General features: G+C 40.4%; 1 pseudogene; it reads right to left on the bottom strand.

The window, feature by feature from the left end:
• Nucleotides 1-47,615: 47,615 nt before the first annotated feature.
• On the bottom strand, nt 47,616-48,494 carry LOC148039066 (uncharacterized protein At1g01500-like; annotated as a pseudogene).
• Nucleotides 48,495-72,089: the final 23,595 nt, after the last annotated feature.

Below are 72,089 nucleotides of genomic sequence, written 5' to 3'. Positions count from 1 at the left end.
TTCTCTTTCCACACCAGCCACTCTTTTGGCTTCTTGATAATCTTAGTATCCTCTTTTTCTTTTGATTTATGTTTTCTTTTGATCACATGCTCCTCTAAAATACCGTCACTTTAAGAGGATCTGCCTAGGCATCCAACACCTTCTTATCATCCTTGTTAGATTTAGGATTACTTTGTTTGTACTAGGGTCATCTTTCTAATCATCTTTGAGTTTCTGACCCCTAGTTACTACCCTAACATTGTTAGGAGATAAACTCTCACTGATTGGCAGATTTTCAACCAAACATACCCCACTGAGCATTTCCTCAAGTGTTTCTTCACCCCTTTGCAAAATTTGCTTAGGACCCTCCCCCTTAGTATTCTCATCATTCACATGATGGCTTACAAGCCTAGGTTGCTGACTAGCTTGTTGGAGAGAACTAACCCTACTCCAACATGTAGTGGTGAAGTGACTAGACTTGACTAGACTTCTTGCATATATCACATTTGACATTAGGACAATTACAAGGAAAATACTGCCCACCACACCACTCATCAAGCTTTCTAATACCCATGAGACTTTGTTAGTGCTTTAAAAAGTTAATATTTATAGTGATTTGGCGGTATTACTCATTGATCATATCCGTATAATGTTTCATTATATCATTTACTTGCTCTACAATGTTTGATGCAAAGGACTTATAACCAGTGGCTTTAGGAGCTACTCCCTCCCACTACATTGCATGATTTGCAAAGAGGGTACTACTCTACTAAACCTTGGTTTACAAAAAGAGCTATTTGGCTAGTTGTTAGCTTGACAATATTTGGAGGAGTTGGCAACAAAGATAAATTTTGCATCATGCTTCTTCTACCATTAGGTTGGTCATCGGGGTACTTGTCACACCTTGATCTCCACTAACCAATCCCAATTTATTTCCAAGACTAATGCTCAAATTTAGATTTACCCTGAATGTGTAGGCCAGTTGTAAGCAGGACTCTACTTTCTCTGCTTGATTTATAGTGAAATCTATATCTACTATAGGGATACTACTTAATTGAACTTGGATATTGAGGTCCAAATTTCCATGCAAGAAATATTGTAGTTGGGCAACAAGTGTGGCTTAGGGATAGAGGCTTGCAATTTATGAAAAAACTCTTTCATCTTCTTGGCATATGCTCGGATATTTTTATAGGGATCTTGATGTGTCACATTTAGCACACATAGCCAATATTGTCCACCTCTCTCAGGGAAAATTTCCCTTTGAAAGGATATATAAATAAATTGATTGTGGTCATGGTGCTGGCTTCTAAGCCATGATACCACATTATAATCCTCCCTTTTAGGGTCATGTTAAAGGTTATCATTAGATGTCCCTTGTCTTGAATATGATAATTAAATATGATTTTTTGGAGCTCATTGATGTGAAGTTCCACATCCTCCTTTGCGAATCCATTAAAAATTAGTATAGGGAAACCTAAAACTGGCAAATCCTATTTTCCTCCATGAATTGCAATAGGTTACACCATAACAACAACCGAATTTGCTATAGGAGTTTGTAAGGGTGTGACTGCACCTCCACTTGAAGTGGGTTGACCTACTAGGAGAAGAGGAGTACTATAACTTCCTCCGAATGGACTGTTTGTGGCACTAAGGTCACTAAGACCTCTCCCTTGTAGGGGTATCGGGCTATTACATTGAGGGGAATATCTCCTAAGGATTTTAGCCTACCCTCTATTCCTTTTTTCTCTCTCTCTTTTTTGGATCTCGACTTAATGGTGTTTATAAAAAATTAGCAAATCTATCTCAATACTCTTTAGTAGAAGCTAACTTACTAGTCCCTAATTAACCAAGATTTAGGAACCACTTATTGGTAGCTCTTGGCAATGCATCACCTCTCGAGACAAAAAATGGGCTCGACACTGGCTGTAGGGCTCTAGCCAGGTGTCCTATGCTCACCCCAATAATCTCATGACCTCAAAGCCAGGAGCATATACATACTATAAACTAATTTATAAAAAGAACATATTTGTAAATACAATCTCTAGATTATAGTCCAACATGATACCCTTCCCAACTCCAAGTAGAGGGAGTACCCAAACATATGGTTCCTGAGATTATCATTGTGGCCCCACTATGACTCTCCTACATCCTAGGGATTGGCCCCAAAATGCACCATCTCAATATATAACATATACGCACAAAGTCCATTTTTCAAAGTATTCATTCTAGGAGATAGTATATTCCTCACCAAATTACTCCCCAATGAAATGATTATACTAAACCTATAGCATAGGGAACCTCACATTCATCGTGGGTCAATAGTTTGAAACTAAGTGTTATGCATCCAGGAGATAGTTCTCTTTATACCATGTCGATGCAATGCAATGTAAAGTGAACTACTTTGAATGCAAAAATATTTTACTTAAATGAAATCAACATTGTGCATGTTCTCAAACATTCTTTTCTTGCTTTTCTTTCACGAACGACTTTGTTGCAATGATAAGGCAACATTAGACTACTGAGCCACTATACCTCTTAATACTCAAAATAAAATTGAAATCTATATGAAAGGTGCAATAAATAAATCTAATTTTGAACCATATTCAACACATAAAACCCCCTCTCTCCCTGCCATTTAGGGTTTTGCTTGCAATGGATAGGTAAAGTGGTGTTTCCATGTATATTTATTCATAATGTAAGCAATAAATACACACTAAAATATAAAAATGGAGGTGATCTCAAGCGAATCCATATGTGTTATCTTGATTATACTTACACAAATATAGCCCTAATTTTTCATGCACGATATCTTTTTTTTTAATGTAACTTATTTTTTCCTATTTTTTACAATTATTTATAAGTAAAATTTTATTTTCTCTATATTTTTTATGTGAAACATTTAAGAATTTTGAGATTCATTATTACTCCCCATTTGTCTCCATGGAAACACCATTTTTCACTTTAGAACTTATAAATTGATGATTTAGCATAAAACCACACTTTTACGTGTTTTACATGTTTTGTGTAAAGTATATGAAAGATTAAAACTTACTGTCCATGTTGATATTTTTGACAGAATAAGCCATTTACTAGAAACCAATTTTAACCATATAAAACCAATATGCATCATAAAACCGAGAGGAAGCTAACTCAGATACAAAGTTGCATATGCATTCACCGTAATTCGAAAATGGAAAGCCCCTGACACTCATTTAAAGTTGTTGACACTTCCTTGGTGCTTTTTTGATATACCTCTCACATTCTGTCATGAAGTGGTACCCATTCCCCCTCATTCTCTTAGCCCATATGAACCACATTTATTATGAGAAAGAAAGAGGATAGAGAAAGACCAATTTTTAACTTTGCTGAATACTACATCATTCCTTGTAAGAATTGGAGTGTTGAAGTGTGAAAATATCATGTAGCCAATCTCTAGGAGAAGGAAGAGAATGGTTGTCAAACCTTGTGGCCATTAGATGGAGGGTCAAATGAACTTTGATTAGCAAACAGACACTTGTGTTGGATTCCAAAAGTCAAAATGCACCTAAGAAAACTCCAACTCCTTGATCCATAATTGTTTCATTTTCCATGAAAATTTTCTCTTTTACATCTTCTGGGCCACTTTTGTGCTTTAAATCAACTGCAAAAATCTACTTTGAATATGGTTAAAAGGGGACATATCTTACTAGTCTTTATCTCCTTGGGCATCTTGGAGGTAAGGATAGTCAATGACAATAGTGGCTAGGTGCCACGAGGCTTTTTCCAAGGGTAGGCCTTGCCATTTGATGAGGTATTGCTTGATGAATCGCGATCTTAAGTGTTTATCTCATTACCTAATGATAGCCTCAAGGATGTAATGAATGATAGCTTCTTTGTCTATGGAGAGAAGTTCTTTAGTCCATTGAGGTGACAATGAGTGATTTCAACTAGCTGACATAAAACACATTGTGAATCTTGGTGGTAGGGGGAAGCTCTAATCGGTAGGCCAAGTCAGCAACTCTCTTGAGGATCCCTTAGGGGCCATAGAAATGATGGGCAAGCTTATTGTTGCCACTGTCTTCTTTGAGAATGGAATAAGAGAACTTAGGCACTTCCAAGAAGACTTGCTCCCCCTCTTGGAATTCCAAATGCCTTCTTTTCTCATCAATCTAGAGTTTCATGTGAGTTTGTGACTTTTGAAGATTCACCTTGCGTTTTTGAAGTAGGGCACGCATACGATCCAACTTCACTTTTCTCTTAGGGTTGATCTTATTATTGAATAAGACTATAGTAAGGAGAACCTTATACCCATATAATGTCTCAAAAGGGAAAACACCAATACTAGAGTGGGTGGAGTTGTTATATGCAAATTTAGCTAAGTGGTTCCACATATGCCAATTGTGTTGTATATCATGGAAAATTTACTCTAGGTACATGTCAAACCATTTATTTATCATTTTAGTCTGGCCATATGTTTAGGGGTGGTATGCAATGGATGGAGCAAGCTTGCTGCCCATAAACCTAAAAACTATCTGCCAAAAGTTGCTCATAAACTTGGCATCCTGATCATGCACTATGATTTGTGGTAATCCATGCAATTTGAATACATACTTTATAAACTAAGTGGCCACCTTAGAGGTAGTGTATTGTGTCTTAAAATAAGGGATAAAGTGGGAAGCTTTGGTGAGACAATCAACTACCATATATATATAGTTCCATCCTTTCTTTGTAACAACAGAGAGGCCCGTGATGAAGTCCATGGTGATATGTGTCAAATTCCCTTGAGGAATAGGTAGGGGGTGCTGCAAGAGGCCAACAGGCCAAAGCATGTTGTCCTTATTCTATTGGCATGAATACATTTGGTCACAAAATCCTTGACATCCCTCCATAAGCCTTTCTAGTGAAAGCTCTTGACAATCCTGTCATATGTTCTGAAAACACCCATGTGACTAGCAGTAGAGCAAGAATGCATCTCTTCCATGAGCTTCTGTGTAAAAGGAGAAGTGTGGGACATGCCAATCTTGCCGTAGGACCAAATAAGGCCATGTTGGAGCTAATATCCAAAGTTTTCAGTCACTATTATCCCATGTTGTAATTTTTTAAATATGTGGTTGAAGTTCTCATCCAACAAATAAGGTTCTTGAAGGTCATCAATTCAATCACTATGTAGCTCTGAAATGGAGAATATGCTACATGCCCACATCTAAGAGAGTGAATCAGCCACGATGTTATCTTTGCCCCAACAATGAGAAATCTCAAAATCATAGTTTTGCAATATCGCCACCCACCTCCTTTTCTTAGGAGTCAATTTAGACAGAGTCACGAAGTATTGGAGGACTCTATGGTTGCCCTTTACTTAAAAGTGGATGCCATACAAATAGTGGTGCCATTTCTTAATAATATGGAGGATGGCCAACATCTGCTAGTCATCAAGCCTACAACTCTCAAAATAAATCACACCATGTTTTTTTTGCAGCAAGACCACACCAATACCTCTGCCACTAGCATGACACCAAATCGTATACTCCTTGGCGAAATTAGGGTATACAAGGAGGGGGAAAAAAGTAAGTATTTCCTTTAACTATTTAAAGCTATGATCGAGAGTAGCATTCAAAAGAATGATTTATTTTTTAACCAATCAGTCAACGGTGCTGCAATGGTGGCGTAATGCTTAGTGAAGTGTTTATGAAATGACAAGAGACTAAGGAAACTACCTAATGAAGTAGTAATTGATGAAGTGAGCTAGTCCTTCATACATTGCACCTTCTTGGGGTTAGCCTCTATATGCCATTTTTGCTAACAATTTGACCTAAGTACTCCATTGTTGTTTGCATAAAGACACCGCTTACTTTCCTTAGCAAAGAGTCGATGCTCTCCAAGATGTCAAATACCCTTCTGACATGTGCTAAGTGCTCCTCCTGTGACTTGTTGTAAATGAGAATATAATCAAAGAAAATGAGCACAAACTTGAATAGGAAGGGGTGAATAATTTTACTCATGAGGCTCTAAAATGTGGCAGGGGCATTAGTCAACCCAAAAGGCATCACTAGAAAATGATAAAGCCCACTATGAGTCCTGAAAGCTATTTTGATCTCATCACTCTTCCTCATATAGATCTAATGGTAGCCAGAGCATAGATCAATCTTAGTCAGAAGCCTACCCCTTTCAACTCATCCTACAAGTCATCAAACTGTGGGATGGAATAGTGGTTCTTTACAAAGATTTTGTTCAAGTCTTTGAAGTCAATGCACATGCAAAAAGAGCCATCTTTCTTCTTGACTAATAGGAGGAGGGATGCATAAGGGGAAGAAGTTGGTTCAATGAAACTCATATCAAGTAACTCCTTAACTTGATTTGCAACCTCTTCACGTTCACACTTGGAGAGTCTATAAGATGGCTTGTTCATTTGCTTGGAATGGGGATCTAAATCAAGTGGGTGGTCCACTTGCCTCTAATTAGGGGGAAGATCTATAGGCATCTGAAATAAATCTATAGGCTATAGTTTTGTAACTGTGCATTTTAAACTGTCTATGATTGATTTATTGACAAAATTGTAAGTTTTACCACTATCCACTGTGACAAGGATAAATACAAGTTTTCCGTAAATAGTGCCTTGAATGCATAGGGTGTTGGGGCTCCTAGAACCCATCCAAGCATCCAAGGATAGAGCAAAGGGAGGTGGTAGTCAGGTGGGATGTCAAATCAAGAGCATTAGATAGACAATCACCTTACTCAAAGGGGAACCCATCCTTTGAGTCATAGAAGTGGTCATGGTTCACATACTTAGCATACTCCTCATTTTCAACAAGTAAGTCACCCTCATAATTATACCAATCTTTAATTACATATATACTATGAACATTGACCTTGGTTGTCTTATAAGGGCACTTGGAGGCATGGTGAACAGTGTACTTGTCTCCACATTTAAAATGTAGGCATTTTTCCTTTTGTTCCTTCACAACATCTAGGGGAATGAACCCAAAAGTGTCATATTTTCTTTTAGCATGGAATGGGTGATAAGTGGGTATTTTGGCATTGCTATTAGTTATCGAATTGCCTCTACAACCATCCCCATATGGGGTTGAACTTAATGGGGTATGGGGTTGTCCATAACCTTACTAAAAACTCTCATTCTTATGATACTTTATTGCATATCTTTTAGCCAGTTTAATTATATTAAATAGTCTAGTAGGCTTTTAAGCCATGACATTCACAAATAGGCTTGGTTCCAATCCATAGATACACTTGTGCAATTTTGAATAATCACTTATTCTCTCCACATATAGAGTCAAGTTCATAAAGTTTTTTATGTACTCTTGTATAGTAAGATTGAATTGGTCAAGCATGTACTATTGTTGTGCCAAGCACTCTTTTTCAATGGGGGATACAAATACTTGAACCATGTGCATTTTAAAGTATTTCCAATCAATAAACCGATGATTCTCTCGATTGATATAGTGCCACCATGTGTGGACAAATCCTTCCAAGTGGAGAGATATAAATCCTTCCAAGTGGAGAGAAGCAAACATAATTTTTTGATCATCCATGGAGGATAGATATTGAAGTAGAACTCTAATTTGGATATACATTCTTGAAAGGCTGATGGTGAGGGAGATTTCCCATTGTACTTAGTGAGAAGAATCTTGCACAGAGATCATGAGGCCCTTACTGCTCATTGAAACATTCCTATCTATACATACCATGATGGCCATACATACCTTCTTGTCCACACATACCATGTTATGCATTTATCCCATGATTCCCATTATAGCTGTTATGTCCATTATTGCCATGCTACCCATGATTTCCATGCTGGCCATTAATACCATATTTTCCATGATGGGATTGAGTCATATAAGTTCCATTTGGACTCCAAGGGAGAGTATATGAGCTTCTACTAATGGTGGGTGAGAGTCTCACTCAAGGGTTAGCTGCATGGGTGATGGGGGAGCTTACCAGAGCCTCATCATGAGCATGAGAGGGTTCATTGACTTCATAGGTAAAAGGTGAAATACCCTTGGATCCAAGAATGTTGTGTGGACCATGTAGTGGTTCCATTGGTGGAGGCCATCAAGACTTGCACTTGGATTCATTCACCTTTTCTTGGGATGGAGTGATAGTAGACTGAGCTACAAGAGTGGTGAGTTACTCTAGGGTTTGTGAGTCCTAGAGTTCAATAGGGCCATTTGCTCAATTTCTTCATCACATTTTGATATCATTTGGTCATAGTTGGCAACCAGGGGCTTGAGCATCATTATAAACAACATCCCAAGTAGATTTATATGTTTTTCTACTGTGTCATCATTGCATAAGTGGAGCTTAATACCATACATCTCTTTTGATTCCATACATCTCAAGTGTCATACATGGATACCATAAGCATTGAAAGGGTGTCCAAAAGGGGAAATTTAATCGAGAGTGGTGGTGACCATGGGAGTGTACCTACAACTACATACAAGTATTGCACTCAGGATCACTAGGAGGCTTTGCACCCCTTTAGGCTCTTAAGTAGTAAGGGAGAGTCACCTCTCTTTAACTTATCACCTTGCTTGACATCCGTCTTTTTCCTTAGTTAGAGTATATGAAGCAGACATTTACATTAAGCAATTAGCATGAGATGCATTGTAAAGGAAACATTGGACTGTTTCATGAGGTGCAAGGATGAACAAGAGCTTGGGAATGGCTTATCTTGGTAGTCGAGTGACTCACTAGTTGCTACTAACTCTTTTTACAAAGGCTTATTACTCACTTGGGATTAATTGAAAGCATACAAGATCAGGGAAGAGTTAATGTCAGCAAAGCAATTGATTTAGGGTTAATCATGATGCATTGGGAAGAAACTAGAGCATTGATTTCAGTGGGTACATGCATACAATGAAAGTTTGAATTAATAGAGCATATGCAACTATAATCTCTCAAAAAAAAAGTAATTAAGCTTAGCAAGTGGATTAAGAAAGAGATTAAGATTGGATTGATATACCTCTTCAGTGTTTGGGGAAGATAGATGAAGCATGATCCACCATGATGACAAATTCTCTCATTAGAAAATATTCTACATCTATAGTCCTCACTAGTAACTAGACTTGGCAAAGGCCACTCAAATCTTGAAAAATGTGGCAAAGGAAAGGGGGATATTAATCCCCATTGGTTGCGCTACATGGGGATAATGTAAGAATGGTCATAAAAGAATATTCTTCTCTACAAGCTCTATCTTCTTTCTGGCTTTATACTTTTCTTTTCCAATCGAACCATGCATAACATCAACAATAGACTCGATCAATTGCCAGTCCTTAAGATTAGAGGGGTAGATATTTACAAGACAAATAAATAAATATTATAATGGAAAAAATTAAATAAAGTTCAAGAAAAGAAATACTTTAAGAATCAAATTCTTACAATTTACTGTATGCATTCAAAGATTTGAAATTCTAGGTTTCAAATATAGCTCTCTATGCATAAATACATGTTGCGCTAGTACCTCTTTTATACTATTCTTATTTACTCCAAGATTGAAATCTAAAATTCTATCCTTCCAAGCATAGATAAGCGAGCTCTCCTATCTTCAAGTTTTTCAACATTTTTCCTGCTACTACATGATGGTCCAACTGCCCTTGATAGTAGGAATCCATCTTCTATCTTTTTGGAATGAGTTAAACACTAAAATGGATGTGATTTGGGATCTTGCACACCTTGTTGAATGTCAATTTTTTGTATCCATGAGAGAGAGAGAGAGAGAGAGAGAGAGAGAGAGAGAGGACTAGGCTACCACAAAGGAGGGAAAAATAGGAGAGGGATAAAAAAAAAGTGACCGAGATTGTATACCATTAATGCAAAGAATGTCATAATAACAAATATAAGCAGCTAAAAATAGATATTTATAATACAAATTTGTAATATTATATGTATATATATATATAGTTTTTAACATTTTTTAAGATAGAAGTTTTGTTATGGAGGCTTTGCTCCTATTGGTCTAGATATCTCTCCTAAAAGGCAACAAGACCTCAAAACTCCCCTAATGTACGATCTCTAATTTTGCTAGTAGAGTATAACACATGTTCCCACTTGTTTTTACTTTGAGAAGAAGAGGAATCCAAGTCAAGGTTCTTGTCCTCAAGTATCAGCATAGAAATCAAGTCTGCACAATTAAGGATATCATCCCGTGTATTCATAGATGGCCTAAAGCTCTTATATTCATCTCCCTATCCATCTAAGTATATACGCACAACATCATCATCATGGATGACCACACTCATAGATCCAAGAGCTTCCACAATACTCTTGATCTTCAAGGCATAATCATTAATGGATGCATTCCCTCTTTTTGCTTGGTTTAGCTTTGACTTGATTTGTAGCTTTTTCGCCTTTGTATTTATTTGGAACAGCCTTGAGACATTCTTTTATGTAATAATAGAGATTTTAGATTCCTACAAATAGCCCATCACATTATCTATAACAGTGATAGAAAATCAATTTATGATATTGTGTCTACTTCCAATCTTTCTTAGTCTTTACATGTTTTGCGATATCATTTTATGCATTAACTTTAGGTTCTACTGCCATATTTCCTTTGATGTAATTTCAAATACCTTTGCTTTTTAAGAAAATTGTAATCTTGAACTTATGTTTAGGATATTTGTTTTTATCAAGCTTCTTGTTAACAATATGGTTCAAATTGTTAAATATTTTGACAAAACAAAAAATCTTGCAAAAAACTACAATCTGCAAGCAAGTTGATACCAAGTGTAACAAAACTAAGCAATCAACCTTTTTCATTGACTTCACAACACAGTAATTGAAATTTGCAATCTATATATAGTTGTCTTTTATATTTGCAATTGAAAAAATACTTGAAATCTTACATATTTGAAATCTATAACATGTGCACTTGTAAATGGTAAACAAAGCTGATAGGATACCCAAAAACTTTTGTTGGGACCACTTTCATGTCCAGAATGGAGGCTAAAAGGAATATTTTTTTTGCTCATCAAGTTTCATTGCAATTGAAGGCTGTAGCCCTACTAGTCTTAGAAGTCATATATGCTATAACCTAAGGCAAATCAAGCAAGGTGGAAGAGCTTCTTACTCGTTGCTTGCTTGCTTTCTTCCATGCTCCAACACCTTTACCTCAGCTTTAGTTAAACTTTATGTAGCCGTGGGATGGCTATGATACCATGAAAATAGATAAGAGGGGAGAGAGATGAAGCACATAAGAGTATACACAAACAAAAGCAATGAAAACTTGAGAACACAGAGAGATAGGGATAAAATCTTCTTCTTCTTCTTCTTTCTTCTTCTTCTTTCTTCTTCTTCCACACACAACAACTAAGTCTATAACGTGATAAAAGACTAATATGAAAGTTTGACAATGTATATAAATACAAGCATTAAGTGTGAATCCACTAGGGAAGAAGAGGTGGCACAATGAATGTGCGATAACCAAGGATGGACTATGTGGGTGTAGTCTAGCTATAGAATCACTAGTGTATCCTCATGTTGATCACAAACTACTGAATAATATCGTGCCACATTACCAAGGCAAGTAGGGGATGCTAGCTCATGTAGAGCTCAACATCGGAGTCGGCGTGATTGCAGCATGGCGGCTCCTCCATTCCCTCTCCATCGTCCGCCTCCTTCAACACCTTCTCCGTTGTCTGCCTCGACATCACGACGTCGACCCACTGTGCAGCTACCGCGCAGCGCTGCACACCTTTGTGCCACCCCGCATGGCTTTGTGCAGCTCCACCTGGAGTTCGGCCGTGGCCGCCACGCTGCGTAACACTGCACTGCAGAGTCTGGAGTCCACCTGCTAGCCGCGAAGACATGACATACAAGGCCTGCAGGGCCACCAAGCCTCCGATTGATGCCACCAACCCTGCTATCTCCATGGGTGCTATTACACTCCGCCATCAACGTGATACGAGGCCGCATCCTAGCGCTTGGGCCGTGCCGGGCTGTACCATCGCCAACTTGCTCTGAGAGCCGCGGGGGGGTTGTGGTCGGGTAGCCATAGCAAGCGTTGAACGTGCCCTTGTGCAGCCGGAAGCGCTATAGTCGTGCCGCACGTGAGGGAGGAAGCCGCTGTGCACCGGATAAAATCGTTGGTTATCACCATTGTGACATTTGCTGGAAGAGTCATCGTCATCATCTCCGCCGTCAGCTGACGATAGATTTCGGCATGGCCCCCACCACCGCGAAAGGGTTCACCCGGTCACTCGGTGGAAATTAATTAAAATATAAAAGGCCCCCGCGAAAGGGTTCACCCAGTCACTCAGGGGAAATTAATTAAAATATAAAAGGCCCCTAAAAGGGGGGTTGGTCATGCCCGCTGTACACGGCAGGATTTGAACTCGCACCCTTGTGCAAGCACTCTGGAGCTCTATCACTCTAAGCGCGCGTACGTTTGTTGGTAGTGAAGGTTTTTAATTTTATTAAATCCTTTAAAAGTGAAAAAAGAGACACACACGCCTAAAACCGGCGCTTCTAGTCATACCAATGGAAAAGTATGGGCCCGTGGCGGGGCCCATATTGATATTTATCCTCAGCCCCGCCGTCAATGTCTGTGTGCCTCAATCAACCTATAATCACCATGTCCTCCATGCATCAATCCCTCTCTGCACTTCTGTGCACCTCTATATTTCCCTCTTCTCCATCCCACTCACACAACCCATCGCCCATTGCAAGCGTTGAACGTGTCCTTGTGCAGCCGGAAGCACTATAGTCGTGTTGCACGTGAGGAAGGATGCCACTGCACACCGAATAAAGTCGTTCCATATTACCATTGTGAGTTGCATGCTAGGAGAGTCATTGTCATCATATCCACCATCAACGTCTGTGTGCCTCAATCAACCTATAATCGCCATCTCCTTCATCAATCCCTCTTCTCCACTTATGTGCACCACTACATTTCCCTCTCCTCCATCCCACTCATACAACCCATCACCATGACCTTCACACCCACTATCGAAGCACCACTGCCATTACCACAAAAGAGCCGGCAAAGCCATTGCCGAGCAGGAAGCATAACAGCCAAGAAGAGGGATAGCAACCTCCATCGCAAGAGGATCCATAGCCACCACTAAGGGAGAGGAATTGCCAGCAAGAGGTAGAGAGAATACTCACTCTCACACAAGGTATGCTTTTATGATGGTTTACTTGTCTCTCAATCATCATCATTGAATTTGGGGGAGGGGAGTGTTGCATTAAAGAGGCCACTCGGGGTGGTGATCTTACTCCATCTACTTGATTTGCCATATGATTAAAAAGGTCAAACTATGGTTGATTTGAACACTTTGATTTTTGTGGAGTTTTGAGTTTTTGCATTTGTTATTATTGCCTGCACACAATGCACAACATACACTACAACAGAAATGAGGCATAGACGTGCATGTTAGACGCGCAAAGTCGGGTGCGTCTATAAGTGTGTGTAAATAGACCCGAATTTTGCGTCTATATATCCACGCAAATAGATGCTAATATAGACGCGCCAGCAGACACACAATTATTTAACCACCTAAAATTAGCAATTCACATAATTAAAAAACCAAAGTTAATAATTATTTAACCACCTGAAATTGATTCTTGAGCATGCACATGTGCACATAATAAAAACCATAGAATTAAGAATACACATTGAATCATTGAATTTAAAAAATAGAGTTAATAATTACTTTTTCATTGCTCTCTAATGAATGGCAGTTCCTCCAGTTGACAAGCCTGATATAAGTAATTAGTGGCAAGCGACAAAAACCTTACAATTAGTAGCAAGCATTGCAATATGTATCTCGTAATTTCTCTACGTACTTGAAGATGATAAAAGATACTTCATTTTTATTATGGAAAATTCAATTTAGCTTTAAAATTGACTATTGATTCTTGAGTATGCACGTGTGCGCATGATAAAAATCATAGAATTAGGAATACACATTGAATTAATAAGCAAATTAAGTATGTTACAGTGAATGATCCATCTCATCTTCAATGAGATCAGCCCTTGCTAAACTATCTACTTCTAGGTCTATGTTACCAAGAGGTAACGAAAAATATAAGTCTATCCCACTATCAGATGTGTTGCTATATTGCTCAATAACTTCATCAATATCATCGACAATCATATTATTGTCTTCTTCTGCGTTTCCTTGAACATCCTCGCGAGGTTCATCTTGTACTATATCACGCAAATCATCCATTATGGTGTCATCATGCACATCATCATTAATTGTTGAATTGTTATCTGCTATCTCCATGTCGGTTATAGTACCATATATTGGATTTGAACGATTAGATATAGGGATGATATACCACCATCGGTTATTGTTTACCATTGAATGATACACAACCTGTATTTGAAAAACAAAAGCAAAAAGCTTAAGTACTTATTATATTGTGTATATGTATCACATGTATACATATAAAAAAATTAGCCTTTGCATATATACCTGCTCGCATTGTTGAGGTAGTACTAATGTGTCATTCTTGTTTTGGTGAAATTTTGTAGAGTCAATGATTACAAAACCACTTGGATGACGTCTGATTGTGCAATGCTCACCATTTGTTACCACTTCTTTAAACCACTTCACATCCAATACATATATAAAGAATCGTCTGAAGTCAAGCTTCAGAACATCTTGGATCAAGCCACAATAACCTTCCACGGTACCATTGGCATCCTCGAAGTGAGCAAGGACACCACGATCTTGGGTATTTCTCTTTTCATCTATACGTTGAGTTTGAAGATATTTACCCTCACACAAAAGTGCATTGAATAATGTGCACTAGTAGTAAAAGATAAAAGATCAAACTTGTTAATTATTTATATAAAATAAAACATATAGAAATAAATTAATTGATAGTATGTCTCACCTTTGATAAGCAACCTCGTGCGTATTCCCACTCTTCTTGAGATATATTAATTTTCTCCTCTTTTTCCATTCTCTCCATTTCCTCTTGTAACCAATCTATATCAATATGACGTGGGAGCGCATTTAGATGATCTGGAAATGAGACATTACGTCCATATCTAGTGTGAAATTCTTATCTTTCACTTTTTCTTCTTGCCCTTGCTTCATTATATAGTGTCACCCATTTGCTCATTACATCACTATTGAGCACACAAAAACTATTTAACTTACGAAGTTCTTCTTTTGTTAGCACTTTACTCATTCCTTTTCCTTGAGGTACTATAGAGGTCATCCTCAAGTCTTCATCATCTTTTCATAGTCGTGGTTGAGAGGGATCCAATTCAGCAAGATATTCAGAGATATAAACAAGGGATGATTGCACTAACCAACCCTTAGCCATGCTTCCCTAAGGCCATGCTTTTTGCCTCACAAAATCTTTCAAGGTTTTCATGAAGCGCTCAAGAAAAAACATCCACCTTACATGAACTGCCCCACAAAGTGCGATCTGATCAATCAAATGTACGAGTAAATGTAATTGAGTAGTCAAAATGGATCGAGGAAAAATTTCCTCCACCAAACAAACCACCTCAATAGATAATACTCGAGCATCTTGCAATGTGTTTGGATCAATTTCCTTCGAGCTCACGTATCAGTCAAGATGTATTTGAGAATTGTTTATTTTTGTGTAGAAATTCAAAGATATATAATAAAAAAATACAATATATATACACCTTACAAGCTCTCCCATCTTGTAAATGATATCACATACATCTTTGGATAGACAATGGGATATGCTAGTAGAAAGTATGAACTGAATGTAAACAATATTCATAGATCAAATGATTAGTTGAGGAAAAAGTCATCATACCCCAAAGTTTACACATAGTTACTCCACTAATTATTATATTCATGGTTAGAGATACCCTTACTTGAATCATTTTGTGCCAATCATGGGACTTCAAACCACATAGTTGCTCCACACCTCTTTTCTTTTTCTTTTTAAAGGCTCCCTTGAGACATCTCATACATCCTATGGGTGTTCGAAAGCTATATATTTGTTCCTTCACTATTTTTTCCTCATTCTTTGACAACATCCAAGGTGCATGGGGTAGCTCAATCTTTCCTCTGGGTCCAATGCGTGGCCAGGCTCGTCTCATGCAACCAATGTTACGTAAATCCTCCCTTACATTAACTGAATCATGAGCCCCTATCAAGTGATCCCATAATGTAGATACAAAATTTTTGAATATGTGCATGGGGTCCAACAGTGATTGATCTTGAGTTCAGTCCAGTATGGAAGACGAAAAAATATAGAGAACCTAACAAACAAACAATATATTATGTAAACAATTCATCATGCTAAATACTTTAAAGTCAATCAAGAGAAATGCACTTCTTACCGACTCATGCCGAGTGGAGGGTGGCTGTCGGCATTAATCCATCTCTCCTTCCAATCTCGAATGGTTAGAAATTGTGGAGTCATTCCATTAGTAGGGAGAACATATTTGGGATGGTCAATAGAAAGAAATCGATAATGATTGTCGTAGATAACCTTCTTTAAACGTGCCGGCCTAGAGGAAACTAGAGAGGGACCGCAAATAGGACATGCATGATATCCTGACATGGTTAAACCTGAAAAAACAAGTGAATTAATAAAATGCAATTGATTCAAGTCTTGAATTTCAAATATAGAGTTATATACATGTACCTGAACACTCTCCGTATCCTGGAAAGTCGTCCGTGGTCCACAACAACATGGCCTTCAATGTGAAATCTCTAGAGGATGCAGATGCACTTGTATCTTGCACCTCAATACCTTCCCATAACATTTCTAACTTTTCAATCAAAGGCTCTAAGTAAATGTCAATGTTTTTTACCTTGTGCTTTCCAAGAATCAAAATGGACAACGTCACATGTCCCTTTTTAATTGCCATGGATGGAGGAATATTATAGTTCACCAATACCACTGGCCATACAATGTATGATGTGCTTTTGATGCCAAATGGATTGATTCCATCCATACCTTAACCAAATCTCAAATTTCTTGGCTCGTCTTTGAAAACGGGCCACAAATTATCTATATGTTGCCATGCCGATGTGTCTGTAGGGATCCTCCATTTTCCATCACTTGAACGATGACTAGCATGCCATGACATGAGCTTTCCAATAGACTCACTTGAACATAATTTTTATACGTGGAACAATCGAAAAATGTCACAAAACCTTACGAGGCACATCCATTGACTTCATCTCCACTTGCCTCACCTAGTCTCTTCATGCCTCACCTCCTCATGACTCACCTCTTCTTTCATTTCAAACACACAAGAAGGGAAAAAGGAAAGCCAAGGAGAGGAAGAAATAGGAGAACAAGAAGAAGCAGCAAGCAAGTAAGCAAGCATCAAGGGAGGGTAACTTACCAAGGAGAGGAAGAAGGAGAAGGAAGAAGTGCCACCACCTGCCACACCAAACACCCAAGGTGACTCTCTCTCTCTCTCTCTCTCTCTCTCTCTCTCTCTTTGTTTCTCTCTTCCTCTCTCTGCTCTGTCTGTGTATTTAGGATTTGTGATTCCATTATGTATTGCATTTTGTAAATCATCAATGGCGATCGTCAGCCTAAAATCGGTCGACCGAGAGCGTCTGATAGCGCATCTACATCTCACTGTAGACGCAGACATAGATGCGAAAAATGTTTTCTCTCAGAGCGTCTGAGAGCATGTCTTAGTACGCGTGTGCTCTGCAGTGTACACGCGATGATACACGCGTTGCACAGAAGGTTGACCTGCAGTCTACACGTGATTATACACGCACATTGACCTGGAATGTGCATCTGACAGCGCGTCTGTGCTGCATCTTAGATGCGTAGATAGACACGCTGGACATAAGGTTCACACTGGGGCGCGTCTGAGGGCGGGTCTAACCTGCAATTTAGACGCAGGGATAAATGCGCCAGGTCTCCCAATTCTGACAGTAAACAATATATTTTTGCAATGATGAATGTGACCAATCCCATGTTTGTGTTCAGTTTTCTTGTTTAAGAGAAGCATTAGCACTTAAGTGTTATGCTCAATGTCTAAAGAAAGCTCTTTGAAAATGTAGGTAATATGTGATTTTTTGTATGCAAATAAATTTGTCTTTTTCCTGTGTTTTTTTTACAGATGTCGTATCCTCGTTCATCTAGCAATGACCCGGATGTGGATCGCATGAATGATACATTGGCCTCCTTTGGCAGGGGGTCAATGCATTTTTTGGAGGTTTTCCTAGTAGGGAAGACTTCATGGGAGAGATGACCAGACACCTTGGCTGCTCTCCCACAGCGGACGAGGTGTTCAGTGTCATGTCTGGGACGCCTCTGGCGTCTTTGCCTAGCACTACTTCCCAGACTCCACATGCAGGTACTCCACATGCAGGTACTCCATATGCAGATACTCCATATGCAAGTACTCCATCTGCAGGTACTCCACATGCTCCACGTGCATCGGCTGAAGCACAAGCATCTGCAGAAGCACGTGCATCTGCATAAGCTCGTGCGTCCAGCGAGGTAGAGGTAGTCGACAGAGAGGGAGGAGGGAGAGTCAAGGGGGAGGACGAGGCTTGTGTGGGGGTTGCCTAGGAGGTGGCGAGCGATCACCCTCACCAGTAGATCACGTAGAGGAGGTTGTGCGCTAGTACTATAGAGTTACAAATGCTGGTGTCATCTTTCATGATGATGAGGGAAGGGATGTAATGGCGTACATGAGGAGCATCGTACATGTGACGTATAAAGATTGTTTCATTGCCTTCAAAAATCAGAAAAGCGGCTTGTGGCAGGAGGTGTTGAGGGCAGTCCATAGGAGGTATCCAAATCCTGAGGGTCAGTGATTCTCGAATGATTAGGGACGTACAAAAGTGAGGGATATGCTTCACAACAAAAGATCCCACCTCATGACACGGGCCAGGGACTCATTGCAGAGGCTAGAGGAGGGGCGTGGAGTCTATAGCCAACCACCTATGTGCCACCGCATAGAGTGGAAGAAAGCCAAGAAGAAAGCAGCTGAGAAAGTGAAGAGTCGCCAGTGCATAGAAGCGCGACGGATCCAAATGGAAACCGTGGGATCGTCGCATTGCAGATCGCGCGGCAGAGAGTCGTGGAGGCAGAGTTTGTAAGTATATTTTGATTTCTAGTTTTTTTAAATTTATATTTTTTTCAATTATTTATATATTTTAGTCTAATATATTGTGACTCATAATTGTTTGTATATCTCTGAATGTTTTGCAAACTACCATCATTGGTAGGACACCTACTCCTAGAGAGGTAGGTTACCATCGAGGCCATAATCGCACAGCGACATGGCTTCACTTTTATGAGGAGGGTCTCATCACTGAGGACCAATACAACTGGGCCATGAGGATTCGACAACCAGAGGAGGTATGTTTTTCTTACTTTCCTATTAAAAGTATAGCTAATTATAACTTTTTCTCCACCTTGTCTATGTAAGTAACCCTGATCTTTTATGTGTGTAGGTGAACCCGAATGTGGAGCATAGTGAGGAGGAGGATAGCGACGCTAGTAGCCATGGTGGTACTAGCGAAGATGTTTCCTCTTCAGATTCGTAGAGGAGCACCATACCTCCTCATGAGGCCTTCTTTTCTTCTATATGTATGATATCTCTTTGAGCCTACTACTTGCGGCCACGCTTTAGGTCGCAAGCACTTAAACTTCCCTTGTAAATGCTTTTGATATATAATGAATACATGGACTTTTATTTTCAATTTTCATGCCCGTAAGATACATTGTCTTTTTCCCAAATACACAATCTGATGTATGGGAGGGGGAAAAAAAAAAACCAGAGAGCATGTGGTTGGTTTTTTTTTTCAGTTCTATTTTGCGCATCTAAATTGCAGATAATTCACGTTTATACGCGCGTCTATAATACAGACTACACGCGCTTATACACGCGCTTTATAATTCAAATTTAAAAAAGAAATTAAACATCTTTTTAAAAAATGTCATTTTATGTTTTCCGTTCGCGTCTATCAGTGCTAGTAAAAGCGCGTCAACCAGCATGTCTATATGCGTGTGTATATGTGCATCTATTGCGCGTCTATTTGTGCGTGTAAATTCGTTGATACATGTGATTATAGACGCGCAAATAGACGGGTGGATAGACGCGCCCGTAAGAATTTCTCTATATTCAAAAACCACGTCTAAATGTGCGTCTATGAGGCCTTTTTGTTGTAGTGATAGATACACTAGTACGTTACAGGTTGCACTCATCTAGCCTTGTATACTAGCACACACATTGATATTTGCACTAACACAAGTGCATTGACGCTGGCACTAACACACGCATTGACACATATAATATGTGCACTCAGATGCTCGAATGCTTGCATTTCATTGTGATCTCTTGAAATTTTCATACATTACACCACACACCATTGTACATAGGCATAATCTTAGGCAATCACTACAAATAGAGCTTATGACCAATCACTCTTTTATTTTCTCTCCTTGGTCAGGTGCCCACCTTGTTCACAAGGGAGGGCCGATGCATTAAAGCAACCTGGAATGAGGCACTCGTATGCACTCTGGCACACTAACACTTGCACTAAAACACATGTGTGCTCTTGTGTGTACCCTTGTGTAGCTAGGCTTGCATTTTGCATAGCATCCAAATTCTCAAGCACCTCTTGCACTTGCATTCCCCACACACATGCACATCCACTAACATCTTGCATTGAGACACTACACTCTATCTAGTCACTAGTGCACATGTGATGTGGTCTCTCTCTCTTCCAATACCAACTCGTGCTCACCCTATTCACAAGGGAAGTTCGGAGGAGAAGTAGGGGAAAATAGTGAGGCCTCCTTGGAGGCCTCGCACATGCACTTACATCACCTAGTGATGCAACGTTGTACACTTGCATACACTTGAGAGCACCTGTATGCACTTGAGTACACGTGAACTGGCATATGTGCTTCTGTAGACTAGAGAGCACTAGGACCTTGCAACTAGATCAAACCCATCCCTTGACATAACCCACAACACTCATGCACACCATACTGCACTAGCTTTACCCTAAGACACTAGGCCTACTAAATTACACTAGCACATTTGCACTCATACTTGCACATGAGCTAGTTCCATTTCTAGTATATTGCTATGCACTAAACTCTACCCATGCACACTAGTGCATTACCTTAGTCCAAAAAACTTGTGCACTATCCACACTTGCACACAACCTTGCACAATCATTTGCACTTAACGCATACACCTTTTGCACTCATTATCAATTCCAACTCACTCAAGATTCTAAGTGTACACATAGTGCACAACACCATGCCACTCTTACATTCACTTGCGAGAGTTTTATGTCTCAAATACAAACCCCATTGACCTTCTTCGCAAGGGAGGTTTGGAGGGAAAGAGGAAAGAAGAAAATGAATTCTTGCAGTGCACTAGAGTGTGCTAGTGTGCACATGTGCACATACATGCACTAGTGTGCATAGTTAGGTATCGACATTGGCACTAGCACATACATATACAGTCCCATGTGAACTCAAGTCACTTTGATTCCACTAAGCATCCATACCCTAACCCAATTTAGGTACATTGCAAGAAACCTTGTATCTTGTGTTACTTAGTTTGGCTAGGTGTATTGTGTACATGTGGGTGCACTTAGATGCGCTTGAATTGGTAGTACCACTGATGTATATTGGCACTAAAATACACAGACATAGATGTGTGTACATGTACACACATGTATACGTGATGCGCTTGTTCTAGTAATCTAGGAACCCTAACTTAGTACACATGTGTGCACTTGAATATGCTCAAGACTACCCTGGTGTGCTTGTTTGCACTCGAGATCTCTTGAGCGCACTTGGTATCATGTGCTTGCCTAACAATTCCTTGGCAGCACATTTTAGTGGTCCATCTGGGAACTATCCTAGATGACTTTGCCTGGAACTTGTGAGAATGTATGGGGTCTATCATCTAGGTTTCCTAGAGTCCACCCCATAATAGAAGGTATCAACTGTCCCCATGAGGATCAACTTGCAAGCTCGAGGTCCTAATTTGACAACTGAGGTCTCTATACATTAGCTAGCTCCATCACAGGTGTCCCACAAGGGCTTCTTGTTCAATTGGAGCAATCATATTTACCCTTGGTTTATGGAGTGCAAGACTTTTTCCCAGTAACTAGTTAGGATTCAACGAACCTTAACAGAGTTCTGGCACAGTCGCCGCACCTTGCCCCTAAGATAAATTTTTATCAAGGTTTTAAGACCCGCTGACCCTAAGTAAGTGAACACTCGACTCTACCTAATTTTTCCTAATTAACATTTTGTTCAATCTCTTGAGAAGTATATTCTTTACATCACGTCTTGAGAATGGGGAGTCATGGGCCTCATTGATGGGAATTCATAGAAGCTAGGGTGTCTTGAGAATGGACAAGGCTCTGCATCCCCTCAATCAAGTGCTGAAAAATAAGATATTATGGGTATACTTTAATCATGGTGATTGTGGATATACTAACCTCAAGGAAGTTACTATACGTATATTCTCTACATCACGTTCGTTCAAGGCCTATTTATAAATATCCTTATCTGTGATTTTTTCCTAAATAAAACATAACCCTTTTCCTAAATATCTTATTTTTCAGCACTTGATTGAGGGGAATGCAAAGCCTTGTTGTGAAATAGACAAGTCCATCATTCACAATGACATTTTGGTATTTGACTCTAAGCTTAGGATCACTATCCTTAACTAGGATTTCTCTAAGAATTAGCTAATACTTAGTATCTTTGTCTATCTCTTCTTTGGCTAGCTCAATGACTGGATTACTAGGGATCAATATCATGGTGGATAAAATCTCTCCTTTAGATGGCTCTTCCATGATAAGTGCATTCAGAAAAGCTTTATGACTTAATGCATTGACAATCACATTCTCTTTTCTAGGTTTGAACTTGATTTCAAAATCAAAATCTTTCAAGACTTCAATCCATCGAGACTGCCTGATGTTGAGGTCTAGTTGAGTAAAGATCCATTTGAGACTTTTGTGGTCGGTGAGACCAAAGTAAACTTGCTTCTAAGTAGATAGTGTCACCACGATTTGACAGCATGGATCACAACTAATAGCTCGAGATTATGGGTGGTGTAATTCCTCTCATGGATTTTCAATTTCAATGAGGAGTAGGCCATTGGATGACCTTGCTACATAAGCACACAACCTAGTGCAAGAGAACTTGCTTCCATTACAACCTCAAACTCTTGACTTAGGTTAGGTAGTTTTTAAATGGGTGCTATTACCAAACTTTTCTTGAGTGTCTCAACATTGGCTTGCTCAATGGACGTCCACACAATAGCAATTTGCTTTTTCAGTAAATTAGTGAGAGGTGTAGCTATTAGGGTGTAAATTTTTATGAAAATTCTATACCATCCAGTCAGCCCTAAAAAACTTCTCACTTCCTTAACTGTCGTTGGTGGTTGCCACTCTTGAACATCTCTAACTTTGGTAGGGTCTATAGAGATTCCTTCTGTAGATACTATGAATATGAGATATCCCATCTGCCTTTTGAAAAATATACACTTCTTTTTCTTCGCATAGATCTTGTGCATTCTCATTGTGTCCAACACAATGTGCAATTGTAGCTCATGCTCTTTGTCTCTCTTAGAGTATGTTAGGATGTCATCAAAGAAGACTTAGACAAAATCATCAAGATAAGGTCAAAAAATGATATGCATTAATCTGTTAAATGTAGCAGGGGCATCAGTTAGACCGAAAGACAGTACAAGAAATTCCAAATGACCATATCTGGTATGGAAGGCAGTTTTGGGGATATCTTCTTCCTTGATCCTTATTTGATAATAACCAGATCAGAGATCATTCCTGGAAAAGACTTTTTCCCCTTACAGCCTATCAAGTAGCTCGTCTATTCTTGGGATCGGTTACTTATTCTTGATTGCTACTTGGTTTAGACCTTAGTAATTAATCCAAAGGCAGAGAGTTCCGTCTTTTTTTTTGAAACAGTAGTGGGACTCCCCATGTCAAATTATTGGGTTTGATGTATCCTTGATCCAATAACTGTTTGAGTTGCTCTTTCAACTCAATTACTTCAAGGAAAGATATTTTATATAGACTCTTAGCGATTGGAGTGGCTCCTAGTTCAAGTCTGATCTCGTGATCGACTTCTCTTCAAGGTGGTAATTCAATCAACTACCATCATATTCCTTCAGCCAATATGGCTCTCCCTCGTCTTGATTACTCTGCTCAACCTTATCTAATTTTATGAGATACATAGGTAATATTTTTTTAAACCCTTTTATTATGCGTGATGATTTGGCTAGTTGAACCTTGGGTTTTCTTGCCTCATGTTGGGTCATCACTTTTTTCCCCTTTAGGTTTTGAAAAGTCACCTTGCCTTTTATACACTAAATATGTGTGTAATTGGGGATTAGCCAGTCCATACCCAATAGGCATTCATAGACCCCTAAATTCATGATCCTAAATCCCCTTTCAGAGAGATTGCTTTACAGGCTAAATGTCACTTTGCAAGTTTGCTTATGAGTAAACATGATTTCTTTTCCATTGGCAAGTTCCACAAGCAACCTAGATGTAAGTATTGTGTCTATACCTAATTTCTTAGCACACTTTGGTGACATGAATGAGTGTGTGCTTCCACAGTCAATCAGAATTTTAACAGACTTACCTTGATTATCTGATGGTATTTGAATCATTGAAAACTGGCAATTTGGACCTTTCTTATGGAGGGTGGCGTGAACTGATGCCCTCTCTATATCGATATCCATAGTTGGATTTTCCTCTTCTTCAAGCTCTTTAAGAATTATAGCAGATGCTTTTGCTTTTGTAATTATAGTAGATACTTTTGCTTTTGTAATTGAAGCTTGGTTCTAGCCTCTGTACTATACTTGACGAGAAATTTGGCCAAGCTTTAGGCACTGTCTTTTAAAGTGGCATGGCTCATTAGGGTGGAAACACCTAGGTACTCCTAAATTACTTCCCATAGGTATGAAGTTCACAACTGCATTTGTTTTGGCCCTCTTTCCTTGAACAGGTAGACAATGACCTTGGGCTCACTTAACATAGCCCCATGAAGTCCCTTTGGTTTGATTCTAGAGTGTATTATTGCTTGGCTTTTACTAAATCTCTTGAACAAGAGGTGTTGTGCAAATCAAATCATCTTGCAGATTAGTTGGGCGCATAGATTCAAGGTGTGTGTTCAAAGGAGCATTCAATCCGTGACAAAACTTAGATGTTGAGAAATAGTCATGGAAGACACATATTTAAGCAATGAGATAAACTTTGAGTAATATGCCTCTAGGCTCATTCCCAGCTATCTTAAGTCAAAGAACTCATTCATTTTTAGTGTGCCATAAGCTGGTGGTAAATATCGAACACAAATAGCTTCTTTCAGCTTTTTCTAGGTCATAGATTTCATAGCACGTCCTTGGCCTTTACACCACTGTTTCCACCATAGGTGTGCCTCACCAATCAATTTCAACTTAGCGATCATAGCTTGATTAGGCGGGGTAGTTTCTATGGCAGTAAAGTAGTCCTCCATGGTCTCAATCCAAATCTTTGCATTGGCTTCAATGTCTTTTTGAGGAGAAATGAGTAGTCCTCCATGGTGGCTTAACCTTTTTAAGAAGATACTTCTTCTCTTGGATTTCAATAAAACTAGTAATAGCTATATTATCATGGGCTATCATAAGTTTCACGAATTAGTATAGTGCGTAAACTTTTCAGCTCGTTTCTACATTAACATATCCTACTAGTTTTGTAAAACAATGATGGGCCAAAGAGCACAATATTTTTACAAAATCTAGTCGTTGTTATCTTTTATTATTAGTAGCCATAATCTATGATTTTTACAAGGGATATTTATAAATGGCATATGTTTATAAGTAGAGATACATCAACATCGATAGGATAGACTGGATGCTATGTACAATTTCCAAAACAGGATATCATTATATCTTTCTTTTTCAGGGATGGATATTAGTTACATTCATGTAGAAGAAAGTAGGCCGATTGCTATCTATGTCCAGAAACCTATACTGTGGAAATGGCAAATTTGGAAAACCATGGATATGGTAATCTTCGTACTTGCGATGCCCTTGGATTGTAATCCTGCTGGCTAGGTTTACCTTCAATACCTTATCATAGACATAACGGTCTAGACGTATCAGCCAACCATTGGTAATCATAAGTGGATTCCTTCTGGATGGACAAAATATAAAGGCCTCAACTACTTTTAAAATTTCCATCCATTCAAGGAATTTCAGATTAGTCTGCATGTTAAAGAATTGATCGACCTCGATGTGACAATAACTCTCATCCCATAACCATCTTCCTTGGCGATTCACAGGGGATGGATCATATAGGCGATCGAGTATCCTCATCATTTCTCTTCTCCACTCGTTATCCGTGGAGTTCAATGCAAATGTGTACCTTGCTCATAGGCTGATTATTACTTAGAACAATTGGTCTTATAAACCATAGATATTTTTAATTTCACTTATGCTCTAATACCACATGTCACATGCATGTCTTACAATTTTCTGGCAGCACTTTATAGTGGTCCATCCGAGAACTATCCTAGATGACTTCACCCAGCACTCGTGAGAATGCACATGGTCTATCGTATAGGTTTCCTAGAGTCCACCCCATAACGGAAGGTATCAGTCGTCCCCACAAGGATCAACTTGCAAGCTTGGGGTCCTAATTTCATAACTGAGGTCTCTATACATCAACTAGCCTCATCGGAGTGTCCCACAAGGGCTTCTAGCCTATTCGACAACTTACAAGACTATCATAGGATAAATTCCATTTTTTACTTATATAGATGTCATCATGCCCATAGGTCTCTTAGTCTCTAGCCTCTACATTGCCAACTAGGAATGCTAGGAAAGCACTAAAGCTTTGGAAACATCACCTCAAAGAGCTTGAGTACTTGACTAAGACACTTCTACTAGGTACTCACAACTTGCTTGGTGAGAAAGACTCACCAAAGGCTTGGTTTGAGAAGTATGTCAAGTAATCTTAGACAAGGGGGATCTTGTACTTCTTTATTTGATTAAAGGCCATGAGCAAAAGCTGAAAATATGAGGCCTCAAACCCTTTTGCATCCACATAATCATCAAGATAGGGAATGTCAAGCTACAAACACTAGATATTTGGCCATTTGAATGGCAGAAAAATAAAGAAGTGTTATCCACCTACACACCCTTCCCATGAACCACCCATGGAAAATAAGAAAAGTCTCCTGTTGTAAATAAAATAGACCTTCTATGAATAGTTTAAGCAATAAGAGCCACAATTACCTACACCACACTCCTAATCGCATCCAACTAGTCCTATTAAAGATGTTTCAACAATTAGGAGTTAAAAAATAGAAGACGAGCCCTTCATTCTAGCCGCTTACCTTTGTGTGTACCATACAATAGCTAAGTCGAGGACTGATGTAGTTATTGATAAACGGTGAGATTATAATACCTTTCCTACTACTATTGGAAAAGCTTAGGCTAGGTGTAGTTGCAATCTCGACAAATGTAAAGATAATTCCCTATTGAGGATGTCCTTACTCCTTGCTTGGAAAATGTAAATTAATAGTCATCATTGAGACAACTAAGAGCATCCCACTCCTCTTTTATATCTCCCAAACTCCAGAGAGAGTGACAATGATACCCTTTTGGAATGAATGTTCAAGTTCTTCACCAAGTATAATGCTGACTATGTTGATAAGTGCATCCATCTACAGTTGGGGAATGCACATATAATCATGATGTTCAGCTCAAAAAAGATGTGATTTAAGCCTACTCAGATCACCCCTCAATCTTTGTCCCACTCAACACCTAAAATCACAATGCTCTTGATCCAACTCTTAAATGACCAAGCTAGCAAAAAGCTGCCTGACTTAGTGGAAGTGATTGCCCGAAACCTCCTCCCATCTCTCTTCACAATGCAACCTAGGGAAACAGTAGTGAAGACATGTTTATCAATGTTTCCAATCCCATTATAACCCACTCACGATAGCTCAATGATTTCCAAATTTCCTTCTTGAATTGAAAGGGTATTATGACTATAATCACATGCTCTGGATTCAAAAACCATACATATGAGAATGTATGGCTATTTTGTGTACACAAATCATTACAACCACTCTAATTATGTCCCAAAACTTAGACAAACCAACATGTAACACTTTTCCTACTAACCATACCCCCATTAAATGTTCATTCCACATTCTCACCTGAGGAAAGGTTCATCATTGGCTCTCACCCCACTAGTCACTCCTTTTCCACCTATTGCCACCCTAGTCAATATGCCCATACAATCCTCTAAGTTGAACACCACTTTTGCTGGCACAACCTTGCCTATCACTAACTTATCCTCACAAAAGGATATCCTTTTTTACCTATAAAAAGTTCACCCATATTAAGTATGTTGAAATGCATGGACCTAGAGCATGGCTTGTAAAAATTACACGGCGTAGCGAACTGAATCTCAGAAAGAGATAGAGATAGAGAGTACACAATAGATAAGAGGAGAATTAGAAAATTTCTTTAGCTCCAAAAAACTAGTACAGAGATGGCTCTGTCCACCCGTGCACTTCCATTGTGAATCTTAGATGGCGATCTAGACAGACGATAGGTGAAGAGCTTAAGGCTAGCTGCAACAACTCTAACTGGATAAAAGGATACATGATCGATGGCTATGAAGGGGTTTAGCTTTTATAGCTCGTGAAGGTGGTTAGGTTGGCCTGAGCGACCTAGCATATGAGCCTACACTAGTCACCATAGGGAATATTTCAGGGAATATTCCCTTTACCATCGGGCCAGGGGCGCTGCCCCCGGACCCTTTCTGTGGCCCTCGGACCCCAAAATAGGGGCCCCTTTTAACTCCCTTATCTTGCAACTCGATGCAGTGTGCCTCGAGTTGCTACCAGCTTAACTACTCAATCCAACCCAAAGATTAGACCCACAATGGTCACCTTTCTACCATCCGGTCACATAGACCTCATTTGATATACAAGTCAAGACTCAACCAATGTCTATGCTCACATTTGGCTTCTCCTCATAATGGGGGCATTACAACTTTGAGTACCATGGATCATTGGTGGCACCTTATGGGGATGGGGCATTGAGCATATCTAACACCCCCCCTCAATGTCCACCCATAGGTGAACTATCTCCTCAGCCCAATGCCGAGTCTCTGAATATGAACTTGAAGCAGATCCTTCGTAAGTACTTTGGTGAAGATATCTGCTCCATTCTCCTCTGTTGGACAGTAGACTAGTTCCACTATCCCATCCTTCATCAAATCATGCACATAGTGATACTGGATCTATATATGTTTGATGCATGCATGAAACATTGGATTTTGGCAATGGCGATGCAACTCTGATTGTCACATCTCAGCACAGTTGGTTCTTCATCCTACACTCCCATATGCCATAGGATACTTCTCAACCATACTGCTTCACATGCAACAAAACAAGCTGCCTTGTACTCTGCTTCAGTAGAAGACAATGCCACTGTTGGCTGCTTCTTACTAATTCAATAGAAATTTCCTGAACCCAAAGAGAAACAATAACCAGAAATTGACTTCCTGGAATCATTGTCTCCTGCCCAATCTGAGTCACAATTCCCCACAAGAGAAGTTTCGGAACTGTATGTGATACCATAGTCAAGAGTTTCCTTCAAGTATCTAAGCACCTGTATCCTAGCCTTTCAATGACTCTCATGAGGTTTGTTTGAGAATCTGCTCAAAACACCAATAGCAAAACTGATATCTAGTCTAGTATTACACAAGTAGATCAGACTACCGACCATCCTCCTATACCTCCCAATGTTTGCCAGTGCTGATGTATCCTCAACAAATAACTTTGCATTCACCTCCATAGGTGTAGCTATCTCCTTGCACTCGGTCATGCCAAATGCCTTCAAGCCCATGCTTACTTCTTCTCAGAGATAAAGAGCTTTCCTGGCTCTTGCCAGACTTCAATTCCCAAACAATAGTGCAGCAAGCACAAGTCTATCATTTCAAACTCAGAACTCAAAGCCTTTGGAGTTTTTTTAATCATATCTTCATAGTCACCTGTAATAAGAAGGTCATCCATATATAGGACAATCACTACAGACTTTTCACCATCCCTGTAAACATACAAGTTAGCATCTTAGGCACATCTTTTGAAGTTTAATCTTAAAAAGAACTTATCTATCCAATGGTACCATGCTCTGGGGGCTTGTTTTAGCCCATACAATGCCTTCTTCAGCTTAAACACTTTGTTCTCAGAATGGGGGGTCTCAAACCCTAGTGGTTGAGCCACATACACCTCCTCCTTGAGGTCACCATTTAAGAACGTTGACTTAACATCCATTTGGTAAACTGGACATTGGTTGTGGGCAACCACTACAAGTATTGTGTGAATAGTAGTCATTCTGGCAGTTGAAACAAATGACTCTTGAAAATCAAACCCTTCAACCTGTGAAAAACCTTGTGCAGCCGATCTAGCTTTGTACTTTTCTAAAGTACCATCAGCCTTGTACTTTACCTTCCAAATCCACCTGGTGCCAATAACCTTCCACTTTGCTGGCCGATCCACTAGCTCCCAAGTGTCATTCTTCATTATGCTATCATAGTCGGCTTGCATATCTGACTTCATGTTGGATCTGTAAGTGCTTCTTCTAAGTCAGTTAGCTCCTTTACTTCTCTCATAATCTCAACCATCAAGGCCAGATTGACTATGTGAGCAGAAGCCCTCCTTTGCTCCTCTATTCTCTGAGACCTCCTTGGTCCATCTGCCTTCTCCTCAACAGATGTGGACATAGGATTATTGTGGTCATAGAGTTGCTTCACCCAACGCGGCAATGGATTTTTCAGTGGGGTGATGCCAGGTTGGTGAACTTTTTCCTCATCATCTGAAGATGATGCTTCCTCCTCCTTAAGGATAGGGACAGCTCTCAAGATAGGTTCATAGTGGACTACTTCTTCGCTTGATGATAAAGTGGAAGAACTTGCCTTCTCCTCCTCCACTGTATGTAGCTGCTCCTTGAACACCACATCACAGCGGCTCGCGATGATCTTTTTTCCCTCTTGGTCATATAATTTGTAAGCCTTCTACTCATCACTATAACCCAAGAAGATACATTTTCTGCTTTTTAGTTGTCACTTGTTTCTCTTCTCATCTAGAATATGTGCATAACACTCACATCCAAAAATTATGAAGTGTGAGACCGATGGTTTCTTACCAATGTAAGTCTCATGAGGTGTTTTTCCCTTGAGAGCCTTTGTGTAACTCCAATTGAAAATGTAGACTATAGTATTAACAGCTTCAACCCAAAAATGGTTAGGCAATCCCTTGCTCTTTAGCATGCATCTTTCCATCTCCACAATGGTGCGATTCCTGTGTTCCACAACACTGTTCTGTTGAGGTGTGTGAGACGTCGTCAATTGACACTTGATCCCTTTGCTCTTGCAAAAGTCTTCAAATTCCTTTGAGTTGAACTCACCACCACCATCTGTTCTAAATTTCTTTACACTTTTCCCTATTTCATTCTCAACAAGCATTAGCCATTCTTTAAACTTACCAAAAGCTTGAGCCTTATCACGAAGGAAGTACACCCACATCTTCCTACTGTAGTCATCGACAATCAACATAAAAAAAGAAGATCCCCCCAAGGCCCATGTAGGCATCTTTCCGCACAAGTCAGCATGCACCAAGTCTAGAGAAGCCTGTGCTCTATTCTTGCTTTCTTGTGGAAATTTATTTCTCTGTTGCTTGCCCATCCGGAGGAATCATTACACTAGGATTAAATGGGTGGGGGGTAGGCTGTGGTTCTACATCAGTCCCTAGTACAATCTCCAAAAGCTCATAAGAATCAAGGATAGTTGTAATTTTGAACTTCCATAAGGTATAGTTTATACCATCTAGCTTGCCTTCACTGAAGGTTGGTGGGCAAATCCTTAGTGTTTGAATAGCTGGTATAGTAGCACCACCTCCTATACCGCTTCTTGATGCACTAGAACTGCTTCTGAAAGACGATATTGTTCCTCTTTTCTGTTGAAGTCTTTGCCTCTTGTGCACTCTTTGATTCCTAGAGCCCCCTGGGCTCTAATACCATGTAAAAATTACACAGTGCAACGAACAGAATCTGAGAAAGTGATAGAGATAAAGAGTACACAATAAATAAGAGGAGAATTAGAAAATTTCTTTAGCTCCAAACAACTGATATAGAGATGGCTCTGTCCACCCGTGCGCTTCCATAGTGAAGCTTAGATGGCAATCTAGACAGAAGATAGATGAAGAGCTTAAGGCTAGCTGGAACAACTCTGATTGGGTGAAAGATAGATTATCAATGGCTATAAAGGGGTTTAGCTTTTATAGCCCGTGAAGATGGTTAGGTCGGCCTGACCGATCTACCATATAAGCCTCCACTAGTCAGCTAGGAAATATTCCAAGGAATATTCCCTTTACCATCGGGGAACCCCCAGCCAAGGGTCGCTTCCGTGGCCCTCGGACCCCGAAATACGGGTCCCTTTTTAACTCCCTTACCCCGCAACTTGATGCAATGTGCCTCGAGTTTCTACGAGCTTAATTACTCAATCCAACCTAAAGATTATACCCACAATGGTCACCTTTTTGCCATCCGGTCACATAGACCTCATTTGATATACAAGTCACGACTCAACCAATGTCCGGGCTCACATTTAGCTTCTCCTCATAATGGGGGCCTTATAACTTTGAGCACCATGGATCATTGGTGGCACCTTATGAGGACATTGAGTATATCTAACATGGCTATGGCGGGTGGAACACAAAGAGAATTTTCATGATGACATAAACTGACGAGACCAAATGTTACTCAAGTGAATTAGGTTCCAAGATGGAAGCTTGGACTCATAAACACAATCTTGAGTATGACACTGACTATGATTGAAAGGACAAAGTACAGTTGTATTCCATCATTGAATGATAAGAAGGTGCAGCACTCTGTAGGCTCATGATGGTTCCCTTTTTCTCCACTGTGCTTATGGGATTCATGCATCCTTTCTAGCAAATTGTTCGTGTCTTGTGCTATTGCTCCATACAAAGAGGCTATCACATGGGTGTGATTACATATTTCTCAAGAGCTCTCCTCAATCACAACCATGAAAAATGCACTAAGTGTATAGAGGCTGTCATGAGTAGAACCTTGTTAAGTGTGGGTATGCTACAAAAACGGTAAATGTCAGAGGCTGTCGCTAGAGAAAAGGCCATTTGTCGGTACAAAAAAAAAACATGGCTAACATCGAGGGGCTATTACAAGGCCTCACTAAGTGTGTAGAGGTTTTTTATGCATAGGCTACATGAGGATTTTTACAAGGTGTACGTCAAGAGCATTAATGGCAAGGACATACAATAAAAATTTCTAGTGAAAAATGGACACAAGGATCGACAGGCTCTTGTGTTTTTCTTCATTAGATATGTCATGGTAGGCATAATAGATCTTCTTTTCTTTGTCTTCTTCTTTGATGTAGTCCACTTTGATTTCTTTGATGCTTTTTTTGTCTTCATGGTCTTCTTTTTCTTGGTCTTTCTCTTTCTAGTATGTCTAGTCTTCTTCTTCATTAACTTTGCTTGCATTAGTCTTCATGTCCATGTTCCTCTAAAGCAAAGAGGTCACAATCTTCAGTTGCATAATGACCAAGGTAGCTAGAATGTCAGCAAAATCTTCGAATAAGATCATTGTTTGTACCTTAGAACAAGTAATTCTATCCATTCTTGCAAGTGGAACAAACAATTCTTCCATGTAGTATAGATGAACAGCATGAGTCATGTTACTCTTCATGAGAAGCATCCATTTAAAATTCTTCATGCTTAGCGTTCCATGATAGTAAATGAGCTTCAAATGACTGAGAATAACGAACAACCTAGATGATCTTGAATGTGCTAAAAAACACAAGTGACAAAAAGCACTAGGTTAGTATCAAGAGATACTAGCTGTGAAGAACTAGATGTCAAGTTTTTGATACTTATCTTGTCACTTGAGTCCCCTCCTTCTTGGTTTGATGCCTAAATGTTTGCTAGAAGCTGAGGTTAGAGTGGCAGGAACTCTAGTAGGTGAAGTTGAAGTGTTTTATGAGCTTGAAGAAACTTGGCTATGACTGCCCTTTAGGGTTTGAAGATAGGCATCTGATTTTTCACTCATTGTAGCTCACAGAGGTAGCCATGTTGAAAACCCTCTAAGTGAGTGATATCTTAAGTGTAGAGGTTCCAAAGCCCTATGGTCTCTGTGGCAATTACACTACGTGGAGAGAGAATGACTATACAGTGTCACATGGAATAATATGCGCAGGGTTCGTGAATGTCGCTCGTCACAGGGGCATTAAGCGAGATGAAGAGAACTCAAGACAAATTCATGGATGTATACTTGTTGTAAATGTTGAAGACCTTAATAAAAAGATGTTTGATTGTTGTTGATTGGAAGCAAAGATCAGTTGTCCTTCTTTCGAATTATTTTTTAAAATTCAAAGATTCTTGCCTTCAAGAGAGGATAAATTGACATGGTTAAGTATAAAAATGGGTAATTGAAGATGTTAATACATAAAGAATCCATAAGTTTTAAGCACATGATATCATGGATATGAAGCTAAGCTCAAGAAGATTAAAGAAGGAGATAAGCTTCTTTATGATGCTAGAGGAGCACAAGAATTGAGCCTTCAAATATTGCAACAAAAGGCTAAGTGGAAGGGCTTAATCAAGATGGAGTTTAAGGACCTGAAGATGCAGCTCATAAAGGACACAATAGAAAGAAAGGGCAATACTTGTGGCCATGAAGATTTGAAAAGGTAAAGGTGGCAACGATGTTCTACTTGAGCTTTTGCAAAAAAACTAGGTGAAGGTACTCAAGGCTCCTTACTTATAAGAGAATGTAAATTTTCCATGGTTTTAGCATAAAAGAGAGGTAAATTGAAGGATATCAAAGATATGGAACTTCCAAGTATTTAGGATAAGAAAGCCTTTTCCTTGAATACCTCCAATATTTTCTTCAAATCAATCGAGCTCTCATCCCTCAAAGCCTCCAAGTCCTTTACCACCTTCTTCCAAATTTTACACCCTTCACTTGCAATTGAGACATGATATAGGACTGCCTATTAGCATGAATAGTTAGTCACCTTCAGAATTATACATGCAAAGGTTCCTTCAATATGAAGTTGTAGTCTCGAGGATTTGATCATCACAAATTCTTGGAAATATCAGTCCATCAGTGCCACATAGCGAGTATGGAGTAAACTCAATAATCCACTTCATCGTTGGGCAGGGAGAAGCGACTGATCATGGAGATGAGGCACTGCATGGCATGGCAGCATGACACGATGACTATCAGTGCAAAATTCTTACAACCAGAGCAAAACTGAGGAAGGAAGCAATGGAGAAGATCGGTCGGTGGCCCGCTACTGTACGGACTCCAGATCCTGTGTGTTTTGCCTTGTGACTGTTGGATTAGGAGCTGCATCTGAGTTGTAAGAGAAAGATACTCCAAGGCACAAAGAGCCTCTTCTTTGTCACCTTGCATCCATCATTACGCTTCCTTCCTTGTCATCACCTTCGATCTTCGTCATCGTTACCTTCCTTCTCTTCTGCTGCGTTTCGTCACTTCAACTTCGTCCTCCACCTTTGGCCTTCGACGTCTTTAGAGTTCACCAGTTTCAGTGTCACCTTCTTCTTCCTCTTTGTCGTCAGCTTCCTTCCCTTCTTCAAGGATTGTCACTGCAACATCTTCTATCGTCTTGATCTTTGTCACCTTCTTAGCTGTCGTCGCCTCCCTCCTCTCGCAGAGATACTTGGTGGTTTTTATAACCAGTTTCTTCCTCATAATACTTTGAATCAAAAGCATATCATTCTGCTTTCTTTGCGATGCCTATGTGCCTGGACCAGCAAACGATGGTCCATCCCACAATCAATACAAGAGCGTAACAGAAAGTATAAGCTCATCTTTGTCATTCACTTCAAATGCAAGATCTCATGTGGTCCTTAGATTGTTAGTATTCACATATGTCACTTCTACCGAATCAAAATTGACTCTATCCCTGTGAAGGGAAAAACAAGCTCTCTCAAGACGATAGATTCTACCACCATTCACCTCAAGTTCAGTGTTAATATCCTTATTTGGGAAAAGAATAAAGAGTGAGTTTGGAGCTTCACTTAGAAGGCATGAACTAACTTTGATGTAGAAAACTTTAACATCAAACCATGATGTATTAGGCCCAAAAGTGGGCTTGCCATGCCCAATAGAAAGGTTATAATATGTATATGAGTTAGGAGGGCTTTTTATCTCTATTTCAAATGTGGCTTCTATGTACAACAATGTTTGGGTCTCTATAAGTTCATCCATGATTTTTCTCACAAGAGAGCAAAAATTCAATCAATCCAATGGAAAACCCTGTCACTTGCATCTTCAAAATGGAAACCTTCATGTGAAGCTATTTTTCCATGCATTGTGCCTTATCAAGAACATGCTTTGGGAAAGAACTTCGTGCCCAATCACTCATGTAGTTTGCAAATTAGAGTCCATGCTATGCAATCAATCGAACAATGTTTACAAAAAAATATGAATGCATTGAAGAAATTATGCCTTCCTTGACTATAAGTGCTCGTGCATTATGCAAATCCAAACACAAAAGATATACACAATGGAAAATAAACTTTTAATGAAGTTGAATAATGTGATCAATTTCTTGGCGGAAAACTTTGCCCTCAGATTTGCAGTGGTGAACGCACAACATCACGACATCCGCCCCCTCCAAACCTCTGCACATCCTCCAAATGGGCCATAGATACCCATCCTCATCACCAACAAGCTCCACGGTCAATGCAATCTCTTCATCTTCTGTAAAAGTAACTACAATGTCCACATCTTCATCTTCATCATCTCTTGGCTCAATTCCATCATAAATCACATCATCCAACTCCTCAACTACATAGGCTGCATCATCTCTTCTCTTGAATAGTTTGATTCTCTTCCCTGCAATTGGTATCTGCAAGGTCATACAAACAAGCTCTACTAAGAAATATGTAGCATTGTCATGGACATGCTGCACTAAATAGGGCCCAAACCATCGTCTCAAACCTTCCAAATAGTACTAATATTGGTTGTCTAAATTGATGTCATAGACTAACACCCAATCTCCCTCTTTGATCTCTTTAGGCCCTCAATTTGTGTCTATTATCAAAGTGGTCTTTGTTGCGAATCCTATCCTCTTTGAGCTTTTGAATTGATCTCTCAATATCTTCAGATCTTCCCTCCAACTAACGAATTCGAAGAGCTAAAAGATCTTCTCTAGTCATCTCTTCTTATTGCTGCCACGGCAAAGCATTCCAAGTAAGTGTGCAAGTTTCTATAGGCATGACTGGATTTTGCCCATACATCAATTCAACTGGCATGTTACTTGTAGTCACATTGTGAGAAGTGCAATCAGCCCATAAGGCATAAGGCAACAACCTAGACCCCGTCCACCATATGCTTTGGCCAAAACTTTCACAATTGGCGGATGGCCTCTTTCGCTCTTCTTGTTGCCTTCTAGATTATATGCCAAAGTCAGAGCAAGTTTAATGCCAAGGAGAGAGAAAAACTCCCTATCCTCAGCATCATCCAACTCACCTCTATCTTCAGTAACTTTTCCAATACATCCATACTTGCAAATAACATCCTCCAATAGAAACTTAAAAACCACTGAAATAGACTTCATTCTTCATAATGCTCTTCCAGCTTCTACTTGATTTGTGAGATCTTCTTGTGCCAAAACAATGAATCGCATCTACCATAGACCAATAGTCATAGTAATCAAATCAAGAATCCACTTGTAATGAATACATAGCAGGTAGGTAGGATGAAGCTCATCTCTATGGCTCACTGAAGTGAACAACTGACAATCAAGGCATGTCTCAACAAACTGTGAGATCTCTCTGTACATGCCTCTCCACCAATATTGCTCTTTGATATTTTCTCATAGGTCACCCAAACAACTCGATGCCTAGCCCAAAGACTTTCATGGAATTCTTTCATGATCCGCACCTGTGAAGCTCTATCACAGACAACTCTCAATGGCTGTCCTCCTTGCTTTCGTGGATGCTTCCAAAGTAGCCCACTTCACAAGAAGAAACCATAAGCTTTTCACCTAATCTTCTTGACGTCTGCATCAGTCCATCCATCCTGTCTAGACATGGTACTCAAATAATGTCCAATCTGTAAATACTCTCCTGATTACAAAAACTCATCAAAGCTTTCCAAAGCAGACACATAACAAATATGATCAGCATGCATGGCTGCAAGAATAGCCTCAACATCAGCATCATCAATGCAAGAAAATTCTATACCATCATACCTCTCTCGTGAAAGCATATTGACTACTTGGTTGTCTTTACCTGCTATGTGCCTGAACTCAGGATTCATGGATTTTATGTACCCAATCCACCTAAGCATGGAAATATCTAGAGTAAAACAACTTGTGATCATACCTAGAAGAGGAAAACAATTAGTCTCGACTACCACAACACCACTAACGAAGTACTCCATGTCATTCTTGAGAGCCGTAAAAACTCCCAAGATCTCTCTCTTAACCTGTGAATACCTACGTTGCCGCTCGTTTAGTACTTTCACCCAAACTGCGTAGCATACATATTCCCATCTACATCGTCTTGGCCAATAGCCCATCCAATGCCGATAGGACTAGTGTCAATAGTAAGAACAATAGGTCTCCCACACTCATAATCTTCCTTTCAAAGAGTCGGAGTAGCTCTCAATTATTTCTTCAGTTTCTGCATGGCTTTAGTATGTTTTAGCTCCCAAGAAAAACGTTTCCATTTTCTCAAGAGCTGGTAGAGATCATCTACAATATAAGCAAAATGAGAAATCCAAATATGATAAAACACACAAGCTCCAAGAAACTTGCAAACCTCTAAAGTAGAAGAGCAAGTCTTTGCAATATTCTCTATGGTAGCACGAGAAGGATTCCTGCCATAATACCCACACTTATGTCCAACAATCAAAAGTTCTCTAGCTCCAAAAATAGACTTCAACCTTGACAAGGTCAAATTAACTTCCTCTAATTTGCAAAGAATCCTCTCAATATCTCTAATATGTGAAGCCACAAAGAACTTGCATCCATGGTCATCTAAAGAATCATCCCTCTCTTTCTCTAAGAAACCCTTGATAGGTAAGTCATTAATGAAGGGCATGCTAAGCTCCAGAATAAAATCTCATAGAACCTTGTTCATCCCATTCATCATATGGGCAACCAAATTAGTAGCTCCTTGTGGAAGCGAACACATTCGGACAAGGCCTAAGGGTGTCTTCATCGTAGTCAAATATTTGCTCTCAAGGGCAAGCTGGAACTGATCATATCCAGAATAAAGATCACCAAGTGAATAGATAGGACATCTAGCAAAAGCTTCAGCAAACTCATCCACAATAGGCCTTGCATCAACATTTCAAATAGTGACCTTGTTTACTGGTTGTAGGTCCTATATGAATCAGAGTGTCCCATTCTTCTTAGGAACTGTGAACCATCTATTGGAATATGGACCTCAAAATGGCTTTAGAATCCCCATCCTGATCCACTCATTCAAAAGCTCTACCAATTTGGGCAAGTGAGCCCTCGACATAAGAATAGACTATAGATTCTAAGGACATGCAAAATGGTAAAAATAACCATAGGCATCACAACCCTAGGATCAATGCATCCAATCTCATGTGGAAAGAAGGAAAAATCTTTTTCATCTCTACATAACATCTCTTCAAAACATCTTACCTCTTCAGGAAGTAGAAAATATTTAGTCCCAATCTTCATCTCTTTCAATGTCTCAGCTGAAAAATTATGTGCGACACCTACAAGATCTCACAAAGGAGGTTGCATAGCAGCTCTCCTAATCATCTCATCACTATCCAAACGTAGCGGTCCTGCAAAACTGGTCTAACCTTCTTGTCAATTGTCTTATATTTTGTCTAAACTTTGGCTTCATTGCTACAAGCCGCGAATTTCAACCCTTGTTGAAAATACCCTAGTAAACACAAATTTTATTATGTATAAACAGCAACATCCAACTCTTTTTGCTGAAATATGTCAGCAAAGAATACTTTTTGCTAAGAATCCTCAACACCCAAATTCTTTTGAAGCATGAAATCAACAATTTTGCAATACATCACCAAAGAATGGACATGTAAGACATATGACAACTCTTGATTATTAGTATTCAGCAATACTGAAAGTTCTTCCATGGTATCTGAGCATGAAAGGCCATCATAGAGACCATCTATCCGATCTTCTTCCTGCAAAACACCTACAAGCATCAATTCTTTTTCTTTTCTTTTTACATACTGCATGGCAGCTCTAGGCATTTCAGAAATATGCTGAAAACACAAAGTACTTTCTCTGGATAGACCATAAACACATGAGGAAAAACTGCCACTACCAGTAGGCGAGAGCTTTCCCTAAATTATACCACTATCGTCTCACAATACATTGGTACCTAGCAAAATTCCAACTCTCTTGCTGGAAGAGTGGAATACCTTAAAGAATCTTTATTCCAACTCTCTTGCTGGAAGAGGGGAATGCCTTAAAGAATCTTTATTCCACTGATGGTTGATACAAACAATCATGAACTAGAAAACTCTCTTTCCATCCTTGCTTCAGATCCATGCATAGGTGGACCCATCATCTAGAACCTTAGTCTCCATCCGAGCCTCATCAATAAATAGCTACCCCAAAATAATAGGATAGGAACAAGAGTTTCACACAAAGAAATGATAAAACTCACCCACATCTCCAATAGAAATCTTCATGTTTGGATAAGCAATATACAAATCTCCTGTAGTGTTGTTGGCCACACGCATGCACCAACCATGATCCACATCAGCTGGCCATCTACCAATATCATATAAAACTCGCATTATGATATTAATCTCAGATCCATGATCCAAAAGAGCAACAAAAGGAGTCTCTATTTCACCAGGCTTGACTTCGCATCACATAAGAAGAGCACAAAAGAGACTCCTCCAATAATTTCTTCATATCTCCGTTACCAAAATTTAGTATAATTGCTCACTCTATATCTCTGAAACATATCATCTTGTCCTTCCAGACCACCAACTTCAGCCTTTTTGCCTCTTCAAAGTCTTAATAGTCCTTCTGCTCATGGTATGGACTATTGCACCACATGCAATGGCAAAAACGATCATTTGTGGAAGAATTCATAGGAGTAGAAGAGGTTGGGGTAGAAATTGGGGCTCAGTTAAGTGGTTGGTGTTCTCATCTGGTCATCTTAATTTGAAGATCTTTCAAGTTCTTTGAAATTTCATCCACCATCTCTTTGGCAACCGGTTTGGCAGATGGTCTGACAACTATAGTAGGAATAGGCATAGGCATAGAAGTAGACATACACATAGCATGAGAAATAGGAGAAGAAGTGGAAGGAGCAATAGGAGAAGTCGAGGTAGGAGAAGACATCGCTAGAGGTGTTTGCATACCGTTCTTCAAGCGAGCCTTTCATCTCTGTCTCTTTGACAATGTGGAAGCCACATTGTAACGTGTCCACTTGTCCCCTTTTAGGACACGTCTTGGCAATCCATTAGGAAGAGAGTCTAGAAGGCTCTGCCCGGCACTCCCATGGAATGTTACGGGGTTTGCGATCTAGGCCTTTCCGAGTCTGCCACCTAGCGGAAGTATTCCGGCCGTTCCCACTTAGGACCGACCTGAATTAGGGTTTTCCCTAATGGTCAATTTCCTAAAACGGCAGCTAGCATCGAACCCCAGGCGAACCACTTTACGAAAAACCGTCAGGATTGAAGCGGATTCATGTTGCACTTGGTTCAAGGAGAATGGAAAACGAGAGGGATACAAAGTTTGACCTCTTTGCCCATAAGGCATAGTCCCATTCCATTCCCCTAAAACAACATAATCGGGATTCTAGTAACCTAAACTCTAGTTCAACGCCCTTGCTATTCATTTCCTTCGAGAAGAGCTCCTTGCTATCCATTTCGTTTGAGAAAAGTTCCTGATCAACCGGGACCACCCATCCGGAGGACGGACCCATGGCCACATCCACCACACTTTTCTTAGGGTTGCTTTAGTTGTCTAATTACCTACCACAATTAGTTAGATATGCATAAAACAACTTCCTTAATTAGCCAGTTAAGCATTGGTTCCTTCACGTAATCTTAGCACTTGACATAGAAAAATAGTGCGAAACAAGTTATCTTACTTATCTTTGGAATACATCCATAAAATCCATCCCGTAGGCTAATCCATAATCCACCCGAAGGCTATCCATAATTCGCCGAAAGGCTATCTAGCAATCCACAAGGATTACTAATCCAAGATTCCGCCCGTAGACTAGTATGCAGGCCTCGAGATCCAATCCTGAGTCACCTTGGCCTCTTGTGCAGGGCTTGGAAGGCAAGAGATTTACGGCCAGAGCCCCCGCTGGCACTCAAGTGTCCTCCTACTCCAAATAGTGCTCAACGGAGAGACCTCTCGTGGTGGGTTCGGTCCACGTTCCCGACACGGCTAACAACCCCCTTGGTTAGGGTCAGGCAGACAGTCGGGGATAACTGATGCTGCCTCTCCCTTCAGGCCTTCAACCTGAAGCATTAAATATCTTTCCATCCTTTAGTTCCTTGAGCAAACAATGCAAACAGTGCTCTTAAACTGTTACAAGCACAATCAATCTAGTGGTCGTTTATTTGGCCAATTGCTAAGGAGTGAATCCTTATCCTAGAATGCATCCAGCATTCGATCCGGGATCAACTACAACTTGGTAAGATCCCCAAGGGTCTATTTGTTCACCCTTTTGTCCCTGGGTTAGAGTCATACCCCTCAATCCAACACCTTAGGTTTCATAAATTAACAGTAAGTCCTAGTGACCATGTTGCTCTAACTTGATTGATCCTTTGCTTCCAAGCAAATACATAACTTCCCTTGGCAATTTTCCCCAAAAAAGGTGATATAATAGGATGACTACTCATCCTCTTGCAAGTTAAACTTGCACAAGAACCTGCCAACCTCATTCCAAGGAATGGAAAAACTCTCTTGTGATCAAACCACAAGGCCATGCGATGTTGTAACTTGTTACACAAGTGTCATATCTATTCCATGGGATCATTTCACCCTTTGAACAACGTTTCCTGGTCAAGGAATTTTGTTTAGACAAGAAGCAGGGTTTAGGGTGTCTTCTTACCCAACCCAATCCTAATTGCACTAGGTCCTAGGGATTCCAAACTCAAACTGAGTTTTAACATTAAGTCGGTCGATCCTTAGGGTTGAGACCCTAGATCGTTATTTGCATGAGCATCCAATTGACCCAAACATTCTGTGAATGTGGGTAGGACCTTTGGGTTTGAGGGTTTCGACTTGGCAACAAGTGCGAAACTAGGCCAAATCCATAATGTGCTGAACCCTAGTTAGCACTTGGGGTATTTGCCGTATCTAGTGAACCATGCCTATACGAATCCCTTACGGGTTAGGTGATTTAGATAGTTCAATCTACTTGTCTTGCGACAAGGATGAGCCTTTCCTAGAGATGATAAACTTGATCTAAAGGAGAAAAATAGTTGCAAAATGTCACAATACATGTAAACATACGATTCATTGCTTCTACGTACCACTAGATTCGCAATAGCCTTGTCTTTTCTTGCTAAAAGTCAAAACGCCTGATAATTTGCAGAATAACTTTCATAGGGCCTACTAGGACTTACATCAAAGAATCATGCCTACAACCTTTTTGTCTACGCTTTAGAATCTCATACTTTGATAGACCATGCAACCTTTCCTAAATGCAACTCTTGATGAATGAATTTTTCACATGACGAATATGCAACAAGCAACCTTCTCATAGCTATAATGTAGTTAATGAAGTTCATGCAAGACTAAAGCTAGTGTTAACTTATTCCATTTTACAGGCACATGCCACATGCAAGTCCATAGAATCATTTTCGTGCTCTGCTATTTCTTTTTGGATAACATCCTACGGGTGTTAACGACTTTTCCTCATGAATCATTACAAGGAAGATATTGCCTAAAATGCAACATATGCTTATTCCTTCCATATCCAGTCAAAAATGCACTTAACAATTTCATTCATTTTCCCTAAGTAATAGGCATTTAGACTCATTACTTTGGAAATGCACCAAAATAGCAACATGCAGCTAATCTCTTAAGACGAACAACTCTGGAAATGCAAACAATCCAATTTCATGACATGCACCAATCCTTATCTATCTTTCAAAGAGATAATTTATCGAATGTACTTTTATCACTATTACTTGAACTAACGATAAGCGAGAAATGCATCATCCCTATGCTAGGTGAATTAGAAACATGCATAAGTGCTTTAAAGCATTTCTTTATGTGGAAAATAAATTCGTGGAACCTGGGTTTGTGGATCCACGGTGATATCCACTTGAATGTTAGGGGAAGAGCCTCCCGTGGGTGCGCCTTGCAACTTCTTGGGAGCCATCGTTGATGACTTGAACCCCGCGGATTCCTTCTAGCCTCTACTCTCACTCTCCGAGATTGCCCTAGATCGATACCTCCTCTTCGCATAGGAACTTGAGCTTTACGAGCCGATTTTTTTGAAACTGGGGTGGCCATGCAAAAACAGTGCTTAAGGTAGCCCCCTTATGGAAGCTTCTATGCTCTGAATTAGAGCTTACGTGGAGAGGGAATCGAGAAGAGGGAGGTGATGAGGATGATGAATCAGATGGTGGCGTTGATGATGAGTGGCAGTGAATCTGTGTGGCGGCAGCAAGAGTCAAAACGGCGATAGCTTCCTGGCTTGGGAATTGCGATGGCGGCCTCCACTCTCTCTCTGCTCTCCCTCAGCATGGCGCTATTCATCTGCTCCTCCCCTTCCAATCCAAAGCTAAGGGGGGGTTTTTATAGCTTAAGGGGGGGAGAGGGAAGCCACCACATAGCTCGTGCATGGCTCTCCCCCCATACACCTACTTCACCACATCACCTCCTTCTCCCATTCCCTTCCCTCCATGCATTGATTGGGAAAATTAAAAAAATTTGCTTAATTTGCATCATTATCCATTTTGCCCCCTTCCAAAAGGGTGTTTCTCAGCGGTTATGCAGTCTTGAACCCCTGGGCTCGATTTCACAATGTGGAGGCCTCATCTTTGCGTGTGCGGGGTACGGAGTAAGCTGCCGGTAATTACGATGCGGGAGATAACCTTGCACAGGTATTATGCGGCGTGTGGGGAGTCAAGTTTAGTAATATTTTTTGAGCAGGAATATTACACGCATCCACAGCATCTTTCCAATCTGTCTTCAATTCCATAGGCTACATACAGTCTTTCAGAAGCTCTCTCAACTTTCCTTGAAGTGCAGGATCAACCACCTGCAAGAATAACTCCACTTTCTCCGAGTTTAGGGTTCTTTAATCTAGTGCATCCAACTAGTTGTATCGTTCTTCAAACTTTTGCAACAACTCAAAAGCGACAAGACTTTTGTTGGGTTGAAAGATCCACTCTCTGAATGTCTTCTGCGTAGCAATACCATAATCCTCAAGAAAATATTAGTTTTTGAGCACTTTCTTGAAAACATTCTAGTTTGAGTCTTGCATAAATAAATCTGTCACTCTAACCTGCAAAGCAAGCATGACAAGTCATAGGAAATAGTTGCTCCAGTTAGTAGGAACTTTGAAGAAGTGCATCTGGCTTTCAAAGGCTTTAAGATAGGCTGAAACATTTTGGCCATCAAATAATTTGTGCTCACTGACCAAAGCCTCGATTGCTTTGGTTGCACCATGTGTATGCTCTTGTTCTTGATGCAACATTCGTTGTTGATTCAACTGCTGTTGATGTAAGTGCTACTGCTACTGCTGCATAGAAAACTACATCTATTGATTCTGCATCATAATGGCTGAAGAAAGAGTTTGCAAAAAAGTCTTCATCTCATTGGTCGAAAAGGAAGAAGTGCTTGATGATGAAGTAGGTTGAGTATTTGAAGAGTCTTCCATCCCGATGATTAGAAGCGATGGTTTCATGTCGGGTTCACCAGATGTCGCATGGAATAATACACGTGTGGTTCATGAATATCGCTCATCACAGGGACGCTAAGCGAGATGAAGAGAACTCGAGAGAAATTCATGGATGTATACTTGTTGTACATGTTAAAGACCTTAATAAGAAGATGTTTAATTGTTGTTGATTGGAAGCAGAGATCACATGTCCTTCTTTCGAGCTGCTTTTTAAAATTCAAAGATTCTTGCCTTCAAGAGAGGATAAGTTGACATGGTTAAGCATAAAAATGGGCAGTTGAAGATGTTAATACATAAAGAATCCATAATTTTTAAGACATGACATCATGGATATGAAGCTAAGCTCAAGAAGATTAAAGAAGGAGATAAGCTTCCTTATGATGCTAGAGGAGCACAAGAATTGAGCCTTCAAATATTGCAACAAAAGGCTAAGTGGAAGGGCTTAATCGAGATGGAGTTTAAGGACCTCAACATGGAGCTCATAAGGGACACAATAGAAAGAAAGGGCAATACTTATGGCCATGAAGATCTGAATAGGTAAAGGTGGTAGCGATGTTTTGCTTGAGCTTTTGTAGAAAAGCCAGGTGAAGGTACTCAAGGCTCCTTGCTTAAGAAGGTAATTTTGCCATAGTTTTATCATAAAAGAGAGGTAATTTGAAGTATATTGAAGATATGGAACTTCCAAGTATTTAGGATAAGAAAGCCTTTTCCTTGAACATCTCCAATCTTTTCTTCAGTTCGATTGAGCTCTCGTCCCTCGAAGCCTCCACTCCCTTTACTGCCTTCTTCTAGTTTTTCCACCCTTCACTTGCAATTGAGACATGAGATAGAACTGCCTGTTAGCATGAATAGTTAGTCAGCTTCAGAACTAAACATGCGAAGGTTCCTTCAATATGAAGCTACAATCTTGGGGCTTCGATCATCACAAATTCCTTGAAATTTAAGTCCATCGGTGCCACGTAGCGAGTCTGGAGTAAACTCGATAATCCGTTTCATTGTTGGGTAGGGAGAAGTGCCGAATCATGGAGATAAGGCACTACATGGCATGGCGGCATGGCACAATGACTGTCAGTGCAAAATTATTATGACCAGAGCAAAACCAAGGAAGGAAGCAACGGAGAAGATCAGTCGGTGGACCGCTACTGTACGGACTCCAGATCCTATGTATTGTGCCTGATGACTGCTGTATTAGGAGCTAGAGCTGAGAATGGAAACGAAGGTGCTGCAGGTAGTCAAGGAGAGATAGAGTCTTTGGAGACAGACACACTGAGGCACAAAGAGCCTCTTCTTCATCACCCTACGTCCGTCATTACACTTCCTTCCTTGTCATCACCTTCGATCTTCATCATCTTTTCTTTCCTTCTCTTCTGCTGCGTTTCATCACTGCAACTTCGTTCGCCACCTTCGGCCTTCGACATCTTCTGAGTTCCCTTGTTTCAGCGTCAGCTTCTTCTTCCTCTTCGTCATCGGCTTCCTTTCCTTCTTCAAGCATCGTCACCGTAGCGTCTTCTATCATCTTGATCTTTGTCGCCTTCTTGGCTGTCGCCTCCCTCCTCTCGCAGAGATCTCTGGTGGTTTTTATAACTGTTTTCTTCCTCGTAAAGCCTTGAATCAAAAGCATATCGTTCTACTTTCTTTGAAGTGCCTTTAAAAAAAACCCTACCGATTGTCCTTAGTGACTACGTATTCGAAGTGGGCCACTAGGTTAACGTTGACGTTTAATAAAAGCTTTAAGCTTTTTCGCCACCCAATCTCACATCTGAGAAGTAGATGTTATGTGGCAAGTCACCCATCAATGAGTGTATTGCAATTTTAGCATAGGATTCATCTTTGGCAACCTATTCAGCCATAACTTTGTTAGGATCAAGAGCTTCCTCTTCTAGAATAGCGTCCTATGTAGAGCACCTTGTATTCTTCCTCCGCACTGTCAAATGTACTGTCTGAGTTAAAACTATTAGAAGACTAGAGCTCCTTCTAGCCACATATACTTCCGTGGAAGGGCTCACCATAGAAAAGTTTGTTCTGTCTTTCAAAAGGCAACAATCTTGTGATCTTATGCCACGACTACAGTCCATATTCCACCCTGCTTCATTGTTCAAGGGAGACGTCCCCACCGAGCTGTGTGCCTAGACCACAAGCGATGGATCCATTCAACAATCAGTACAAGAGAGCATACCAGAACGTATAAGATCATCTCTATCATTCACTTCAAATGCAAGATCTCCTCTGGTCCTTAGTTTGTTAGGACTCACATATGTCACTTTTGCTGAATCAAAATTGATCGTATCCCTATGAAGGGAAGAACAAGTTCTCTCAAGAGGAGAGATTCTACCACCATTCACCTCAAGTTCAGTGTTCATCTCCTTCTTTGGGAAAAGAATAAAGAGTGAGTTTGGAGCTTCACTCAGAAGGCATGAACTAACTTTGATGTAGAAAACTTTAACATCAAACCATGATGTATTAGGCCCAAAAGTCGGCTTTCCATGCCCAACAAAAAGGTTATAATATGTATATGAGTTAGGAGGGCTTTGTATCTCTATTCCAAATGTGGTTTCTGGGTAGTACAACAATGTTTGGGGCTTTGAAAGTTCATCCTTGATTTTACTCATAAGAGAGAAAAATTTCAGTCAAGTTTATGTTAATCCAAAGGGAAACTATGTCACTACTACTTCAAAACGGAAACCTTCATGTGAAGCTATTCTTCCATGCATTGTGCCCTATCAAGAACATGCTTTGGGAAAGAACGTTGTGCCCAATCACTCATGCATTTTGCAAATTAGAATCCATGTTATGCAATCAATCGAGTGATGTTTACAAAAAATTATGAATACATTGAAGAAATTGTGCCTTGCCTGACTATAAGCGCATGTGTGTTATGCAAATGCAAACACAAAAGATACACACAATGGAAAATAAACTTCTAATGACGCTTATAATGTGATCAATTTCTTGGCAAAAAACTTCACCCTCAGATTTGCAGTGGTGAACGCGCAGCATCACAACAATTGACGGAACCTGGCACAGATTAGGCACATCGACTTCAAATTCACACAATGCTGAACAATTGGGAGGCCAATCTCTCACTGTTATGTGCCAAGTAGGAGTGCATGGAGTTCAAGAATGTTTCCCAAGTAGAGACCTTGGAGAGATATGGCATGTATGTGGAGATCCAACTCCTCCAAGTTAGATAGGTGTTGCTATCCACAAACACAGTTATGGCAATGACTCTCAAAAGAGGCAATGTTGAAGCTATAGTTGCCCAATGTCAATGATTGAGGTGCAAGGGAGGAGATCTAGAAGTAGAGAAAACTTGTCTAGAAGGAAGTTTAGAGAGATTTGGCCTATGGAGAGAGATATGAAAGCTTCAAGTTGAAAAGGTGCTATTGGCTGTGGCTACCATGGAAGCTTCATTGAAGGTAGAAATGCAAATGAAGTTGGAGATGGGGTCCAGCACTCAAACTAAGCTAAGCTAAGATGAAGAGGAGCTGAGAGGAGTGAAAGGAGAGCTAGGCCATGCTCAATTGAGCTCTCATACCATGTTGAAATGCATGGATCTAGAGCATGGCTATGGCGGACAGAACACAAAGAGAATGTTCATTGATGACATAGACTGAAGAGACCAACTGTTGCTCAAGTGAATTAGGATCCAAGATGGAAGCTTGGAATCATAAACACAATGTTGAGTATGACATTGACTATGACTGAAAGGACAAAGTACAGTTGTATTCCATCATTGAATGATAAGAAGGTACATCAGTTTTTAGGCTCATGATGGTTCCCTTTTTCTCCACTGTGTTTATGGGATTCAGACATCCTTTCTAGCAAGCTATTTGTGTCTTGCCCTATTGCTCCATACAAAGAGGCTATCAAATGGGCATATTTCTCAACAAAGTAAGAGAATACCAATCATCTCCACCAACTGAATTGAAGAGACCCCAACAATGCTTGTCAATCTATCAAATGATTTAAGATTTACCCACCTAAGCACGCAAGCCCCAACTTAAATATTTTTTGTAGCTTGGCTCCACATTTGGCACCTTAGTCAAACTATGATATGATTGATCTTTGGCTAGTTAAAGTCAATTTGATCATGTTCACTTTCTAGTGGCACCCCACTTTGGAGGAGTAAGAATATCTCTTTTAGTAACACATTTCTATACAATACCAACTAACTTAGGAGATATCCAAATTGTAACTAAAAGCATGCCAAATACTTTCTTTCTTCACTAAGGATACCCTTTTTAAGGACCTTTCTATCATCGAGAGACTCCACTACCTTTGGAATATGAACTTACATCCTCAAAAGACGGTATAACGTTTGTTATGAAGCTTCTACTATAAGAAAAAATATTGTCACCACTATAGAACACAAATTTATCAGTCTCCTTAGATATGACCCAACATATTGTGAGACAACTTCTTTATGAGCCATCATCTAGGCTCGCATGCAAACCCTACCCAAGGAGTTACTTCATCATCCACTAATCAATACAGTACTAACTAAAGAACATCTCCATAATGTGATTTAATTCAATAGTCCATTACTCCTTGACGACATCATGTATGATGCAGAGGACTTATAACTAGTGGAATTCAGAGCTATCCCCTCTCACTACATTGCACAACTTCACTTGGATATTGAAGTCCAATCCATGCAAGAAATATTGTAGTTGGACAACAGGTGGGATAAGGATAGAAGCTTCCAATTTACGAAAGGCCTATTTCATCTTCTTAGCATATACTCCGATATTTTTATAGGGCTCTTGATGTGTCACATTTAGCACACATAGCCAATATTGTCCACCTCTCTCTCGGGAAAGTTACTATATGTATATCCTCTACATCACGTGCATTCAAGGCCTTTTTATAAATATCCTTTTCTGTGAATTTTTCCTCAATAAAACATAACCCTTTTCTATTCAATCTATAAATAACTCCTTTCTATTATACCTTTAGGTAGGTATAAAATGGTATTTTAAAAATACTTTATTTTGAATCCACATGATGTACACATATATTCATGAGTAATGTACCTAAGACCTCTCTCAAGGGAAAATTCCCTTCGAAAGGCTATATAAATAAATTGATTGTGGTTATGGTACCGGCCTCTAAGCCATGATACCACATTATAACCCTCCCTTTTAGGGTCATGTTAAACAATATCATTAGATGTCCCGCGTCTTGAATTCGATAATTAAATATGAGTTTTTGGAACTCACTGATATGAGGTTCCACATCCTCCTCTGCTAATCCATTAAAAATTGGTAGAGGGAAACGTAAGGAGCTGGCAAATCCTATGTTCCTGCAGGAATTGCAATAGGTTGCACTATAACGACAACTGAATTTGCTATAGGAGTTTGCAAGGGTGTGACTACACCTCCACTTGAAGTCGGTTGACTTACTAGGAGAAGAGGAGTACTAGAGCTTGCTTCAAATGGACTGTTTGTAGCACTAAGGTCACTAAAACCTCTCTCTTGTAGGGGTATCAGGCTATTACATTGAGGGGAATACCTCCTAAAGATTTTAGCCTATCGTTTAGCCCTTTTTTCTCTGTCTTGTTTTTAGATCTCTAGTTGATGGTGTTCATTAGAAAATAATGGGTCTATCTCGATGCTCTTTAGCAAAAAATAACTAACTAGTCCTTAATTAACCATAATTTAGGAACCACTTATTGGCAGCTCTCGACAATGCAACACCTCTTGGGACCAAAAATGGGATCGACATTGGCTCTAGGGCTCTAAGTGGTGTCCTATACTCACCCCAATAGTCACATGACCTCACAGCCATGAGCATATACATACTATAAACCAATTTATCAAAATAACACATTTGTAAATACAATCTCTAGATTATAGTCCAACATGATACCCTTCCCAACTCCAAGTAGAGGGAGTACCCAAACATATGGGTGGTTGGCACCTCATAACACTAACAAAGGGAGCATCTCCCCCCCCCCCAACCTATCATTGTGGCCCTACTATGACTCTCCTACATCCTAGGGATTGGCCCCAAGATGTGCCATCTCAATATATAACACATATGAACAAAGTACATTCTTCGCAATACTCATTCTAGGAGATAGTATATTCCTCACCAAACAGTTTCCAAAGAAATGATTATACTAAATCTAGAGCATAGGGAGCCTCACACTCATCGTGCATCAATAGTTTGAAACCAAGTGTTATGCATCGAGGAGATAGTTCTCTTTATACCATGTAGATGCAATGCAATGTAAAGTGAATGACTTTGAATGCACAAACATTTTACTTAAATGAAATTAACATTGTGAATGTACTCAAATATTTTTTTCATGTTTTTCTTTCACTAACGACTTTATTGCAATGATAAGGTATCATTAGAATACTCCGAGCCATTATACCTCTTAATACTCAAAATAAAAGTGAAGCCTATATGAAAAGTGCAATAATTTTTTTTTATTTTGAACCACATTTAGCACATTAAACCCCCAGTCTCCCTATCATTTAGGGTTTTGCTTATAATTGGTAGGTAAAGTGGTGTTTCCATGTATGTTTCTTCATAATGTAAGTAATAAATACGCACTAAAACATACAAATGGGGGTAAGCTCCTGAAAAATCATTATGTGTTACCTGAATTATACTTAGACAAATACATCCCTAGTTTTTCATAATTTTCAATCCACAATATCTATTTTTCTCTCAAATGAAACTTTTTTTTCTATTTTTCACAATTATTTGTAATTAAAATTCTTTTTTCTCATTATTTTTTATGTGAAACACTTAAGATTTTTGAGATTCATTATTACTCCCCATTTTTCTCCATGGAAACACCATTTGCCACAATGGAACTCATAAATTGATGATTTAGCATAAAGCTGCACTTTTACATGTTTTGCATGTTTTGTGTAAAGTATATGAAAGATTAAGACTTGATATCCATGTTGATATTTCTGATTGAATGAACCATTTTCAAACATTAGAAAAAAAAATTAACCATAGAGAAAACCCATATGCATCATAAAACCAAGAGAAAGCCCACCTAGATATAAAGCCATATATGCATTCACCGTAATTTGAAAACAAGAAGCCACCTGTCCCCCTAACACTCATTTAAAGCTATTGAATCTTCCTTGATGCTTTCTTGATCTACTTGTCACATTTTATCGTGAATTGGTACCCATTCCCCCTCATTCTCTCAGCCCATATGAACCATGTTTATAGTAAGAGAGAAAGAAGAGATCACAAAAAGATAGATTTTTTATCTTGTTGAATACTACATCATTCCTCGTAAGAATTGGAGTGTTGAAGAGTGAACAATTCGTGTAGCCAATGTCCAAGATAAGGAAGAGAAATATGGTTGTAGCTCGAAAATTGCCATTTTGGGGGAACGGAGAAGGCAATGAAAAAAATATGTCCCCTCTCTCCAATCTCCCCCTAGGCATTTTAGTTCTTGAGTTTTGTGGCCTTACTAATCAAGCTTAACACTAAACCTCCAAATAACTAATTCATTTCTTGCTTTTCACACTTGCTTGAAGTAGTTTCAATCCGATTAGTGGTGCTATTTCTTTATAACATGGAGGATGACCAACATCTCTTAGTCATACACATTCATTTGCATTTCCTTGTTATCAAGCTTACAACTCTCAAAAGCAATCACACCACTCTCTTTTTGCAACAAGACCACACCAATACCTCTACCACTAGCATGACACTCAATTGTATATTCCTTGGAGAAATTAGGGCATATGAGGATGGGGTAAAAAGTAAGCATTTCCTTTAACTGTTTAAAGCTACGATCAACAATAGTATTCCAAAAGAATGATTTCATTTTTAAGCGAGATCAGTCAAAGGTGCTACAATGGTGGCATAATGTTTAACAAAGTGTTTATAAAATGACAAGAGACCAAGGAAACCACCTAATGAAGTAGTGGATGGAGTGGGCTAGTCCTTAATAAATTGCACTTTATTGGGGTTAGCCATGTCATTTTTGCTAACAATTTGACCCAAGTACTCCATTGTTGTCTACATGAAGATATCATTTACTTTCGTTAGCAAAGAGTCAATGCTCTCTCAAGATGTCAAATACTCTTCTGACATGCGCTAAGTGCTCCTCTTGTGACTTGCTATAAATGAGCATATCATCAAAGAAATCAAGCACAAACTTGAATAGAAAGGGATGAAGAATTTTATTCATGAGGCTCTAAAATGTGATAGGGGCATTAGTCAACCCAAAAGGCCTCACTAGAAAATGATAAAGCCCATTATCAGTCCTAAAAGCTATTTTGATCTCATCACCCTCCCTCATATGGATCTAATGGTAGGCAGAGCATAGATCAGTCTTAATGATAAGACTACCCCTTTCAACTCATCTAATAAGTCATCAATCTGTGGGATGGGATAGTGGTTCTTTACCATGATTTTTTTCAAGTCTCTGTAATCAATGCACGTGTAAAAAGAGCCAACTTTCTTCTTGACTAATAGGACGAGGGATGCATAAGGGAAAGAAGTCGGTTCAATGAAACCCATCTCAAGTAACTCCTTGACTTGCTTTACAACTTCTTCACATTCACAATTGGAGAGTCTATAAGATGGCTTGTTCATTGGCTTGGAATGGGGCTCTAAATCAAGTGGGTGGTCCAGTTGCCTCTTAGGGGGAAGGGTTATAGGCATCTGAAATAAATTACCATACTCCTCAAGTAAGGTGGGCCTGCAAGGCTGAATCCCTCTAGATACTTTGGAGGGTTGACTTGAATTGTACTTATTCAAGTGCAAGACAAAGATTTGTGAGCATTTCTTAAACTCCTGTTTGAGTCGCTTTATTGTGATGAGCTAAAATTCAACATTATCATGAGCTTCCTCTAAGTGGATGAGCTATCCATGCATCATAAGTTCAATGTAGAGCTGAGAGAAGTAGCAAAATTTCCCAATTGTTTCAGCAAATCACAACCCAAGACAACATTAATGGGGCCATGTCTAATGAAATTAGGTTAATTAATGCCCCATAATTCTTAGCCAAGAATAAAGGGACTGCAGAACATGTGTGCTAATTTCGTCCTTGCTATTTTCTACTTGAACACACATGTGTGCTAATTTCTTATTTGCTATTTGCTATTTGCTATTTGAACTTTAAGAGGGTGTTGTAATTTTGTAGCGGTGCATTTTAAATGGTTTATGGTTGATTTATTGACAAAACTGTGAGTGTTACCACTATCCACAATGATAAATACATGCTTTCCATAAATAGTGCCTTGAATGCATAGGGTGTTGGGGCTCCTAGAACCCACCCAAGCATGCAAGGATAGAGCAAAGGGAGGTGGTAGCCAGGTGGGATGTCAAATCAAGAGCATTAGATACACAATCGCCTTGCTCAAAGGGAAAACCATCCTATGAGTCATAGAATTTCTCCTGGTTCACATCCTTAGCACACTCCTCATTTTCAACAGGTAAGTCACTCTGATCATTGTACCAATCTTCCATTATAACATATATACAAGAAATTTGACATTGTCTGTCTTATAAGGGCACTTGGAGGCAATGTCGACGGTGTATTTGTTTCCACATTTAAAACGTTATCATGCTGCTATGCAGACAAAGTGTGAAAAACTCTAAAGTGCATCGTCATTTGGCTCTCTTATTGATCTAGAGAGCCAATGCCTTATTAATCATTATAGTGTCAGTGTCCGTAGTGTGGATGGTTCAAAAATACTAGATTTTTGGACTAGTTTAGCCTATTTTTGATATTTTTGATATTATGTTTTGTAAATATCCAAAAGTTATAGACAACTTCTAGAATAGAATGACATGTAAAGAAAAAAACAAGTGGCTTTTAGCCATTTTTTAGGGATTTTATGCCAAAAGAAAGAATAGCGAAATCATGCGACATGGGATCGTAGTTTTTAGGCAACAAACACTCCAAATTGGGAGAAGAAGAAGTGATCTAGGATAATTTTGGCTAGGTGTCCTAGTATGTTACCCTCTTTTTGGATCCAATGGAAGCATTAGATTGGCGGTCTGGGCAGCAGAGAAGAAGCTATTATTTGATGCATATTTTTGGTCTACAAGGGATTTATCTTCTCGGGATACATAAATAAATTGATAGGCTTCACCTGTATGAGTATTCTTCTACATCTTCTATTTCTTCGAACCTCTTCTCTTTCATCAATTTCTCTCCCAGAATCTCCCTTCACCCTACTATCTCTTACCCCCATCGTAGACTTTCAACCCCAAACGCACCAACAAGTGAACCCGATGTGAAAGTCGGCAATAGTAGGTGTGTAAAGATGGGGGATTTTGCACGTTCAAGTGGTGATGACGCTTTACAACATATAATGGCTTTGTTGCAGCAACAATAATAGCAGCAGTTGTTAAAATAGCAGACCCAAAACTTGGCAAGAAGTACAAAAGAATTGATTCCTTAGCTGTGAATGCATTGCAAGCAGTGGGACAAGAGTTGAAGAAGTTTAAGAGTCAAAATGTTTTCGCCTTCATCCAGTTTTATGAAGAAAAGATGTTGTTTCATGGGGTAGCGCAGAATGCATGGAGTTAGTATTTCTCTCGTTTGGCCATGCATGCATTGCATTATCGGATTGATGAGTTACATAGAAGAGATGCTAATTAGATTGCTTTTAAGAAAGCTTTGAGAGAAGAGTTTTTCTTGGAAGATGCAGGATTGGTAACTAAAAAGGAAATTACAAATTGGATTGAAAAGCCCAATAAAGGGTTGGTTGCTATAGCATTTCTTTGTGAATTTGAAAGTCGATATGTGTAGTTGGATGCCAATGAGCAACAATCACTGGAGAGTCTGAAAATTGATTTGTTTTTTAAGGCTGGAGATCTTGTTTTGCAGGAGAAGCTGACTGATCATTTAGAAAATGCCTCTTCTAAAATGAGGCTAAAATCAAATTAACTGAGGTAGTGTATATGTTTGTAAAGAGAGAGTGGATGAAATTAAGATGGGGTACATGCACTACACGTGCTAGTGCTCAGAAGGGGGCTGAAAGTGTAGACATAGAGCAACAACTTCAGAGGGAATATGATGATGCATGTAATGCTAATTTGGAGTAGACTGATGTTGAAAATGGGTTAAATAGAAGTGTAGATAGCAAGCTTGTGTGGCTGAAATTGGTCTTATGTGCAACAATGATGGGGATGTCCATCAACAAGTACATGAAGAAGAAGATGCTTGTTTTATTCCAAGCAGTCATTATTCACGAGCGCATTGGGCTCATGCTATAACAACAAAGACAATTGTTAAAGTGGGAGAAAGAGAGACGCTTATATAGCTCTCTTGGATCATGGTTCCGAAAATCAATGTTATGGCATGCAGCTTGTATGAGAATTGAGGTTGGCCGATTTATGTACATCTGAGATGGAGCATGCAAGCAACAAATAATTCATCAGGGGATCTTTATGCGGCTTGCAAGGGTAACATACTAGTGCATATGCAAGTGAAAGGCATGAGCTAGTGCATGATGAATGCACTAAGGTGGACTAGTCAGGTGCATTAGTATGTGTGTGTACTAGTGTATGTACACTCATATGCATGCACTATGCGCGAGTGTAGGAAGCCCTTGTGTGCTACACTTAGGGTGGAAGGTGAGTCTTTCATGTGTTCCTAACTCTAGAGATATTGCATTAAGGTTTGACTGTGTGTCATTGTATGTGCATGTGTACTCAAGCATGCACAAGAGCATATAAGTATATTGGTGTGGTGTGCACATAAGCGCATGGGTGTATATAAGCCTGCTCTAGTGTACTATAGGAAGTTACCATCTTCTCTCATCCTTCCTTGCAAACAAGGTGGGTGTGGTTTGGTTTTGAGGTAAAATAAACTCTTGGATGTGCACATAAAGTAGCTTGGTGTTGTGCACTTGTTTGTTCACTTGGGTCATTTAATGAACTCAAGTTAACAATGAGTGCACACGATGTGCATGAGGTTAGTGTAAGATATTATGCAAGGTGGTGTATGGGAGTGGGATAATGCACACTAGTGTGTATACAAGTATATGGGAGTGAGGATGTGCCGAAGTGAGAATATCCTCAAGTGTAAGTGCACCTAAGTTTTGATTGCATGGGCTTCTAGGCTAGAGTGTAAGTGCCTCTTAATACATGTGTGCCCAAGTAAATTCAAGATATCTCAAGTACAAACAAGCACACTAGGGTACTATTGAGCATACTCAAGTGCACATGTGTACTAAGTTAGGGTTCCTAGGTTACTAGCACAAGTGCATCACATGTGCATGTGTGTACACGTACAAGCGTCTGTGTCTGTGTATTTTAGTGTCAATGTGCATCAGTGGTACTGCCAATTCAAGTGCATGTAAGTGCATCTACACGCACACAATATAGCTAGCCAAACTAAGTAAGACAAGATACAAGGTTTCTTGCAATGCTCCTAAATTTGGTTAGGGTATGGGTGCTTAGTGCAATCAAAATAACTTGAGTTCATGTGGGAGTACATATGTATGTGCTAGTGCCGGTGTCGATATCCAAGTGTGCACACTAGTGCACATATGTGCAAAGGTGCACACTAGCATACTCTAGTGCACTACAAGAAGTCATCTTCTTCTTTCCTCTTTCCCTCCTAACCTTCGTTGTGAAGAAGGTCAATGGGGGTTGGATTTAAGACAAATAACACTCTTGCAAGTGAATGTAAGAGAGGCATGGTGCTGTGCACTATGTCTACACTTAGAATCTTGAGTGAGTTTGAATAGGTAATGAGTGCAAAAGGTTTATGATTTAAGCTCAAATGTATGTGCAAGGTTGTGTGTAGGTGTGGATAGTGCACATGTTTATGAATTAAGGCAATGCACTAGCTAGTGTGCATGGGTAGAGTTTAGTGCATAGCAATATAATAGAAATGGAACTAGCTCATGTGCAAGTATGAGTGCGAGTGTGCTAGTGCAATTCAGTAGGCCTAGTGTATTAGGGCAAAGCTAGTGCAGTATGGTGTGCATGAGTGTTGTGGGTTATGTCAAGGGTGATCTAGTTGCAAGGTCTTAGTGCTCTCTAGTCTATAGAAGCACATGCATGAGTACACATGTACTCAAGTGCACACATATGCACTCAAGTGTATGCAAGTGTACAACATTGTCAAAATGCATAGGGTTGAAGGTCACCATAGGGGTTTGGCAAGAAAATTGGACAAGATAGATAGAGATGTGTCTTCAAGAGATAAGTAGATTACAATGAATGTTTAAAGGTTCAAGAGGTACTTCACGGTCAATCATAGGGATTTGAGAGAGAATAATATATGGGGGTTCAAGAGTTTAGATTCGGGAGATGGTAGAGATAAGAGAAGGGTTGAAGGCTTCAAGCCAAGTTCTTGAAGATGTTAATAGAGCTTCCAACTACATGTTGGAGGAAATGAGAGAGGGAGAGGGAGGGAGAGAGAGAGAAAGAGAGGGATAGGGAGAGGGGGAGGAAATGGGAAAGGAAGAGGGAGGGAGAGAGAAAGAGTGGGGGAGGGAGAGGAAATGAGAGAGAGAGAGGGAGATGGAGACATTAAACATAATAGGGAAATGAGAGAGGGAGAGGGAGAGGGAGGAAATGGGAGAGGGAGAGGGAGAGGAAGAGGGAGGAAATGAGGGAGGGAGAGGGAGGGAGAGAGAGAGAAAGAGAGGGAGAGGGACAAGAGGAGGAAATGGGAAAGGAAGAGGGAGGGAGAGGGAGAGGGAAGGAGAGAGAAAGAGAGGGGGAGGGAGAGAGAGAGGGAGAAGAAATGAGAGAGGGAGAGGGAGACATTAAACATAATAGGGAAATGAGAGAGGGAGAGGGAGGGAGAAGAAATGAGAGAAGGAGAGGAAGAGAGCAAAAGGAAATGGGAGAGGGAGAGGAGAGAGAAAAAAATGAGAGAATGAGAGAAGAGAGAAAAAGAGAGAAAATATGTTAAACATAATAGGAAAAGAGAGAAAGAGAGGGTGTGGGTGAGGGTGAGGGTGAGAGAGGGAGAGAAAGAGAGAAAAGGAAATGAGAGGAAGAGGAGAGAGAAAAAGAAATGAGAGAGAGAGAGAGGAGAGAGAAAAAGAGAGAAAAATCATTAAAACCTAATAGAGAAAGAGAGAAAGAGAGGGTCAGGGTGAGGGAGGGAGAGGAAATGAGAGAGGGAGAGAAAGAGAGAAAAGGAAATGAGAGAGGGAGAGGAGAGAGAAAAATGAGAGAGGGAGAGGAGAGAGAAAAAGAGAGAAAAATCATTAGGAAAAGAGAGAAAGAGAGGGTGAGGGTGAGGGAGGGAGAGGAAATGAGAGAGGAAGAGAAAGAGAGAAAAGTAAATAGGACCTTATAATAGCTCATCCTAAGCTCATAGGGGTTAGGCCAATCCTCAACAAACCTAAGGGATATATGGCTAGAGAGCCCTAGCATACTTGTGCCTCCTAGCGTAATGTTCTTCCTGCAAAGAGACCTCTCATACATGGGGCTTGTCCTAGCCTCCACCACGCAAGTATACAATGAAGGAAATCAGCCTATCAGTATGAAAAACATTCGTTTTTCATAACATAAATCCAAAAATAACTTTGGATATTCCATAAAAATCAATCTCTTCTTAAAAAGACAAATACAAAAAACTAAAACAACATCATTCATATGCTTTGCAAAACTAAAACAGCATCACCACAATATCTCTTAGGAAACTCATCTTCAACTATCAATTTTAATTAATAAATATAATATAAAATCACTTGCAAGGAAGGACAATCTTTTATCATTAATCCTCTTTCTTCCTTAGAATAGTCTTAGGAACAAATTTCTACTCTAACAAGCATATATTTGAGCATAATAACTATTTTAAGGTTTATTCCACGAGTAGTAGTAGTATATATGCAACCATCAAGCTAGAGATCATGCTTTGGTATCTGTAGAGATCCCAATCTCATGCCCTCATAGAGATTGTAGTGTGCAATAGTGTAGAGAGAAGGTGGGTGAGTTGTAAATGGTAAAGGAGAATTCTAATGATGATGGAGAGAAGATGAGGTGAATCACCAATCCTATTCTTAGTGAGTGCAACCTACCCATAGTATGGCATCCATGACTAATTGAAATCAATAAGACTTTGAAGTCCTATCTTGAGTATTATAACTATTGTTTTGTGGTGGATTTTCTTACTGTAATTCAATGTCAATTTGTGCTTGTGTTTTCCACGGTGTGTTGACTATGGGTGTCAAATGCTCTAGTCAGATCTCTCTCTCTCTCTCCTCTCTCTTCTCTCAACTCTTGTCTCTCTCTTCATCTCTATATAAGTAGTCGTAGTCGTAGTCATGGTCATGGTCATGGTCATGGTCGTAGTCGTGGTTGTGGTCATGGTCGTGGTCGTGGTCGTGGTCGTGGTCATGGTCATCGTAGTCGTAGTCGTAGTCGTAGTTGTAGTTGTAGTCGTAGTCATGGTCATGGTCGTAGTAGTAGTCGTATTCATGGTCGTGGTCGTGGTCATGGTCGTAGTCATGGTCGTGGTCGTCATAGTCGTGGTCATGGTCATGGGTCGTGGTCATGGTCGTCATAGTCGTAGTCCTGGTCGTAGCCATGGTCATAGTCGTCGTCGTAGCCATGGTCATGGTCATGGTCGTGGTCGTGGTCGTGGTCGTGGTCGTGGTCGTGGTCGTGGTCGTGGTCGTGGTCGTGGTCGTGGTCGTGGTCGTAGTCATGGTCATCATAGTCGTAGTCATAGTCATGGTCATGTTCGTGGCCGTAGTCATAGTCGTAATCGTGGTCGTAGTTGTCGTCATGGTCGTGGTTGTGGTCGTGGTCGTGGTCATGGTCGTGGTCGTAGTCATGGTTGTGGTCATAGTCGTAGTCGTAGTCGTGGTTGTAGTCATAACATAGAAAAAGAGAGAGAGATGGAAGGAGAGGATAAAAATTTAAGAAAAAAAAGAATGATAAAAAAAAATTGTTTATCGTAACGTAGACAAAATGGAAAGCGATGAAGGTCATGTTGTTCAGATCGCGAGGCGTATCTTAATCAGCGTATCCCATGTCCTTGCTCTCAATGCAAGCTAGAAATTAGACGAAAACGTCAATTTTCTATAGAACACGTACGATGATTTGGCAAGTTTCAATCTGAGATCATTGATCAGGCGATTGCAGATTTTCAGCAAATGATAAGAAAATTTAATATCAATCATTCATTGTACTCACAAGCTAATTGAATACCATATACAATAAGATTGGGTCTGGCTAGCAAATTTTCTATCCAGGGAGGTGACGTCTTGTCCCAAGGAGGAATGCACCCTTTGTGGCCAATTAGGAGAGTTCGTGGGCGTGAGATGGATGGAATGCATGAGCCAAACCACCACTTGCAATGCCAATCTATACCGTCAATGCCAGAGCAGACAGGCAGCCTTCTAGACCTACCTACAAACTTGGAGCCTGAGATGGAGGCAATGATCAATGCATTGATTCCCATGGATGTCGAGACTTCTGATCCACTTAGAGAGGAAGCATCCATACCATTATATGATGGATGGTGAGTATCTCGCCTGAAGACATTGCTTGCACTCTTAAGTGTGCAAGCAAAATACGGGTGGAGTGATGCGAGTGTGACCGAGTTGTTCAGGTACCTTGTACATACGCTTCGTTGATTTTTTTTTTAACACTATTATTAAAAATATTTGTGCTTTTTCAAGGTGTTTTATGATTTTTTTCAGATTATTGAAATATTATATATTACTACCTGCAAATACCATGCCTGAGTCTCGTGATGATGCATGAGATGTTTTACGAAAGCTTGGCATGGACTACAACAACATCCATGTATGTATCAACGATTACATACTGTTTTGAGGAGAATACGAGACTATGGAGACATGTCCAAAGTGTGGTGCTCACAGGTATCGACTGGACTTGCAAGGGCAAACCATCCCTCAAAAAGTTCTCAGACACTTTCCACTTATCCCCCGCATAAACCACATGTTTCGTACATCCGACATGGCGAGCTTGACAATGTGGCATGCTTAGAATAGGTCCACGAATGGAGTTCAATGAATATCAACGGATTCACGTGCATGGAGCCACATTGACTCTACCTTCCCAAGTTTTTCCCGAGAGCCAAGGAATCTTTGGCTCGGTCTTGCAATGCATGGCATGAACCCATTCGGTCTGCGCTCAACTTTTTACAGTGTGTGGCCTATAGTCCTTGTCAACTACAATATCCCTCCATGGCTTTCTACGAAGAAAGTACATCTCATCCTTAGCTTACTCGTCCTCGACTGCTACAAAGTTAAAAATATGGACATGTATCTTTGTCCATTAGTCGATGAGCTTAAGATTTTGTGGGAGGAGGGGGTCATCGTGCAAGATATGAGAAAGCGCGATGGTCGGCGGTCTGCCAATATTCGAGCCATTCTCATGTGGACGATGCATGACTTTCCGGGATTCGGAGAGTGCTCAAGTGAATAGGCCTCTATTTTCGTTGGTAATATCTATATTTTATCTCATTCAAGATTGTATTCACTGGGTCGTGGTGTTGGAACAGGTCTGGTTACCTCAGGTTATCATGCATATCCATTGTGCGAGCCATAGTTGGACTCCCGAAGGTCGCGAACCATGAAGAAGATGGTATATCAAGGACATGTCGCTTTCTTACCAAAGGTTTTCTTGGACAACCTCCAACACATATGAATGCCGCAACCTCGTACGAGTTGAAAATGGTCCACGCGGAATCACATCCAAATGGAATGCAACAGTTCTTAGTTTTCTATGAGTTGCCATATTAGACTCACTTACAGGTCAACCACTTGTTGGATCCCATGCATATTTTCAAGAATGTGGGCAGCTTGCTATGTGACCACATCACTAGAAAAGAGAGACACTATAGGGGTACGAATGGATTTGAAGGAGGTAGGTAAGATGGAGGCGCTTTGGCCGCGATCGAGTGCTGATGGTCGAGTGCAGCTACCTTGTGCTCCTTGGATTTTGTCCACTAAAGAAGAGCGCATTGTGAAGCAAGTAATCAAGTCTATCCGCACTCCGACGGGCATGATGCGTTCTCTCATGTTTGTATTTTCTAAAGACGACCAATTATCAGGGCTGAAATCCCATGATTGGCATAAGATATGTTAGGTTTGTACTACGAATGGATTGTAATTGGCGTGTGCATTTTGCTATTTGGAGTGTAGCCATTATTCATAATGCTTTCTCATTTGTGGCAGTTTGTACTACCGATTGCGATCGTGGGATGTCTTACTCCAGAAATACACAGGGCCATTTATAGGTTGTTGACTTTGGTGCAATGGATCTCATAGAAGGAGATTAAGGCATCCTCTATTGAATCCGCGAGGCGGGGAGCAGTGGAGACGGTCTGTCTATTTGAGAAATACCTGCTCACCAGCATGCTCATGATACAAATCCACCTTCTTGTGCATCTTGTAGATGAAGTTGAGATTGCTGGACCTATCCATACGTGATGGATGTTCTTCTTAGAGCAGTTAATGAAAACCCTGAAAGGCTTTGTGTGATAGTGAGCTCGGCCAGAAGGTAGCATGGCTGAAGGTTGGTTGGTGTCTGAGGCGCTAGTGCACATTTCACAATGGATACCAATGGTGGATCCAAACAACAAAATACTATGGTCACTAAAGGATGATGATAGACTGACTGGAGATGTGATGGTTGGAAATGAGGTAGAAAAAATAATGGATGCTACAATGGAGGAGAAGGTGAATCGCTTTTGTATGTTACACCATGCCTCTATGGAGACATGACTCGCCAAGTACCAAATCACTAGGCAAGATTGAGAGGAAGCGAGATCCGAATTCTGATGTTGTTCACGTCATTAACTAATTCGATATCCTAAGGGCATGGAGGAGATGCCACGGTTCATGTCAACGCGATGGTTGCATTGAGCTTTGACCACAGCGTCTCCCAAAGGGGTAGAGGTCTCAATGGAGGAGTGGGAATTCTCGAGGGGATGTAGTTCAAAGGTGATGAGGTGTTTAGGATTTTTTGTATCTATATTTTATATGCAATATCTAATTTGAGTATTTCAATGTATAGTACAAAATATATAGTGTAGTGCGGTCGCGCAAACGGCATTTTCGTGTTGAGCGTATTGACAAAATGCGCTCTAAAATGGACTGTGGTATCATGGCAAGGTTCGAGCAAGCGAGACAACGGCGAGCAATGGATCCAAACACGGTTATAGATGAGATGGAGTATTTTGGGAACTTGCAAAGTATTGTTACGGTGGATTACCGTAGCTTCTTCATGATACTATTCGATGTACAGTGGTTCAAAGTGGTACTTGAAGGAGCAGGAGCAACATTTGGACGAGGTCCATCTGGATTTCTCGAAATAGATTCAAAAAAAAAAGGACTGATTTGCACGACGCCTTTATGTTGCTTGCCCATTGTGAACAGGTGCATGGACTCATTTGTTTGTTAATTGTATTACGACATGGTACATGTCACAATAGTTTAAACTCTCTTGTACGTGTTTGTGAATAGGTAATCTTCTATCCAAACCCCTGACAACCTTGATGGTGATATATTATACCTTCAGCTCCCCGAAGTGTGAGAGTATATGATTAAAGCGATGTTCTGAGCATATATGAAGAAAATATGCAAATACAGGGGTCGATATTGCAAGGGGTGGAGGCCACCGAAAGCTTGGAGACAGCATCAGCTAACAATGATGGAAATACAGGAGTCCAAGAAGTGGACTCATCCTTTTGTGGTGACATGTCTATCGACCTTCCAGTGTATACAGAGTTGTGTCAGGAGATTGACGTGGGACCATAGGATACTTCATACTTGGAGCATCCACTTACTCAATTTGTTGACCAATCACTTATAAGGGTACATAAGATATGCATTTTAAGTAATATATATATTTTTAGGATTTATATTACTGTGCTCTAACATCATTTTTTATCTGTGCAGGTTGCATTTTCAGGATGAGTGGAGGGATGAGTGATGAGGAGTTGCAGGATATCTTCATGCACATGTCTCTAGACCAGATCACAAGATTCAGAGATATGGCAGACGAGGAGCTGTCTCGGACATCGTCAGGCCACTCTGCTAGATCTACTTCAGCGCAATCGAATGCTTTAGCTTCGAGCAGGCGAGATTGATGCTCCAGACTTGGGCCAGAGGGAGAGAGTGCTTCAGGGTTAGGGGGATGCTCCAGAGATACGGAGGTAGTAAGCCTGCAATCGACATAGGATACAGGTGCGACTCCTCGCTCTCATGGCTGTTCCAGGAAGCGTGGCTCAGGCTCAGGTGGATGCTGTGGAGGCACGGACGCGGTGTCTCCGTCTCATCGTTCAACTGGATTTGCGTCACCTCCAGGATTTGTCACACCTGTGGGGACATCTACTCTAGTTACTCTGGCTTTTTCTCAGTCGTCTGCAGGTGGCACCTCTATGGGTGCCACTCCAATAGTTATTACCCCGGTCGGTACATCGGATGTACAGGGGTCTCCAGGATATGCCCTGGAGCATGGACGCAGATGGGAGAGGACCCATCTTAGGTATATCCTAGAGGGATATGCATATCTAGTCGCGATGATAGATCAGGAGCCATCATCATGAATGATGAGGAGAGGAGGGTGATGGCTCGCATGAGAGAGTTGTGCCAAAAAGTTTTTTGGCACAACGTCTTAGATCATTGGAAGAACATACCGGAGGGGAGCAATGACTACATAGTAGCATCCTTGCATGAGGAGTTTTTGGTTCCAGCCTTAGTAGATAGATTTTCTACGGGCTGGATGATGGATTGCATGCATGCATAGTTCTTGGTCCTAGTGATTTAGAATCTTGTGGGTTCTCATTAATTGCCATGACTAGGAGAAGTTTGTTCCTCCCTAGAGTGTTTTGATCTAGAATCTTTTCCTTACTAACTTCAGGTATTTTGAGGAGAAGTTAAAGCAATACAATTTTCCTAGGACTAGTAAGCTTACTAGTTTTAATTAGAGTTCAATCTCTTGGGTAGCATATTTCATTAGCTTTTATGCATTGGCCTTTCTGATCTAAGGCAACTTCCAAGATTTAACTAGGATCTGATAATAGTTCTAATTGTAACGTGTCCACTTGTTCCCTTTCACGACACGTCTTAGCAGCCCATCGAAAAGAGGGTATAGAAGGCTTCGCCCGGCACTCCCATGGAATGTTACGGGGTTTGCGATCTAGGTCTTTCCAAGTCTGCCACGTAGCGGAAGTATTCCGGCCATTCCCACTTAGGATCGACATGAATCAAGGTTTCCCTAGTGGTCAAACTCCTAAAACGGCAGCTAGCATCGAACCCCAGATGAACTACTTTACGCAAAAACGTCAGGGTCGAGGCGGATTCATGCTGCACTTGGTTCAAGGAGAATGGGAAATGAGAGGGATGCAAGACTCAACCTCTCTACCCAAAAGGCATAGTCCCATTCCGTTCCCCTAAAACAACATAAATCGGGATTCTAGTAACCTAAACCCTACGTCAGCGCCCTTGCTGTTCATTTCCTTCGAGAAGAGCTCCTTACTGTCCCTTTCGATAGAGAAAAGCTCTCGGCCAACCAGGACCACCCATCCGTAGGACAGACCCATGGCCACATCCACCGCACTTTCCTCAAGGTTGTTTTAGTTGTCTAATTACCTACCACATTTAGTTGGACATGCATCAAGCAACTTCCTTATTTAGCTAGTTAGACACCGGTTCCTTCATGTAATCTTAGCACTTGACATAGAAAAACAATGTCAAACAAGTTCCTTTTTAACAGGTTATCTTATTTATCTTTGGAATACATCCATAAAGTTTAGCCCGTAAGCTAATCTATAATCTGCCCAAAGGCAATCCATAATCCGCCCGAAAGCTATCCAGCAATCCATAGGGATTACTAATCCAAGATTCTGCCCGTAGACTAGTATGCAGGTGTCGAGATCCAATCCCGAGTCACGTTGGCCTCTTGTGCAGGGCCCGGAAGGCAAGGGATTTACGGCTACAGCCCCCTGGTACCCAAGCATCCTCCTGCTCCAAGTAGTGCTCAATGGAGAGACCTCATGCAGTGGGTTCGGCCCACGTTCCCGGCGCGGCTAACAACCCCCTTGGTTAGAGTCAGGCTGACAGTCGGGGGTAACTGATGCTGCCTCTCCCTTCAGGCCTTCAACCTGAAGTATTAATTAACTTTCCATCTCTTAGTTCTTTGAGCAAACAATGCAAACATTGCTCCTAAACTGTTACAAGCATAATCACTCCAATGGTTGTTTATTTGGCCAACTGCTAAGGAGTGAATCCTTCTCTCCGAATGCATCCAGCATTGGATCCGGGATCAATTGCGACTTGGAAAGATCCCCCAAGGGTTTGTTTGTTCACCCTTTTGTCCTTGGCTAAGGCCATACCCTTTTAACCCAACTTAACCAATACCTTAGGTTTCATAAATTAACAGTAAATCCTAGTAACCATGTCGCTCTAACTTGATTGATCCTTTGCTTCCAAGCAAATACCTAAATTTCCTTAACTTGGCAATTTTTCCCAAGAAAGGTGATGTAACAGGATGACTATTCATCCTCAAGCAAGTTAAACTTGCATGAGAACTTGCCAACCTCATTCCAAGGAATGGCGAAGCGCTCTTGTGATCAAACCACAAGGCCATCTGATATTGCAACTTGTTGCACAAGTGTCGCATCTATCCCATGGGATCATTTCACCCATTGAACGACGTTTGCTGGTCAAGGAATTATGTTTAGATAAGAAGCAGGGTTTAGGGTGTCTTCTTACCCTACCCAATCTAATTGCACTAGGCCGACAACATTTGGTCCTAGGGATTCCAAACTCAAACCGAGTTTTAGCATTAGGTCGAATGATCCTTAGGGTAGAAACCCTAGATCGTTATTTGCATGAGTATCCAATTGACCCAACATTCCGTGAATGTGGGTAGGACCTTTGGGTATGAGGGTTTCGACTTGGCAACAAGTGCAAAACTAGGCCCAATCCTTAGCGTGCTAAACCCTTGTTAGCACTTGGGGTATTTATTGTATCGATTGAACCATGCCTATACGAATCCCTTGCGGGTTAGGTGATTTAGATAATTTGATCTACTTATCTTGCAACAAGGCGAGCCCTTCCTAGAGATGATAAACTTGATCTAAAGGAGAAAAATAGTTGCAAAATGTCACAAGACATGTAAACATGCGATTCATTGCTTCTATGTACCACTAGATTTGCAATAACCCTATATTTTCTTGCTAAATGTCAAAACACATGATAATTTGCAGAATAACTTTCATAGGACCTACTAGGACTTACATCAAAGAATCATGCCTACAACCTTTTTGTCTACGCTTTAGAATCTCATACTTTGATAAACCAGGCATCCTTTCCTAAATGTAACTCTTGATGAAAGAATTTTTCACATGACGAATATGCAACAAGCAACCTTCTCCTAGCTACAACGTAGTTAATGAAGTTCATGCAAAACTAAAGCTAGTGTTAACTTATTCCATTTTACAAGCACATGCCACATGTAAGTCCGTAGAATCATTTTTGTGCTCTACTATTTCATTTCGGATAACATCCTACAGGTGTTAACGACTTTTCCTCATGAATCATTACAATGAAGATATTTCCTAAAATGTGACATACGCTTATTCTTTCCATGTCTAGTCAAAAGTGCACTTAATAATTTCAACCTTATAATGATAGGCAATAGGTGTTTTAGGCTCGTCACTTTGAAATGCACGACAAGGCAACATGCTACTAAAGTCATAAGATGGATAGACAATTTGCGTTCATTATATTGAAAATGCCAATAACCCAATTGCATGTCATGAAATAATTCTAGTAATTGTTCAAATAGGCAATTTTTCCTCAATTGCATTTTAACTAGGCTAGGTGAATTTGAACATGCATAGGTGCTTCCTATTCAATGAAAGTTATCGTGTTTAATGCATTACTTTTGCATAGAATCGGAATCGTAAAACCTAGGCTTGTGAGCTTGGGGAGATGTCCACATGTAAGCTCAGGGAGGAACCTCCCGCAGATGTGCCTTGCGACTTCTTGGGAGCCATCGTTAGGCAATGTACTTTGGTTGCAGCGGCTTCCCTTGAGTTACATGCGCATCCCGAAGACTTAGAGTCTACGAATTTTCTCTCTTGCACGGGATCAGTCCCTTGGACACTTGGGTCTTGAGCCCCGAGAATGAAATGTATGCACAGGGCCTAAGGAGACTGCATTTTTACCCTCGGGGTCAATCCATGCGCACAAGGCCTTAAGCCTTGCCTTTGGAAGCTTCCAAGAAGCTTCTAGGAAGCTTCTACTTCCCACGTGGAAGAAAATGCAAGTTCAAGAAGGAGTATGGTGACTAACGAGGGGGGGATTATGGCATTATGGCGGCGGCCTGACGAGCTAGGCATGGCAGCGCGGCCTTCACGGTGGCCTGGTGGCGGATGGTGTGGAACTAGCGGCAGGTTTGGGCGGTCCTCACGGCGGCTTCCTCCCAGCACAGCGGCTATGGTAGCGTCCCCCTCTTTCCTCCCTTCACAATCGTGAGGCACGGTAGCTTCTTAGGCTCCTCTTCCTTCACGCAGCCTTCTCCTCCTCCTCAACACAGCGATGGCAGTAGCCATTTGTCCCATCCTCCTTATCCCCCACTAAGGGGTGTTCTTATATAGGCTTAAGGGGGGGGAGAGGGAAGCCACCATGTGGCTGGTGCATGGCTCTCCCCCCATATACCAACTTCAACACATCATCTCCTTCTCCATTCACTTCCTTCTAGTCATGCATCGGTTGGGGGAATTAGTAAAAAATTTTACTTTATTCTCATCATTATCCATTTTTCCCCCTTCCAAAAGGGTGTTTCCCCATGGTTATGCAGTCTTGAATCCCCGGGCTTGATTTCACAATGCGGAGGCCTCGTTTTATTGCACGTGTGGGGTTTGGATTAAACTGTCGGTAATTACAATGTGGGAGATAACCTTGCACAGGTTTTACGCCACGTGCAGGGAGTCAAGTTTAGTAATATTTTCGAATGAGAATATTACATTATCTCCCTCTTGGAGGAATCGAGATGTCCTCATCTCGAGAAGAACTGGGGGTATTGTTGGTTGAGAGTGCTTTCATCCATCCAAGTGGCATCCTCCTCAGGATAATCTTTCCACGGGACGAGGCATTCTCTCAAGGTTCTGGATCTCAATTGTCTCTCCCTAACATCTAAGATCCTATCAAGCCATAGCTCAAGGACTCCTTGGCTAGGCATTACAACTTGTTGATCATCAAGTACATGGCTAGGATTAGGTACATACTTCTTCAGTAGGCTGATATGAAATACATTATGAACCTTTAGGTTCTCAGAGAGTTGTAGTCTATAAGCATTGGGTCCTAGGCACTTGAGGATCTTGTAGGGTCCACAATACCTTAGAATTAGCTTCTTGCAATCTCCTAAGGATAGGGAACTCTTCTTTGGGTGTACGCGAATGAAGACCATGTCTCCTTCCTCGAAGGTTCTATCTTGACGTTTCAAATCTGTGTATGCCTTCTGTCTATCCTTGGCGGTTTGGATGTCGTGTCTTATTGACTTCATTTGGTCATCCATATCTTCCAGCATTTGCCTTGAAGCTTCAACCCTTAGGGTTGGATTCGAGAAGTTTAAAGGACTTCGACAGTCGTTCCCATAAAGTGCTTGATAAGGGGTCATCTGAATGCTTAGTTGGTAAGAAGCATTGTAGGCAAACTCAACCAATGGCAAGTATTGAATCCACCTTTTTGGTTCATGACAACAATGTTCCTTTAGCATATCCTCAACAATGACTTGGTTGACTCGCTCCGTTTGACCATCGGTTTGGGGATGGTAAGCTATACTAAAACAGAGTTGAGTCCCAATGGCTTCAAAGATAGCTCTCCAGAAGTGTGATGTGAAGAGAGAATCATGATCACTAATGATTCTTCTGGGAAACCCATGTAGCTTGAATATCTCCTTGATGAACAACCTTGCAATGTCTGAGGCTTTATAGTTTGTCTTAACATGAATAAGGTGTGCAACCTTAGTAAGCATATCAACCACAACCATAATGGAGTTGTATCCTCCCTCAACTTGGGGTAGGCCAACAACAAAGTCCATACTGATGAATTCCCATTTCATTTGGGGAATGTCAAGTGGTTGCAAATTTCCTGGCATTTTGACATATTCGGCTTTAATACGTTGACAAGACAAACAATCAGTGACATGTTTGAGAACGTCGCCTTTAAGCCTCTCCCAATAGTATCTCTTCCTGACTGCATTGAGGGTCTTGGCATACCCAAGATGTCCTGAGAAAGGGGAATCAT

This window comes from Lygodium microphyllum, chromosome 3, assembly GCF_053477565.2.
Source record: "Lygodium microphyllum isolate KBCC chromosome 3, Lygodium_microphyllum_v1.1.10, whole genome shotgun sequence".
In the NCBI taxonomy this organism is placed as follows: Eukaryota; Viridiplantae; Streptophyta; class Polypodiopsida; order Schizaeales; family Lygodiaceae; genus Lygodium; species Lygodium microphyllum.
Note: the sequence above shows the minus strand (reverse complement) of the source record. Positions and strands in the feature narration are given on the sequence as shown.